The sequence below is a fragment of the Lactuca virosa genome, chromosome 8 (assembly GCF_052849685.1).
Source record: "Lactuca virosa cultivar CGN04683 chromosome 8, Lactuca_virosa_CGN04683_v6, whole genome shotgun sequence".
Lineage (NCBI taxonomy): Eukaryota > Viridiplantae > Streptophyta > Magnoliopsida > Asterales > Asteraceae > Lactuca > Lactuca virosa.
Genome location: NC_136433.1, coordinates 354853391 through 354925479, shown reverse-complemented (window position 1 = coordinate 354925479; position 72089 = coordinate 354853391).

Sequence of the window (72089 nt, the reverse complement as noted above, 5' to 3'; positions counted from 1 at the left end):
ACTAAGATACTCACCACCTCGATCGGATCGAAGCATCTTAATGTTCCTGCCCAATTGATTCTCGACTTCCTGTTTAAATTCTTTAAACCTTTCAAAAGTCTCTGACTTATGCTTGATTAAGTAGACATATCCATATCTACTGTAATCATCAGTAAAAGTCAAATAATAACGATTAGCATCCCTTGTGGCATGTTTGAAGGGTCCACACACATCCGTGTGTATAAGATCCAACAAACCTTCACCCCTCTCACAAGAACCTGTGAAGGGTGACTTTGTCATTTTTCCAAGTAAGCATGATTCGCAACTATCATCTGACTTTAGGTCAAATGACTCCAAGACTCCATCCTTTTGGAGTTGGCCTATGCGTTTCTTGCTTATATGTCCAAGACGACAATGCCATAATGATGCTTTATCCAAGTTATTATTATTAACAGAATCAATACATAATACATTATTTCGTAAGTTATCAACCACAGATACAGTTTCATACACGTCATCACAAGGTAATGCTTTAAAATAAAGAACATTATTAAAGAAAGCATTAATCAAACCAACTTCATTATCAAATGAAAAGGTGAAACCTTGTTTATACAATGCATGAAATGAAATAATGTTTCTTGCCATTTCTGGCGAATAACAACATTTATTCAAATCTAAACTAAACCCACTACTTAGCGATAAAGTATAAACTCCAATCTTGGTGACAGGTAAAGCTTTCCTATTCCCCATGATTAAGTTTATTCTTCCATGCTCCACATTCTCACTTCTTCTTAGTCCCTGCAAATCAGAACATATATGAATACGACAACCGGTATCAAGGACCCAAGAGTTAGAATGGGGTGAGTTATTAGATAAGATAGTGTAAATACCTGCATGGTTGGGTTTAACTTTCCCATCCTTCACATCTTGCTGGTACTTTGGGCAGTTCCGCTTCCAATGTGACTTTTCATGGCAATAGAAGCATTCAGCCTCTTTAGGGTCAGAAGAAGGAGTGACGAAACCTTTCTTGGTTCCACTTGAATAAGAGCCATCAAGGGTCCTAGCCTTGGTACCCTTCGAAGAGCTCTTCCTCTTCTTTCCTCGACCTTTCCCGATTGCCAAAACCGGGGCGGAGTTTGGAGTAGGAGTGTTAACAACCGAGTTACCCTTAAGACCTGTTTCTGCGGTCTTGAGGAGTCCCTGAAGTTTGCTGAGTGTGACCTCTTCCTTATTCATGTGATATGTCATGCGGAATTGATCATAGCACGATGGTAAGGAGTGAAAAATGATATCTATTGCAAGCTCCTCAGGGAAGTTCACATTAAGCTTCAGAAACCGATCCACATACCTTTGCATTTTCTGCATGTGGCTCGTGACGGATTCCCCGTCCTTCATCATGGTTGTTATGATAGAGCATATGATTTCATACCTCTCTTGTCTGCACTTTGATGATATCTTTCCATCAGATCTTGGTGCATTTCAAAAGGGTAGAAGTCCTCATAGGACTTTTGGAGTTCCGCTGTCATGGTGGCCAACATGATGCATGCCACTTTTGTAGCATCCCTTTCATGTGCCCGGAAGTCAGCGATCTCCTGGGGAGTTGCAGTGGTCTCATCAATCTCCTTAAGCTCCTTGTCAAGGACATATTCTTTGTCCTCGTAGCGGGTAATCATCCTGATGTTTCTGATCCATTCATTGAAGTTGGATCCATCAAAAATGACTTTCCCACACAAGTTCATAAGGGTAAAGGAGCCATTAGGATTAGAGCCAGAAGCAGCATTGTTTAAAGACATCTGAAAGAAGAGAACAAGATGAGTTTAGATATTAAGAGAGTCCTTAATAAAACACCCAAATGTAATATTAAGGCTAGGATCCAATCACAATATATTATAACTTAGAAGAGGTATGCCGTAATCCAAGCTATAACATATTTGAAAGGTAGGTGAATGACGATTCACCAATTTCCACCATGAAAAACGAAATATAGATATTAGTTTTTTAATTGGTTCTTAGAAATTCCTAGATTCTTTTGAGATTCAATGATTTTTTTTTTCAAAGACATGTTTCAATCTCGAGTGTGCCCTCCAAGTTTTGTGACTGGGATACCGAGGATCACAAAACGAGGTGTGAAGTAACCATGCAAATCACTTGGTACCCTTAAAGTTTATCACTCAATCGATGTGCCAGTAAACCACACACACTCCACCGATACTATGATAAACCTTAAGTCACCCTTTACCTACCTTGTTAAGTCCAAGTTAGTGTGCCGGTTAACCACACGCGCTCCACCAACGACTTAAACAAAGTGTAAAGTGTAATTTCATGGATTAGCACCTTATTCACAATTTCTTAAAGTAACTAAGATTGGGAATTTAATAAAAACATTTAGTTACTTTATAATATTCATCATACTTTTAATGAGAATTTATAAGTCCTTGTCTTACCCGTTCGGCTAACGACCCTCCACCGATCAAGGAAGCGGTGGGTGAGAGTGGACACCCATTAAGTTGCCATTTTATAGGCAACAACCTTATACCCCCCTTATAGACCGGCTTCGTGAATGAGGCGTACTAGCGGTAAGACGACTTGATCTTATACATATATATATTAGTAACTTATAATATTATAAAGTATAAGGGTTGAATTTTAACTTTTAAAATTCTAAGGGTTGGAACTAAAGTTTTAATCAAGACTTTACTTGTTCCAAAACTTTAGGGCAAGTTTTGTAAACTTCAAAAACTTTTCATTTCTTATAACTTATGAATTAATTGAGTAATAAAAATGAAGACTCTTCATTTTTATAACTCTTGTGTTCTTTTAATGGCTTTAATAAAAGTGAGACTTTTGGTTTTCCTTGAGAACAAGTTATGGACTCCATTAAAACACATTATGATCATGAATTAAACTACCAAGAAGGTTACAAACAATTCTTATGATCATCTAATCTTCATAAGTTCAAGAACATGAATATGAACACTTTCAAGAATCAAAAATTACACTTAAAAAAAACTTGTAATTTTGATAATTGTCATTGTAAATGGATTAGCATAAACATTACACCATCTAAAACAAGTTTTAAAACATCAAAACAGTTTAGGGTAATGTTTCTAGTCCATTTCCAGCAACAAATGTGCAAACTTTCATACGAGCAGAAAACAGAAAAACGATTTTTTTTCAAGCAGTTTGCACAAAAAAAAAACAAACCTAGGCCCTGATACCACTTATGGGTTTTGAGCATTCTAACACTTCCTAAGTGTACATGCAACCCTAATAACCTTTGATCTATGTTTGTCTAATTATCATGCAAAGTTGAATTCCAAGGTTATATTCCTATCTAGCATTCATGGGGAACAAATTTTAACTTGCATGAAAGATAGAATAACTTACCTTGTTGTTGCTTATGAGCCTTGAAACCTTGTGAGCCTAGCACCCCAAGTGTGATGCCTCAAACGCTTCACACAACACCAAATGCTTTTGGAGTAAACTTTTGAGAGAATATTACACTTGCAAAATCGGCTCTAGCCCTCTTGATTCTTGTGTGCAACCGATTTTGGTGGAGCATGGGTTCTTTATATAGTGTTGACACATCTAGGGTTACACCATGTAAACCCTAATGTGTCACGACTCTTCATTTCCATGACCCATGGGTTTGTAACTCCCATGGAGCATCCTATGGGTTTAACCCAACTTGATAATCCATGGAGCCTCTTAGCTCACTATACAAGTTATGCATAATTTACATAATCAACCCATATATTTAATTAGTTATCTTTTGATCACTTAATTAATTCTAAATTAATTCTTGATCAAACTAATTAAATAATATTATTAATATATTAGAACTTATAATATATTAATAATCCACAAGTGTTATTTCTCTCATTTAGTCTATCCAATTGCATGGTGTCATGCAACCCAAATGGACCATGCCAGGTCGGGTCAAGTACATACCAGAAATAGTTATGGACTTAGACACCTTATCCAACACCTAGGACAAAGGTGGCTCTTGAGAGAGAATTCCATGCACCAAAACACCTCCATATTTGTCTAAGAAAAGAAGTGGTGATTTTGGCTATGGAGTAACCTATTTATATGTAGGATTCCAAGGGTCATGGGTATAACCCATAATCCATACCCATGGGTTTTATGATCCATGGTTCATGTGGCCCAACTCTTTATGTATCCATACATAAACTTGGTCCAACATGGATCATAAGCCCAATACATATAAATATAACTAATTATCATAATTAGTCCCCATAGATTTAATTAGTCTCTTTTGATCACTAAATTAATTCCAAATTAATTCTTGATCGATACTAATTAAAACATATGATTTCATATTAATATATTATAACTTATAATATATTAATAAACCATAAATAACCTTCTCTCAAAAGTCCATCCTAACAAATTGTGCTGATGATATGCAACCCAAATGGACCATGCTACTCTCGGGTCAAGTACATACCAATAATAGTTATGGGCTTAGACATCTAATCCAACAGTCTCCCACTTGGATAAGTCTAAAACTATTATTACAAGTACGACTTCATAACCCGACTAGCAATCGTAGCTCTTAAAGCCGCTGTCGAACTCTGAACAAATCAATGACGCGTCCATTAGATAAGGGATCATATATTCCTTCATTCTAGATATCATATGGACTGAGACATGGATTATAATCATTCTCTCTATCCATTTGTTGTTTCCCGATTTTCGATTTATGATGACTGGCTGATTGAACAAATCAAATCAGTCCTGGCTTGGCGAAGCACTCACATGTGTCATCGCTAAATCATCGAGGGGCCCACATATATCGCTTTTATCCCGAAGGTAAAAGGAATGGATAAACTTCGACTCATATGGCTTGTTCTACTACTTGTTGAATCATACACAAAGGCACGGTTTATAACATCGAGTTACCAAATGCGTTTTTGTGCAATCAATGTATAACCAACTCATAGTAACAACTCATATCTCTAGGTTTGAAGAATATAAGATATTATCATCTCATGATCACTCGTGATAAAATCCATGAAGTGATTCAAATGAGCGCGGTTGAATCCAATACTCAGAACTTATGAGCACTCATGAGTGTTGTAGCACCACTTTTTCCACCAACTTGGACCTCTACAAACCAACCCATGACAGTCTTGATTCATATCTACTTCCAACATATGACCGACTGTGGATGGTTTGAATAACTTAATCATTCAGGAAGAGCGAATTAGTTATTCTGGAAGTCAAAACATGCAAAGTGAAACACAAGAATAAATGAATCAAATATGGTATCAAACCCTATGAATATAAATAAACACTTTTATTTATAACCATACTGATTACTCATTATTCATTGTTTCGGTTTTATCAACTTTATACTTGAATTAAAAACACTAGTTGTCCCATGCTCCAAGCATGTACACTATGTTTTTCTTAAACAATAACTTTGCCATACACCAAGTAGGCACTCTATGTTTGTCTATGATCCTCGCTTTGTGAAATAAACCAATTGAACATAATTTCAATGATTCTAATTTCACACTCCCAAATCCTTATCGAAAAATGTGAGAATTTCAAATTCCTATCATTTATCGAAATCTGTATAGATTTTAAACTTATATGCACTGACCCTCCTGTAATGAATATGTACAAAGTCACAAAGACTTGTCAACAGTCATTATAAGGTATTCCAATGGAGGTCAACTCCATGGAAACTAAGTTTCATATTCAAAGTACATTGCTTTGGACATGCTTCTTGCATTAAGTTTTCTAATCTTACACAGATAACTTCCATCTATGGAGACAACTCCATATTCTCATTTTGACTAGCACTTCTGAATAAGAGATGCCTCTTTTCAGAATATGTAAATATGGTCCTTCCAAAATTAGCACTATACTTCCAACTGTCCCTGAGCAACCAATCTTTGGTAAACCTCAGATTGTCCTCGACAATTGCTTAATCATTTTAGTCATATCCAATTCTAGACCTTTTCCCTTCTTAATGCCTCTGGGCATTTGGAAAAATTTAGAAATGATAAATATTATAGCACATGCAATCGATCCTGTACCCAAAGCAAATGGTACACGATTCATGATGTCTCACATAAAGACATGATTCTAGACCAGTCTTTTGCTACAATATTTTTATTTGCCATGTTTTCAAAATTTGACTATGAAGAGGGATGCCGTAATCATAATCGAATTTTGAGAACGCAATATATAGAATTTCCTTAAGTTGAACCAATCCAACATGAAATTCATATATATATTCTTGACTAAAGATGATTAAGGTCTCAATCTAAGCCTTTAGAACTGAAATGAAGTATATCCTCTCCCTTAATTATAGCAAAACAACTTTTTCAATCCCTGCAGCCTCACGAATTGAAACTTTTGTTTTCTATAATTAACATTGCTAATTTGCAACACTAACAATAATTATCATGCTCCCACTAACATGATGATTATTAGCATAACACTTATGCTCCCACTAGCTTTGACATGTACTCAGAAATCAGCTGGACTTCTAGAAATCAATACTTTATTGACTTTCTTACCAAAGTTCAGATTGCTGATACGAGATGCTTTGATAAAACTTTATCAAAATCATACACCTTTCCTTAGATAGCATGCATGTGTGTCTAAACAATTTCAGAACTATGAAAAGGGATGCCGTAATCATAGTCTCAATTGTTTAGACCTTTTGCCATCTGCTTCAAATCTACTTGGTGGAAGTGTTTCCTCACCATCATTTTCATGAATCTGAGAGAAACCTTATGACCCTTAGATTTTATGGTGTATGTGTTCTTATCCATGTGAATCATCAAAACCATAGTCACAAGACAAGGATAATGACAAATCCAAACTCATATGGACTGAACTTATGCAATCTTAACTTCTTGCCACCTGGCAGTACAGGGCCTCTCATTGCTTCCAAGTTGTTATGCAACCAATTGAGAACTTTCATAACTCCTATGCAAAGCCAAATTTAACTGGAATGGGCACAGAATATGTCAACATGATAGGTTATAAACCTCAAGTCGTGTGCTAGTGAAGAACCTCAGGTTTTATTCTTGATTAGTTCTTGAAATTCTTTTTAGGATCTTTAAGACTCCCACTATCCTCTTGACATATAAGACTATCTTGCCAAATATTCTAGATATAGTGCGGATTCTTTATCAAGACAAACACTTCACACAATTGGCCTTAGTTGGTCTTTGTTTTATCCAAAACATCACAACTTACCAATTTCAAATGTACAAGAGTAGGACACCTTTACTCTTACATTTGACAAGTGTTTTAAACCTTTCTTTAATATATGTCACTCAAGTTACAATCTTGGAGCATGACTCTAAGAATTGCTTTGGAACGAAGTATGACTCATCTTCCTGATCTAACCATTTCAACAATTCATGACTCCTCTTCTTAGTCATAAGAATGCACTAAGATGACCTTTAGAGGACTAATTGTGATATGATTTCTAAATCATTAAGATGATCACAAACATGATACTAAAGTACTCTCCCATCTTTTCAGATTTGAGAAACTTTTATCTTTCTGCCTAATTTGATTCTTCCCATTCGTTCTGCCATACATTGAGACTTTTCCAATGTTTCAGAATTTTACTTAAACTTGTAAGTATAACCATATTTACTAAACTTTAGTAAATCAAATAGTATTCACGAGCTTTGTGGTGGACATGACTAGTGCACAAGAATGTGTACTCGATCCCTTTAGTCCTTCACTTGACTCACACATCCATGCGAACAAGTAATTAGTCTTTATTTTCCAATGCTTGAAAGTTCTCATTCATCATACTATTCAACTTGCCTGATTCCAAGTTTCGGTCCAATTGAAACTTGGGTGATGAGGAACTTTCCTGATTTGGTAAATTTAGACACTACCACAAATGAAAGAATCAAATCCATTTTCCAATATTGCTGTCAGTGGAATCATATAAGCAACAATTTTCCACAAATGACATTGTAAGGATACTTCAAATAAATAAAATTAAACAATTTTCTTTTATTTTAAAACTTTGCGGAAAAACTTATCCTTACAATCCACATGGAAAATTGTTGTTATCTATTCCTTAGCAATATATCATAACTTCTTAAGCAACTGCTCAAAATTCTGATGCGATCGAAATCCACCTTCGCGATCAGAATCAGCATATACTTCCTTTAAGATTTCTCTCTATTCTTTGATTCTTAAAACATCAACATGTGACCCAGTCACATCATGTAATGGGGATCTCAGAATAGAACTTAACAGAGTTAGATAATGGGCTCTACCTGATGTAGAGTCAAACTTATTGACTTTAACATCCTTAGGTAAATTTGGCAGCTTTGCAATCAACGCCCCTTCCTTTGGCAAAATAAACATATGGACCCTTTGGTAATGGGACTATCTCATACTTAGCCTTTCTCTTTACCATTTGGTCAACCGGGTTGACTATGGCCAATCCCTTTCCATTGGGAAGAGAATGCTTTTTCTGGATTTCCAGTGTCACCATTATCACTGTCCATAAATTTTTTTGGAAGTTGATCTTCTAATCAAAATTGCTTTACTATCGTTCCAAATTATTGCTGATTCAGCAGCACCAAGGAAATAGATATGATCATTAAGGTTCATGTCATAGTCTGTTTCATAGTAGTCCCAAAGGAACTCACTATGTGACTTAGAAAGTGATTGAACATCCAACTTTCTCAAGACTTTGACACCCAACTCTCCCGGCTTGTCAATATGTGACTTCATCTCTAAGATGTGATCATACATAGACCTTGCTTGCCATTAGGGCTTGAGTGACCTTGAACTTGTGGGTTAGGGAGAATAATTGGAGGAGGTGGAGGAAGAGAAGTATGACTTCTATGAGCCAAACTCAGGAAGTCATATTCATTAGGAAAGCTTGGTTTGGGAAGATCATTGTTGTCTAAACCAGACATCAACAATGGGAGAAATTCACGTATAGTTGATTTAAGTCCTTAATATAACACCCAATATGATATATTAAGGCTAGGACCCAACAAACTATTTTATAACTTGGAAGAGGGATGCCGTAATCCAAGCTATAAAATATTTGAAGGTAGGTGAATGACGATTCACCAATTTCCACCAAGATAAACGAAATGTATTATTAGGTTTTAATTGGTTTTGAAACTCCTAGATTCTTTTGAGATTCATTGAACTTTTCAATGGCATGTTTCAATCTCGAGTGTGCCCTTCAGGTTTTGTGACTGGGATGCCGAGGATCACAAAACAAGGTGTGAAGTACCCATGCAAATATACTTGGTACCCTTAATATTTACCCCTCAATCGATGTGCCGGTTAACCACACACGCTCCAACGATACTATGATAAACATTAAGTTACCCTTTGCCTACCTTGTTAAGTCCAGGTTAGTGTGCCGGTTAACCACACACGCTCCACTAACAGCTTAAACAAAGTGCAAAGTGTAATTTCATGGATTAGCACCTTATTCACATTTTCCTAAGTAACTAAGATTGGGAATTTATAAGTGTTTAGTTACTTAGTATTTATCATTATACTTATAATGAAGGGAGAATTATAGTCCTTGTCCTACCTGTTCGGCTAACGACCCTCCACCGGTCAAGGAAGCGGTGAGTGAGAGTGGACACCCATTAAACTGCCATTTTATAGGCAGTAACCTTATACCCCCCTTATAGACCGGCTTCGTGAATGAGGCCTACTAATGGTAAGACGACTTTATCTTATACAAATCTATATAATTAAAATTATAATAATAGTATAAGGGTTGAATTTTAAACTTTTAAAATTCTAAGGTCTAGTTTGGAATTAAAGTATACATGGGGGGTAAGTTTACAAATTCCAAAACTTGAGGACAAGTTTTGAAACCTTTCAAAACTCTTGGATTTTTCATAACTTATGAGTTTAATTAAGGTTTAATGAAAAAAAAAATCAAGTTCCATAACTTGAGGACAAGTTATGGAAGACATTAAATCATTTAATGATGACATTAAAAATAGTGACTCTTCTATTTTCATAACCTATGAGACTTAATGACACTTTAAAAAGAAAAACTCTTCATTTTCCATAACTTGAGGACAAGTTATGGAGTTCATAAAAACCATTAAGATCAAATATTCCAATTAACACAATAATCAAATAATTTTTCTATGATCTAGATTAAACTCATAAGTAAAGATAATTTACATCAACAATTTTCAAGAAATTAGATAATCATATAAACTAATACAAATCTTGAAACTTTGACAATTATCCTTTGAAGACTCTTGGAATTCATAACCTAAAGACTTAAGAAATGAGACATTTCACATCCATAACTTATGGAAGTTTCAAAACTCTTAAGATCATAACTTTAAAAAAAACTTTTGAGTTCCAAAATTTTATGACAAAATTTGTAACTCCTTAAAACCATTTAGATCAAACTTTTAAAACAAATAAAATAATCATATCATTCTATCTTTTAATAAATTGACCTAATTCAACTCTTGTAGTAAAGTGACTCAAATTTTATAAATAATTAGTGTTTCATAAAATCAAGTAATTATCATAAAATTTGACAAACTTCATGTTTTTTTTTCTTTTTTTTTTTCCTTCAACTTGAAAAGAAAAATACATTTGCATCAAATATAATAGAAAACAACCCATGGCTCTGATACCACTGTTGGGTTTTAGTATACTACAACATCCTATGGTGCACATACAACCCTAAATACCTTGGATCTATGTTTTCTCTATTATACATGCAAATGGTTTCCAAGGCATTAAACCTATAACTAGCATGCATTTGACATAAACCATATAATATACTAGTTAGGGAAACATACCTTTTGATGTGGCTTGAAGTCTTGATGTATTTGGCCTTAAGAGCTTAGCACCAATAGTATGAAATACCTTAAATGGAATCACAACACACCTAGGACAAAGGTGGCTCTTGAGAGAGAATTACATGCACCAAAACACCTCCATATTTCTCTAAGAAAAGAAGTGGTGATTTTGGCTATGGAGTAACCTATTTATATGTAGGATTCCAAGGGTCATGGGTATAACCCATAATCCATACCCATGCGTTTTATGATCCATGGTTCATGTGGCCCAACTCTTTATGTATCCATACATAAACTTGGTCCAACATGGATCATAAGCCCAACACATATAAATATAACTAATTATCATAATTAGTCCCCATAGATTTAATTACTCTCTTTTGATCACTAAATTAATTCTAAATTAATTCTTGATTGATACTAATTAAAACATATGATTTAATATTAATATATTATAACTTATAATATATTAATAAACCATAAATAACCTTCTCTCAAAAGTCCATCCTAACAAATTGTCCTGATGATATGCAACCCAAATGGACCATGCTACTATTGGGTCAAGTACATACCAATAATAGTTATGGGCTTAGACATCTAATCCAACAAATCTAACATCCCGGTCGGAGACAATGGAGACCGGAACCCCATGGCGAGCCACGATCTCTCAGACGTACACGTCGGCCAACTTCTCGGCCGATGAACTCTCTCGTATGGCCAAGAAATGGGCACTCTTGGTCAATCGATCCACGATGACCCAAATGGCATCCAACCCCATCACCGTCCTCGGCAGCTTGATGATAAAGTCCATCGTGATATGTTCCCATTTCCACATGGGAATCTCCAGGGGCTACAGTTTGTCATGCGGCCTCTGATGCTCAGCCTTTACCATCCTACAGGTCAAGCACCTCTCGACGTACCAAGAGATCTCGCGCTTCATGCACGGCCACCAATAGCTCAAAATCAAATCCCGATACATCTTGGTGGCCCCCGGGTGAATAGAGAAGTGAGACTTATGAGCCTCCCTTATAACCGATTGCCTAACCCCACCAGACATCGGAACCCAAACTCGACCGCATCGGGTCAATAATCCCCGACTATCCTGCTCAAACCGGGTATTCTCACCCTTGATCCTTTCCAGCTTCCAATTCTCCGGTCGCATGCCCTCAACCTGGGCATCTCTGATCAGACTCACAAGCGGAGAGTCCACTGCTATCCTCATACATACCGCTGGGGTGGAAGACCCAGCTGACTTGCGGCTCAAAGCATCCGCAACCACATTCGCTTTACCAGGGTGGTAAAGGATCTCGCAATCGTAGTCATTGACTACATCCAGCCACCTGCGCTGCCTCATGTTCAGGTTCGGCTGATCCATGATATGTCTCAAGCTCTTGTGATCTGTGTATATGGTACAACGGACCCCATATAGGTAATGTCTCCATATCTTGAGGGCGAAAACCACCGCCCCCAACTCCAGATCATGAGTAGGATACCTCGTCTCATGCGGCTTCAACTGCCGCAATGCATAAGCTATCACCCGTCCCCTCTGCATGAGGACTGCCCCTAGTCCCGTGATGGACGCATCACAGAATACACAAAATCCTCGACTCCTTCCGGAAGAGTCAAAATTGGGGCCTCGCACAATCGCTGTCGGAGGGTCTCAAACGCCCTCTGCTGCTCAGGGCCGCACCGGGAATCCACCCCCTTCCTCGTCAGACGAGTGAGGGGTACCGCAATCTTGGAGAAATCCTGAATGAATCTCTGGTAGTATCCCCCTAATCCCAAAAAGCTCCTGATGTCCGAGGGAGATTTCGGAACCTCCCACCGCATAACCGCCTCGATTTTGGCCGGATCGACCAAAATCCCCTCCTGGTTAATGAGGTGTCCGACGAACTGGACCTCTCGTAACCAAAACTCACACTTCGAGAACTTAGCATACAGCCGTTCCCGTCTCAGAACTCCAAGTAACTCCTATAGATGTTCCTCATGCTGCTATCGGGTCTTGGAATACACCAAGATATCGTCTATGAGCATAATAACTGAACGATCGAGCATCGGCCTGCAGACCCGATTCATCAGGTCCATAAACATTGCTGGCGCGTTGGTGAGCCCAAATGACATCACCACGAACTCGTAATGTCCATAACGCGTCCGAAACGCGGTCTTCTCCATGTCCTCCTCCCTCACTCTAACCTGGTGATACCCAGACCTCAAGTCTATCTTGGAAAACCATGACGCACCCTGCAATTGATCGAAAAGATCATCTATCCTCGGGAGTGGATAAAGGTTCTTCATCGTTAACTTGTTCAACTCCCGGTAGTCAATGTACATCCGGTGCGAACCATCTTTCTTCCTGACGAAGAGTATCAGTGCTCCCCATGGAGAACTGCTCGGATGAATGAACTGCTTTCCCAACAGCTCCTGCAGCTGTGATGACAACTCCTGCATCTCTGGTGGTGCCAATCGGTACGGCGCCTTGGCGATAGGGGACGCACCTGGCACTAAGTCGATCCTGAACTCGACCTGCCTCTCCGGAGGCACTCCGGGTAACTCATCCGGGAACACATCAGCAAACTCCCTGACCACCGGAACCTCTGAAACTGGAGTCTGATCCCTGACCCGCGTATCCACCACATACGCTAAATAACCCACACATTCGTGCTGAATGAACTGTCGAGCCCTGGCGGCTGAACAAAACTCTGATCCCACTCTGGTGCCCTCACTATATACAATCAACTCTCCCCCACTTGGGGTTCGAACCACTACTCGCTGACCCTCGCAATCAATCATGGCACCGAAATGGATGAGCCAGTCCATTCCCACAACCACGCATATATCCCCCATGGGAATCAGAATCAAGTCTATCGGAAAAGGTACCCCAAAGATCTCCATCTCACACCCTCGGTAGATCGAGGTAGCAGAAACCACATGTTCATTGGCGATAGAGACTTGCAACGGACACTCTAGCTCACCTATTGGCACTCTGAACTCCCTACTAAATGTCTGAGATACAAAAGACCGACTCGTCCCCGAGTCGAACAAAACCAAATCAGGCAATGAGTTCACTTGAAACGTACCTAATCGCAGGTACAACAGATAAGCATATAACAGATATAGCAAATGAGATAAAGGATAGAAACATACCAGCAACGACATCCGGTGCTGCCTTGGCCTCCTCGGCCGTAAGCTGAAATGCGCGTCCCTGAGCCTTCAGAGGCTTTGCTCTACCCTGCCTCCCATCGGTAATCCTCAACGTAGCTGGCGCAGGAGCCTGTGCCGGCTTGGCGGCAAGTAGTGGACAGTTGGCCCTCATGTGGCCAACCTGATCGCAGTGATAGCATAACCTCATACTCTAAACTGGGGCGGCCTTGCGACAATCCTTCGCGTAATGCCCCTCCTTGCCACACCTGTGGCACCCACTACCAACTCAACACACACCAGAATGACCCTTGCCACACTTCCCACAAGTGCGACTCTGCTGACCCCCGGTCCTAGTATCAGCGGTCTTAGACCACTTTGGCGCCGACTGAGACTGTGCCGGGGCCTGCCGCTGCTCTCTCAACTGCAGCTCAATCTCAAACTCACGCCGTCTGGCAGCCTCCTGCAACTCTAGAAGAGTATCACATCGCTGGGTAGACACAAACTGACGGATATCCGTCTTGAGCATGCTCAGATAACATCCGGATGATCTCCGTCACCGACTCCCCAACCTGTCTTAAACTCAGAAACTCCTGTGCCAAATGTTCCCGCTCAACCCGCAGAATGTAACGGGCACGGAACATGTCCCTGAACTGCTCCCAAGTAACAGCAACTCTCTGATCATCAGTATACGACCCAGTCGCAAGTCTCCACCAGTCCTTGGCCCCGTACCTAAGCAGGTTCAGAGCACACCTGACCTTCTGGTCAGTAGGGCACGAGCAGGTGAAGAAACAACCCTCCATATCCGAAATCCATCTCATATCCTTGATAGGATCCTGCGTCCCATCAAAAGTAGGGGGCTTTGTGTTATCAAACTCCCTGTACTGAAAACCCCTACCAACTCCTCCCGCTGCCGCGGTTACAGCTGATGCAGCTGCTGCGGTGGCTGTCTCTGCAAGGGCTGCGTAGCGCTCATCAAAATACTCCACCATGGCGGTCTTAATCGACCCGAACATCTCCGGCAGCTGTGCCCGGAACGCAGTAGCAACCTCATCATGCAGGATATCCCGAATCCTAGCATCCAACTCTTCTGTACTAATCTACTCCACCGGCTCAGGTGCTGTTGGCCCCTCTTGGCCTCTGTCTCCTGTTCCTGACCGCGAACCGGATCCAGCCACAAAGCGTTTCGTCATCACCATTCTGAAACATACCACAAGACGTCAGATAATCCACATAAATGTCTGGGTGCCATCTCCCGACTAACCCTAGGGGTTGTGACTTACTTGCTACGCGTATGGGTCCTGTGCTTTCAGTAGTATGGGCCCCTACTACCTTCCACACCTACCCATATTTGTCTCAAGTATCACCACAACGCCCTAACTGAATACACAACATGGCGAGCGCTCAATCCTCACTCCTAGAGGAATACTAAATATCTCATAACTGGCCTCCCGGCCTCTCACATCCCACCCATCCATGAAAGTTTCACCAACCCTACAGCACTAGTGTATGCTAGCCATACATAATGTTGGACCCTATAGACTTTCGAATATCCAATCCTACCCTAAGCTCCCAATCAAGCAAGAACAGAACATAAGGCTAAATCAAACATTCTCAGGCCATAAGATCTTAATTATGTATAACCATAATGCATACACTGAGCAACTACAGTAATGATGTCTATTTCATATAAGGAAAACCCTAGGCTAGCAGACATCATATAATCAGGCAATTCTATCATGCAATTCCTGAAGATCCGTAGCCTACCTCTAGCATGCTGTTCTAACATATCACATAATCAAATAAATGTATGGTATTTTGGGGTCTACTTACTGGCTCCGGCTGATCGTACACCCTGTATCCTCCTTTACTTATTTTGAAAACCATTTAAAACCATTTTGAAAATTTTTCCTTGATTTGAGACTGGATTCACACGAATGTTCCTCCAATTCACTCAAACCAAGGCTCAGATACCAACTTGTAACACCCAAAAATTTCAAAACAATTTAAACTTTTATAACATGTCAAGTTCATCAAAACATTACAACTTGTTTCCAAAATATTAATTATCAGAGTATTCCCAGAAACATAAATATAATATGAGGAGGTGTACGATCATGCCTTCGCCTTGCCTCGATCCCCAGATGTACCTGAAACAATAAACTGAAACTGTAAGCCCGAAAGCGTAGTGAGTTACCCCCAAAATATCGATACACATACAGTCCACATAACGATATCAGCAACATCATAACATAACAACCTGAAATAGCATGCAATGGGTCCACAACTTTACGAGCTGGATTACCCATGGGCCCTCAGTACGAGTCTGGAATGCCTACCGGGCCCTCAGCTCATATCTGGAATGCCATCGAGCCCTCAGTATGAGTCTGGAATGCCTACCGGGCCCTCAGCTCGCATCTGGATTGCTCTCGAGTCCTCAGTATGAGTCTGGAATGCCTTGCCCGGCCCTCAGCTCATATCTAGAATACTTTAGGGTTTGTTAGCTACCGCACGGAGCAGTACAACCTCAACCCATTCGACATAACATGTAACAAATAACATAACTACTGAGCATGCAATAATCATATAACATCATAGGTAGTCCTACAGATCTACCTAACTGGAATAACCACTAACATGCAACACAAACTCATACTCAACATCTAACACTGCTAGGATAACATATCCAACGGGCCGGCCTTGGTGCCTTAGACCCCTTAGTATAGTAAGGATAACTCACCTCGCAACTAACGTCTGAAACTAGAAAGCTCAACTCCCGGATCACCAACACGTACTTCACCACCTATAGTTACCATAAAACCCTTTTTCATAAATCTCCAAATTACCAGAATACCCTCAGAAGTTAACTGGTCAACTCTTGGTCAAAGTCAAAGTCCACAGTGAAAGTCAACAGTCCATGTTGACTCGACTCGTCGAGTGTAGCTTACCGACTCGTCGAGTCCTTCCTGAACTCGAGAAGTTGTGAAATCCTTGATTGGCTCGTCGAGTTCCCCTTTAACTCGCCGAGTCTTCGAACGACTCGTCGAGTTCAAGGAAATCTTCAACGGACTCGTCGAGTTTGTTCATCAACTCGACGAGTTCATGACCATCTTCATATGACTCGCCGAGTTGACTATGCAACTCGCCGAGTCCTTGCAGACCTTCATCCATGCAGACACGTTTTAAGCCAGGTCAAGGTTCTAGATTACACATCCAAGCTTCTAAGGCATGTTTATCACGTAAAGTTGCAAACTTTACCCGCATGCAAGGCCCTAAAGGCTCTAAATAACTAATCTAAGCTTCTAATGGAGCTTTACACCTTAGGAGGGTCTCATCCTTGCAAGAGCTGGAAACTTTATGGACTTAGGACTCAAAATAGGTTCAGATCTGAAGTTTCAACTTCAGATCTAGCTCCCATACCAAAATCCCTTCATGAATAACTAAAGAAAGCCCTAATTTTCACATATGAATGATTCTAGAATAAAAGAGATTAAGGTAACAACTTATTACCTCCAAAATGTGCCCAAGATGAAGTGGATTATGGATCCTCACGAAATCCTTGATGCTAGTCTCTTGATCTACAAGTTTCCTTCACAAAAATCACTTCTCAAAGCTCCAAAACACTCTCCAAGCTCACACTCATGGAAATTAGGGTTTCTGGCTCTCAAGGGTTGATAGAGGACAATGGGAGGCGCTAATGGTCCAATATATAGGGTGCAAAAACCCTGAAATTTAGGGTTTCCACTGCCAGCTCCTACCCGTCGAGTCCCCCATGCCGACTCGACGAGTCACTCATTAAATGACGTGTCTTGGCCCGCTGCTACTCGACGAGTCACAGCGTCAACTCGTCGAGTAGACCTTAAAACATGAAATCTAAATGGAATAGTAATGATACCTGACGGTTGGGATGTTATATATATATATATATATATATATATATATATATATATATATATATATATATATATATGGAAATTTCAATAGTGAAACATTATTAATAAAGGAACCGATCTAAAATATCAAAATGTAAAGTCATCAAGGACAAAATGAATGATTGTAGATTTTTACAATAGACAAGCACGCACCGAATTATACCAAAACCAAATATATTTTTTAGTTTAGTTTTTTAGGCCATGTTTTTTTATCGAAAAAAAAAACAAGTATACCAGTGTTCATGATTCGTTTTTTTTTTCTATAGAGATCCATATAGATATATATAAAATGAAGGTTTTTTTTTTCAAATAAACTCACTTCCTTTTTTTTTGAAAGGTTAAAGTCTTTTATTTATCAAAAAAATATGAATAATAAATATATCAAAATTCATATTTTTAGCAATCAATGAACATATATTTATATTGATGTAAAAAAAATTCAAAATTTCAGCTCAGACTAACATTGTAAATCTGCTTAGATTCGCCTTGTGAATTTTCTCAGATTCACATTGTTAATTCTGAAATCTGAATTATATATAGTTAAGATTTACAATATGAAGGAATCCATTTGTTGATTTTACAAATTAAATTTATGAGTAATCAAAACGTTAAATATTATAAAATTGCATGAAAATATATTTTAAATTTCACTTAATAAGTTGTGAATGATCAAATAGTTAAAATAGCAAGTCAGATTAATATAGTGAATGTTAAAATTAAAATATTTACAGTTCAAATTCACAGTTTTAATCTTAATTGTTGAGGGTTTTTTTTTTTTTTTTGTTGATGTTGATGTTATTTAGTACATGACAAAAAATTGAGATTTAGGTATATTTAGTTTTTTTTGGGAAAAAAATAAATCTAAATATTTAAAAACACAAAAAAACGAAGTGAGTTTTTTTTTTTTCAAAAAAAGTTCATTTTTTATATATTAATATATATCTCTTTGGAATCAGGATGAAAAATCATGAAAAATAGAACATTCGGTTTTTTTTTCCCGATAAAAAAATGGCCTAAAAAATTTAAACAAAAACAAGATGTGAGTTTTTTTTTTGTGTAATCGGGTGTATGTGTGTTCTCAAATGTACAAATTTATAATCATTCATTTGGCCGTTCATCATTATGATTTACGACGCTCACGATTGGTTCATTGGTTGGTTGTTAATAGTTGTTCTCAATTGAACCTCATTATATTATATTATATATATATATATATATATATATATATATATATATATATATATTAGAATTTAGGTCGGGCACATTGATTATAAGTATAAATAAAGAGCCAGATAAAAACCTCCATTTTGAGCGAGTAGAGACAAATGCCCGTGACCATGACATATCTCTAAATGTTCTTCCATCACCCTACTTTTGTCATAAATGATTAAAACCTTCTTGTTTTTGAACCTATATATTTTTAATTATAAACTCTCCAACGACTTATACATCATATAATTAAACTTTAATAATAATATTAAAAGTTAATATTATTATATTCCTTTTATTTGATGTAAAAGATTTACCTAACGTTTGATTATTGGCATGAAAACAAGATCACTTAGATAAAAAATAATATATTTTCTTGAATATTTAATGGAACATATAATTCGTTTAAGTGAGTAAATTTACCTTATGTGTAAGTTGCACGAAATCCAAGTGATTAATATTTCGAACTTACGAATGAGTTGCACGGAATCCAATCTTGGGATAATCCATTAAAGCGTAACATCCCAAAATTTATAGTAAAAAATTTCATTTTTAATTAAGTAAGTATAAAACCAGTTGTCTGAAACATCCATAGTGTTAACACATTTCATAATAAAAAACGAGTATTTCAAATAACTAAAACATATCATAGAATAGTATTATCAGAGTACAACTCCGAAAGATCTCATAATGCGGAAATCATAGTGTGATGCGCTGCGATCATGCCGGCTCCTTCCTTTTGAATAATAACTACCTGAAACAAAAACTGAAAACCGTAAGCACGAAGCTTAGTGAGTTCCCCCATCATACCACATACCAAACAATAACAGACTGCTTAGCATATCCGGCTGTTGGCCTTCCCCTTCGGTCTCTTTCAACCGGTAACTATCTAGCATATCAGGGTGCTGGCCTACCCCTTCGGTATCTTTCAACCGGTAACCGCCTAGCATATCAGGGTGCTGGCCTACCCCTTCGGTCCTTTCAACCGGTAATTGTCTACCATATTAGGGTGCTGGCATGCCCCTTCGGTCCTTTCGACCGGTCACAAGGACTATTTCACCCCCTATTACTACCATATATCATTCTAGTACATTAACACATAAGTCACATACTGCCTAACATATCTGGGTGCTGACCTACCCCTTCGGTCCTTTCGACCGGTAACTGGGTCTATCCTACCCCTCCTACCACTATCATATAATATCATATCATACTAGCACATAAATCATAACAGATAGTGGCATACCAGACAATTATCACAAACACAATCTTCTCTACTATAATTGCCTACTAGTGGCCCGACATTGGTGCCTTAGACCCACTTCTACTGGAAGGTAACTCACCTCGAATGTTGAAGCTCGCTGCCCGAACTCCCTAGTTGCTGCCCTGACGGTTTCCCAAACTAATAATTTCCAACACAATATCCAATTAGCAACTATGTTCTAAACCAGGAACCATAATAAAATCTTGGGGTAAAGTGATCATTTTACACCTGGCCCAAGAAGACCCATAACTAAAGCCCAAGCCCAAAACCAATAAGGTCCAAAACCATAAAATCCATAAAAGCCCAATATATGGCCCAGTTTCCAATTGGGCCCCTTCCCTTCGCATGGGCCTCCGCCTAGGGCCCAATAATGCTTCTCTAGTCCAAAAGGTCCAAGTAAACAATCTGGTCAAAGTCAACGTTCTGGGGTGACTCAACTCGCCGAGTTGGTCCATCAACTCGCCAAGTTCCATAAATCATAAGACCCTGAAATCGTGATCCAAATCGTCGAGTTCTTTCACGAACTCGTCGAGTTCTTCCTATCAACAGAATCAGGACACTCCGCCCCAACTCGTCGAGTTCCTCTATGAACTCGTCGAGTTCTTTACTCTGTTAAGCTCTTCTTAATGGATTAAGTTCCTATCCTTCAGATCTAAGCTCCATACTTCATATAAATACTGAAAATGTCCTTTTAAGGGTAAAGTTTCCAACTTTACCTATTAATACCCTTCCTTAATGGATTTAGCTCAAACCCTAACTCTTTAAAACCTAGATCTTGATCCAAAAGGCATTAATACTTCAGGCTAAGGCATACAAACTGAGATCTAGACCCTAGATACTACATTAACACGTAAGGTCTCTGACTTTCTCTCCATGCATGGCCTTTTGGAGCTTAAAAGGCCAGAATAACATCCTAAAGCTTGCAGGGGGCATCAATGGCCATATACTTTGCACCTTTAAGTCATGAAAGCCCTTCAAGGTCCTAGATCTAGAAGTATACTTACTTGGGACGTCCATTGCCCAAGGACCATGCTACTTGGACCAAAACCCAATAAAAGTGAAAGTGAATAGATCTAAGTAATCAATAAGCAAGTTTGAGACTTGCTTACCAGAAAATGCTGCAAATGGAGTGGAGTTTCTGAATCTATAATCTCCTTCTTGAGTCCTCAAGCTTCTCCTTCTTCCACAAGCTTCACATACACAATATTTCTCTCAAAAATGGCTCATAAGCTCACACAATGCATTAGGGTTTCGAGATCATGGGTTTGGGACATGGAGGTTGTGAATGAGGCCAGCCTATGGAGGTTAAAGTGTTGAAATAGGGTGCAAAACCCTTAAAATTAGGGTTTCATCTTCTAGCGCCAACTCGTCGAGTTGATCTTTCAAAACACGCATGTCCCATATTTCCTACTCGTCGAGTTTTTGCCTTAAACTCGGCGAGTTGACCTTTAGAATTGATGTTTTATTTCCATAATTACCCTTTAAATTCCGGGTGTTACAACTCTCCCCCACTTAATTTAGATTTCGTCCTCGAAATCGCTCTTTATTAACACTTATGCCAACACTATCAACTTGATGATCATGATCGGAAGTTCTGCGTGTAAAATAACCTTCTCCAGGCAACCAGAACTACTATCCTGGGAATAACACCCGAACCTTCTGCCCTTGCACCCACTTCTACCTTCCGAGACCCAGCATCTATAATAACCTGACTTCCCGACTGCTCACCTGTGCTGAAACAACCCATGCCTTTTTCCAATGGATGGCAAATCAGTCATAACCCTTCCAACTCTGATCATACAACGAATCATTAGAATAATTCTTCGAACCTGGTGAAGACGAATCCTCAATCTCTTCAAATAAAACCTACCCTACTTCACCTGAAATTCGAAGCGGAAGTCTCATTGGCCTGAGACTGTGTCAGATCTGCCACCAAACCATCCTCACGTAGTCTCATACCACACAAATTGCTTCCAATCCCTGCTCACTCTGCTATCTCAAACAGAGCAAAATCACCGACCATATACCGTTAATGAACACTCATACTTGACAGAAGGCTCAGATAATCATTCGAGTTGAAGATTCATCCCTACAACGGTTAGACTCATATGAGAGCTCCTCAACAGGGTCAAACCAACTACTCTGAGATTATTTAATCCCACAGCGAGTGACTCATTACTTCCAAATCCATCAGTCACTCCGTCCGTACATGAAATTCTAAAACACCAATACCGCTCGAGACACTGAAGCTCTCCGGAGCACTGAAATGCATGTCACACTGAACTGCCTGAAAACAGTATGCTACCTCCTAGCTACTTTCCAAAATCCACCGAGACCTTCCTGGTCTCAGTTCGTGTGCCAGTCATTTGAAATACCGGGTTCTGGCCCGGTTGCTAATCCTATAGATTCATACACAATCGCCCCACACGACTTCCGAACGAAATCCTCATCTGACAATAGTTGCCACTAGTTATCTTGCCATACGTCGAATCCAACCGATCAGGTCCATACGTCGAATCCTGACGTCACCAAACCCAAAGCTAAATGTGAATGCATCATGACTAAAGATAACATTATATCAAAAATGACCTTATGCGATCCATCACCTCCTTGATTCCATGACTGTCGTGGTGTTCCCACGGTCTTATCACTGGCTCAACCAGATCTAACCCATCTGGGTAATTTCGTAACCCAATCCATGGATTTTCCATGCCCTAACTGATGAACCCGAACTGATAGGTGCTACTATTCCTTCCACGATCTAACAACGCTCCCATGCTATCTACCAACCTAGTGAATGCTACAGCTACACCCGCAGTCTTACAACACTCTAGCACTATCTGCCAACCTTGTGAATCCAACAGCTACACCCGCAGGCTTACAACACTCTAACACCAATCCTTCTATACCCATCCAGATTCGACACTCACTCGACCTAACACTCAACTGAACTCGAGTCCTAATTGGACCCCTAACCAGTTTCACGAAGTCTGCTATCCGATGCCAAGGGAAAGTGTAGACCAAATGTTGGAACGTTTTCCGAACTCCCAACTCTCACAATCCTCAACCTGGACGGCCACTCGACCGCCTTCCTCTCTGACGGGGTTGTGAAACTCATCCTAGTTTCACACCTATTTCTGCTCCCGAATACCTGATCGATTCTCCACCACTTAGATTCGACTAAGTCTTCACGACACATGAGAATATAAGGATTCTCAATCCTTTTTACCTTCTAGAATTCAATTGTTGACAGCCTGCGGTTACCAATGCCAGTGATCCATTATCAGTCGAACTCTAAGATCACTCACCCTATGAAAACTAGAAGAATACTCTTGAAATCCGATCCAGTTCGATACCTCAATCCACCTCCCATGTTGGCGACTGGAGGCCTTAATCTTTACCCTGGCTGACGAATTCTCGTTCCCACTTCCATTCTCGCTGCATCACTGAACTCTAACCGAACACAACCCACGTAAAAATACATTTATCTTGAAACATCCAGTGACCAAACACCTATGTGTACAAAACCCGTATCTTGTTGCTACCGCTCCTCTCTTAGCGACGGTAGTGCTAGAACCCAGAAGTTCTCCCAAAGGCCACCGCCGCTCATACCAGAATAGATGCTGAAACCACTATATCCCATCGATACAGGTGGACCAGCTTGATGAAGCTAACCACAAGCCTTCCACATAATACCCCTGACCGATCTCTACTACGAACCGAGAGAATACTCAACACCCCGATCCAGCAAAAAGGGAAACGACCTTTCACTAACTATTTAGTAATTCACGGTATGCAATTGACATATGACATTTCTTGAATATATAATCCAAACATAAGTAGAGAGCTAACCCCATGGATGCACTTACAAAAATCCGATGCAAGTAAACAACCCTAAAATACGGATAGAACCGAAAAGAGAAAAAAGGTACATACCCACAACGTAACCTGCTGTATTCCTGATCTCTCCTGTATGTCACTGCAAAGTCTGACTCCTCTCTGTTGGGGCTCCTGCTCTACCCTCTCGTCCATCAGTGATCCTCAAAGTATCTGGGGCAGGCGCGCTTACTGATGCTCCCCTAGTCGTCAGAGAATTGACCTTCTTATGGCCCACCCGATAGCAGAGAAAACACAACGGACTTACCCCCCTCCCCCCAAGGACAATCCCTGCTAACATGATCAACCCTTCCACACTTGTAGCAGCCTAAACCCTCATAGCAAAAAACTCCCTTGTGCACTTTCTCGCACGTGTTGCACTGACTCCGACCCTGCTGGCCTTTATTCGATGATCAAAAGTCTTGGGTCTCTTCCCATGACCCTCTACTATACGTACCTGGCATAACCCTCTCTTCCCAACGTGCTCCAAATCGATCTCGCACCCTCGGACCCTGGAAGTCATATCCTTCAGGGTCAGACACCCTGTCATGCTCACCAGCGAACTTGCCACTATCTGAACTACAACAGCTGGAACATCCTCTGCCCTAAACCAGGTCACCAACTCCTCCCAAGACATAGTCTCCAACTCAAAAAGCATAATAGATCGCCCAATAAATTCCTAGCAACTCTTTGCCGCCCGAGAAAGAAGATCCAAGGCGAACCGAACCTCGGCTCCTATGGGGTAGGGACTAGTGCGGAAGACACCTTCCATCTCCTCAATCCAATGTGAACTCAAGATCTTGGTAGTCCTTCACTTGATTGGCTCACCACCTGAGCCGAGACCTAATCCTGAACCAGAGCCTCCTCCCCGAGTGCTCTTCTCCAAACTGATAAACCACAAAACCACTAGTCAAACATACTCAAGGATTCTCCTCCCCGAAGCTTCTCAGATTCTCCAAGACTCTCGCCGATTCGAGTATGGATCTTGTTCTTTTAGTAGTACGGGCCCAATACTACCTTCCACACCTATCGATACTTTCCTCAGCAATCCTCCCGAATCCTCCAAGTCACTTCCTCAAACTGATTCACCCAAGTCTCACTAAACCTCACTACCAACCCTCTGAAGAATATCCTAGGATTTCCTAGGCTCCCGAACCGACCCAGTCCTCATCTGCCGAAAGATTCATACTAATGTCAACTAGCTACCTCATGAATATAGTTACATGCAACAGAGATCAGATAATCCTTCGAGTAAAATAATCAATCCTAGAACGGTTGGACTCAGACGAGAGCTGCGCAATATGGCCAAGTCCATCACTCTGAGATTATCCAGCTTGTGCCACATGTGACTTGACATATTCACTTAATAGCTAGCTCACATTACTAAGAGCCCCACAAAGCACAAAGCAAGCAGCATTTGGACAATGGAAAAATCTAACCAACATACTCCTATCAAACCATTGTATCCTCTTATCAGGAATCTATACTGGCATTAGATTATAAGGCTCATGCAATCAGACATAACCTAAACAGGTCATCCTATCATTGACTTATCAGTACTAGCATGTAGGTCTACAAGCACATACAATACATATATAGGGCATCCTTCCTTTGATCCTTAGCCCTAATCTAGCATGCAGTCAATATATTCCCAATTCATATCATAACATAACATAACATAATATAACATGTATGGGTATCTTGGGGAAAACTTACTTGATCTCGGCTGATTGCACGCATCACACTCTTTGTTATTTATCAAAAACTCTTTATTTTAATTTTAGAAAAATTATTTTCTTGTAAAACTCTTTCAAACCCACGATTTGAGTCCAGATACCCCCGAAGGTGTGCCCGAATCCCTCAAACCAAGGCTCTGATACCAACTTGTAACATCCTAAAATTCATAGCCAAAAATTTCATTTTTAATTAAGTTAGTATAAAACCAGTAGTCTGAAACATCCATAGAGTTAACACATTTCATAATCAGAAACCAGTATTTCAATTACAACCCCCAAAGATCTCATAATGCGGAAATCATAATGTGATGCGCTGCGATCATGCCGGCTCCTTTCCTTTTCAAGAAGAAGTACCTGAAACAAAAACTAAAAACCGTAAGCCTGAAGCTTAATGAGTTCCCCCATCATAGCACATACCAAAAAATAATATACTACCTAGCATATCTAGGTGCTAGCCTACCCCTTCGGTCTCTTTCAACCGGTAACTGCCTCGCATATCAGGGTGCTGGCCTACCCTTCGGTCTCTTTCAACCGGTAACCGCCTAGCATATCAGGGTACTGGCTTACCCCTTTGGTCCTTTCGACCGGTAACTGCTTAACATATCAAGGTGCTGGCCTACCCCTTCAGTCCTTTCGACCGGTAACGGGGACTATTTCACCCCCTATAACTACCATATATCATTGTAGTACATCAACACATAAGTCACATACTGCCTAGCATATCTGGGTGCTGACCTACGCCTTCGATCCTTTCGACCGCTAATTGGGTCTATCCCACCCATCCTACCACTATCACATAATATCATAGCATACTAGCACATAAATCATAACTGATAGTAGCATACAGAACAAATATCACAAATACAATCATCTCTACTATAATCACCTACTAGTGGGCCGGTTTTGGAGCCTTAGACCCACTTCTACTGGAAGGTAACTCACCTCGAATGTTGAAGCTCGCTACCCGAACTCCCTAGCAGATGCCCTGACGACTTCCCAAACTAACGATTTCTAACACAATTTCCAATTAGTAACTAAGTTCTAAACAATGAACAATAATCAAATCTTGGGGTAAAATGACCAATTTACCCTTGGCCCAACAAGACCCATAACAAAAGCCAAAGCCCAAAACCAATGTGGTCCAAAACCATAAAATCCATAAAAGCCTAATGTATGGCCCAATTTCCAATTGGGCCCCTTCCCTGCGCATGGGTCTCAACCTAGCGCCCAATAATGCTTCTCTAGTCCAATAGGTCCAAGTCAACATTCTGGTCAAAGTTAAAGTTCTGGTCAAAGTCAACATTCTGGGTTGACTCAACTTGCCGAGTTGGTCCATCAACTCGTCGAGTTCCATAAATCATAAAACCCTGAAATCGCGATCCAACTCGTCGAGTTCTTTCACGAACTCGTCGAATTCCTCTGATAAACAGAATTGGGGCACCCCGACCCAACTCGTCGAGTTCCTTTATGAACTCGTTGAGTTCTTCATTCTATTAAGCTCTTCTTAATGGATTAAGCTGCTATCCTTCAAATCTAAGCTCCATACTTCATATACATATTGAAAATGTCCTTTTTGTTGGAAAATGTATGTAAGCCTATAACTATAATTGTTATGTACTTGACCCGATAGTAGCATGGTCTATTTGGGTTGCATTCATCAAAGAAATATGTTAGGAAGGATATTTGAGTAAGAGGTTATTTATGAGTTATTAATATATTATAAGTATAATATATTAATTTAGGAATTATATTATTTAATTAGTATTGTTCAAGAATTAATTTAAAAATTAATTTAGTGATCAGAAGAGACTAATTAAAATGATACATATGAGTTGGGCTAACGATCCATGGTTTGATTTGTGATGGGCTTATGGGTTAATCCAGGAAGTATTTATCCAAGTCAAATGGATGGATCATGGGCTAATGTGTATGGATTAGGGTTACACATGACCCTTGATATTCTACACACACACACACTCACACACACACATATATATATATATATATATATATATATATATATATATATATATATATATATATATATATATATATATATATATATATATATATATCTAGGTCTAAAATCACCACCACTTATGTTTAAAGAACCGATTTTAGAGTCTCCATAACCTCTCCATATCCATCCTACTTGTTCTTGGTGTTTTGAGATTCCATTTGAGGCATCACACTTGGGGTGCTAAGCTTTCTTGAGGCCAACTTATTCAAGCTACTACACAAGGTAATATTGTAACTAGTGTTTTATGATTCAAATATCAACTTGCATGCTAGTTTAGGCTTCATGCTTAAGAAAATGTTTATTGCATGTATAATTAGATAAAACTTAGATCCAAAGCATTAGGGTTGTATGTGCACCATAGGAATGTTAAAGTACATAAAACCCAACAGTGGTATCAGAGCCTTGGATGTTTTCTATTGTATTGATGCAACTGTGTAATTTTCAAATCTGGAAAAACTACAAAACTAGATTATGCCAGGTCCTACTCAACGAGTCCATGTATCAAATCGACGAGAAGGTGCCTTATGATAATGAACTCGTCGATTTCATTAGTGCACTCGACGAGTTGGACTGTCTGTGGGCAGAATCTTCGAGTTTTTGGTCTGTTTTGGATTAGGAACATTATCAAAAACTGTTTTGGTTTATAAAATTCGATTTTAATGATATAGTAATGTTAATCCACATCCAATTACATGATGTTTGTCAAATTCTAAGATAACTACTTGATTTTTGTGAAATACTAGTTATTTTTAAAATTTAAAACTATCTTGAATATAAATCAAATTAGGTCAAATTGGTAAAAGATCATCATATCATAATTGCACTAGTTAATTTGATTCATATGTGTTCTTGAAAAGTTCCCTAACTTGTCCTCAAGTTATGGAATATGAAAAGTCTTTATCTATGAAACCATTAATTAATGTAAGTTATAGAATTCAAAGAGTCTTGAAAGGTTTCATAACATGTCCTAAAGTTTGGAATTTGAAAGGTCTCATTCATGTAACATAAAAGTTCATAAGTTATGAATTTCAAAAGTCTTGACAAGTTACAAAACTTGCCCTCAAGTTTTGGAACTTGAAAAGTTACATTAATGAAACTTATATATACGTATATGACAAGTCAGTCTTACCGTTAGTAGGCCTCATTCACGAAGTCGGTCTATTAGGGGGGGGGGGTATAAGGTTACTGCCTATAAAATGGTGGTTAAATGGGTGTCCACTCTCACCCACCGCTTCCTTGACTGGTGGAGGGTCGTTAGCCGAACGGGTAGGATATGACACTAGTTCTCATTAATAAGTATAATGAAAAATTATTAAAGTAACTAAACTTTTATTAATTCCCATTCTTAGTTACTTTAGGAAAAATGTGAAAATGGTGCTATTCAATGAAATTGCACTTTGCACCTTGTTAAGTCATAGTGGAGCATGTGTGGTTAACCGGCACACTAATTTGGGACTGACAATGTGTAGCAAAGGGTAGATTAGTGCTAATCATAGATCAATGGAGCGTGTGTGGTTAACCGGCACATTGATTAGGTGATTTGTAACATCGAGAGTACCAAGCTAATTTGCATGGTTATTCACACCTTGTTTGTGATCCTCGGTATCCCAGTCACAAACTTGAAGGGCATAATCGAGATTTAAACATGCCATTGAAACATTCAATGAATCTCAAAAGAATCTAGGAATTTCAATTCATTTAAAACCTAATCTTCAATTTCGTTTTTCATGGTGGAAATTGGTAAATCGTCATTTACCCGCCTTCAAAGATTTTGCAATTGGATTACGTCATCCCTCTTCCGAATTGTAAAATATTGTGTTGGGTCCTAGCCTTAATATCTCATTTTGGGTGTTATATAAAGGATCATTATCTAATCTAAACTTTGTCTTTGTTTTTCATATGTCTACTTCAAACAATGCTTCCAACCCAATCCCTTCCCGCTCTTTCTCCCTCATGAACTTATGTGGGAGGGTCATCTTCGATGGATTGAATTTTAATGATTGGATTCGAAACATCCGAATGGCTATTCGTTATGAGGAAAAAGAATATGTCCTTTGGTGGGTATTAGATGTTGCGTCATTAGGCTTTTTATGTACTCTTTTGTATTAACGAGTTGGGCATGTCCACTCGTATTTATTTCTAGGGTTAGATTATTTAAGGTGCATGCATGCATCATTTTTTAGTTAACTCTGATCTTTATGATGTAACCCTGATCACACCTCTACAGTAGCAATTCTTCATAGAGTTCTTCTGAGGTGTGACATTTAATCATTCGAAATTCTTGTATCATTGTTGTGTTCTTGAGTTACCTGTTCTTGAATCTAATCGATGTCTAAGGATTTTAATCCTAACAATTGGTATCAGAGCAGGAGACTGTGAAATCTATATGCATCTCTTCTGTTTACAAAGTTTTAGGTTTTCCATTAATATAGGATCTGGTTTTGTCGTCTTCATTGTCATCTTGACGGCATAAAGTGATCTTGATATTACCCTTTAAACTGTTTTAGTTTACACGTCTGATTCTTAACAGGTATCAAAGAAAATATCATTATGCAGCACGATGATTCCAACATCAACTCCATTAATATCTCCAGGAGTATTAGATCAACAACAAGGATCCCAATTCTCTTTCCTCATGAATATGAAGTATGGGCGCTTCATTTTGAAGACTATGTTCTTGGTTCAGATGATAATGGTTATTTGATTTGGGAAGCCATTACTCTCGGTCCATTTGCTCACACAGAAACCAAAAGAGTTATCAAAACTCAGAAAGAATATAACCAGGTGCTCCTTGATGTGAAGGATGTTCCTCAAGACGAGAAAGATAATTAATCAGCAACATCAAAGTAATGAGGATAATTAGATTCGCTTTACAGGCTGATACTTTTCGTCTAGTTAGTTCATGTGATACTGCGAAAGTTATCTGGGAAAGGCTAAAAGAACTTTACTCCACTGACGCAGATCTTGAGCATTCTACACAAACACTCCTGCTTTCGGAGTTTGGTGCTTTTGCACGAAATCCAGAAGAGAATCTGAGTCAAACATTCAATCGTTACAATCATCTTCTTAGCAAGATGATGAAACATGGTATTGGACGTGAGGTGATCGAGCAAAGGTTTACCCTCATGAATGGGCTTAGATCTGAGTGGATGGCAGTGGTTTCTACCATCAAAGCGCACGAGTAGTTCAAAAGTTACTCTTTAGCCAAGCTTGTTGGGATTCTTAAGGCACATAAATGTGAGGTGTCGAAAGAAATGAAAGTTGTTCCTGGTATGGGATCTCTAACTCTTGTTGTTAAGGGCAAGACAGTGGCAGAGGATGAGCCTGAGTCTGATCACTCTGAATGTGATCTTACAAATGAGGAGTATGCTTTAATGGTTTCAAATCCCAAGCGGTTCGCAAGAATGAAATTTCCATCAAACAAGAACCGAAACTGGAAGGGCAGCTACAACTCCGAAAAGGTGAAAGAGGAGAACAAGAGCGCTTCTCCAAAAGGAGGAAGAAAAGAAGGAAAAAAAGCTCATGGGTGACTCCCCTATGACTGCAACTATTGTCATGGAAAAAACCATTTGGCCAAGGATTGCATGCTGAGAAGGCTAAATGAGAAGAAAGAAGGAGAAGATGATGAGTCCTACCACATGCGAATGTTGGAGGAGATCAAGAAGAAAAAGGTTGCTGATAATTCTATGCCTGCTTTCATTGTGTATGAAAATATGGATGAGAATGAGTTCGGAGGAGTTGAATTCTGGTCAACCGACTCGGAAGACGACGAGGTTTGCAAGCCCACAGACGGCAGGGCGTTCGTTGGGAAAGAGGAGAGTTCGCGGTTCACGGGAAGATGTTTGATGGTGACAAGTGATGGGTTACAGTCGCAGGAGAATGCTACTGGGAGTGAAAGAAGGGATGACAGTTGTTTCACTACGTAACCGGTTGGTGAACAAATCAATGAATGCGAAAAGGTGATCAACAAGATAAATCTGATTCTTGAATCTCTCAATATACCTGTGTCTAGATACGAAACTGAATTAAACGATCCAAAATTCACTTTTTCAGGCATTAGTGATAGTTTAAAACGAACCCGTTTAACAAACTCTAACCTAACTGATCAAATCAGAAGGGTTTCGTCGAAAAGTCATGAGAGGCGAATGTGGATTGAGAAGATCGAGTCGAATATTTCTATGTCTAGGGATCAATTAATTTACTTGCAACAAGACAATTTGATGCTTTTAAAACAACGTAACATTTTTTGTTTGATTGCTAAAAGACTTTACTTTAACATTACTCAGTTGCACCTTGATGTGAGATTGGTAAGAAAATTCACAAGATGATTTTACCATTTCTTGAGTTAAAGGAAGACGAAATTGATGCCGACTATTATAAGTGCGAATTCATCATCTCATCTGACGAGACTTTTGATGCTTACAGGGTAGGACTGGAAATAATTGAATCGTACATTAAGTCCAAAGATCACAAAAACATGTTAAAACAGGTTTTGGACGAAAATGATAAAAAACAAATCAAATCTTACACTATACAGAAATTCGATTCATTGAGTACCAAATTTAGTTCGGAAAATAAGATAAATGTTGAAAGCACATCTAAATTCGATGAGGATAGTGATATGAGCGAAATCTCTGTAGAGGATGAGGTTGATTGCTCAGAGTTTGTTAAAAGCGAAAATGAACCTGCGAAACCTTTGATTTCTGAAAATTCGGTTGAATTCGCACGTATTTCTCAAAAGAAACCTGAAATTTTAAAGTATAAAGAAACCGTTTTTCCCAAAGTGCAGACTGTCCCTAATCAAGTGTTTGCTAATAAAGGACCGGACAAAAATCAAACAGTCGAACTAACATCCATCGTCAACGAAGACAACAAAGATGGTTGCGACGAGTTCTTTTGGTCCGCTCCTATAGAAAACGCAAATGAAACGAAGGGTCTGTCAGAACGAACCTCATGGAGAGTAAAAGGAAGATACGTTGCAGAAGCACTGAACAATCGTTCAGGCTATGAGAAAGAAAGTTCTAGTGGAACAAAGGAATGTCCAAACGAACCTCTGTCAGTAAGGACGAATCTCATGCAAGAAAAATGAAACCCAAGGCGAATATTCACAAGTCCTCTGAGCAACTTGCAAAGCAAAAACGTCAAAGGAATCTGAGATATCAGAGAAATCTCAATGAGAGGAAGCAATTTTGGCAATCCCAAAATTCCAACTATGTTCGCAAAGAAAACTCTTCCAATCAAAATGTGAAAGCTCGTTCGTATGCGAATCCCAATCAATGTTCGCACTGCCATTCTTGCAATGCACAAAAACCCAAAAAGAACTCTGCTGAAGAACCCTCTCTTTCAAAGAAGCCTAATGACAAACCAAAATCTCATCATTCTCAACCCACGAAGGCTTCGCTCAAAGATGTCAAAGGAAAGGTACAGTTAGTCTAAAATTCTGACACTCAAACCAAGAAATCGACAGCTAACCCAAAGAAAGTTGAGAAAGAATTCGTCAAGAATCAAATAAAAAACAAACGAAAACAATCTGATTCAAAAGAGACGAAAATGAAAGATAATAAAGTGAAAGTTTTCATAATAACTAAGAAAGATGAAACCGCGTTAATCAAATGAACTTATATGGTTGATCTTGAAATTACTTTTCCTTGTTATGTAAAAGGCTCACAAAGACCCAAGCAACTTTGGGTTCCTAAATCTGCTTGATTTTTGTAGGTAATTCGTGACGAGCAGTTCGATTCTGAATGGTATCTTTTGACAATGGCTTCTCACGTCACATGACTGGGAGGAAGGAGGAGTTGCGAGAGTTTCGATCTCTCAAAGATGGTGGAAATGTAAAGGATGGAAACAACTCGTTTGGAAAGATCAAAGGCTATGGGATGATAACGAACAGAGATATTTTGATTCGTAAGGTGGAATATGTGGAAGGCTTACAACACAACCTAATTAGTGTTTAACAATTGGGTGTAGGGATGGGCTTGAAAATATCCTTTGACGATGAAGGATCTGAGATAATAGAAAAGAAAATGAAAGCAGTTCTCTCGAATTCGCAGCGAAAAGGAGAAATGTATCCTTTAAATCTGAACCCGATACGAGGGAAGCATGCCATATGCTTGCTCACGAAGGCTCATGCTGATAATAGCTGGCTATGGCATAGAAGACTTTCGCACCTCAACTTCAAAGACATCAACAAGCTTGTTCTTGGTGATCATGTGCGAGGGCTGCCTCTCTTGAAGTATGATAAGGACCGTTTGTGTACAGCCTGTGAAATGTGGAAGCAAAGCAGGAAAATTCATCCTACGATAGTAAACACGAAAGTCATTGAACCATTGGAACATCTACATATCGACCTTTGTGGACCTTCTGCAATTGAAAACTTTGGTGGTAGTAAGTACATTCTCGTAAATAGTTGATGATTTTTCACGTTTCACTTGGGTGTATTCTCTTAAAAAGAAATTAGAGGTTACTCCTAAAATCAAGGATTTTATAAAGAAAATTGAGCTTCACCTGCGAAAGCTAGTTCACAATATTCGCAGCGACAATGGGCTAGAATTCAAAAACCATGCGTTTGAAGAATTTCTTGCTGAAAAGGGAGTCTCACACAACTTTTCTGCTCCTTACACTCAACAACATAATGCTGTAGTTAAAAGACGAAACTGCTCTTTATGTGAAGCTGCACGAACCATGCTCACATTCGCATGTCTGCCTCTATACTTCCGGGCAGATGCAATTGCGACTGCTTGTTTCACCCAAAACAGGTATGTCCTGAATAAGCGATTCTCTATTACTCCTTATGAAATATTAAATAATCGTAAACCAATTGTTAAGTTTTTCCACGTATTTGGTTCCAGGTGTTTCATCTTCAATTCTAAGGAACAACAAAACATATTCGATGCGAAAGCTGGCGAGTGTATATTTATGGGATATTCGCTGACCTCCAAGGCATATAGGGTTCTTAACAAACGATCAAAGAAGATCGAAGAAACCTACCATGTCACCTTTGATGACAACTACTTGAAGAGGATTCATTCGAAAGAGAGTCGATCGGAGGAAATCTTTCCTAAGCCAAGTCCAACCACATTTCCAATCTCCAATCTATATGACAAATTCATGCTACTCTTTGATGAGACAGAAAAGGCTATCACATCTGATGCGAAAGCAGCTGACAATAAAGTAGATGAATTAAAAAAGATGATTGATGATGCTGCGAAAGACATGCACAATCAGCCATCAACTGCGAAAGTACCTCAAGATATGAGCACTACATGCCAGGGGGAGAATTCTAACTCCAATGCACGTCCTCAGGGGGAGCAATCTACTTCACAAGCAGGGGGTGGGTTACACTTCATCTCTTTCTTCTGATCCACCCTCTGATACAAATGACTTACCTCCCACAGTGTCTCTCGAACCTCCATTCACAGGAGATACTTCAATTCTTGAAGAAGAGGACCACTCGCCATTCAAGGGGGAGAATAAGGATGCGAATGACGATTCAGACGTTCAATTAGAATTCGAAGAAGTAAATGCTGAACTGGATACCTCTTATGATCAAACTATATTCCACTAACCAAATGGACCATAGATCACCCCAAAACCCAAGTAATCGGTGAATCTTCTTCAGGAGTCCTTACGAGATCTCAGCAAAAAGCGAAACAAACTGCATTATTCTTATAGTAGAGTATTATATGTTTAACTCATTCGTTTCCAAGGTAGAACCCAAAACCGTCAATGTTGCTCTTGATCATTCTGGTTGGGTGCAAGTGATGCAAGACGAACTTAATGAGTTTGAACGAAACAAAGTCTGGAGGCTAATTCCAACTCCACCAGATGCATCGGTTGTAGGTTTAAAGTGGGTGTTTCGCAACAAAATGGATAAAGAAGGGAATGTTATAAGAAACAAGGCGAGACTCATGGTTAAGGTGTATTGTCAGGAAGAAGGCATCGATTACGAAGAAACCTTCGTAGCTGTTGCAAGGTTGGATTCAGTTCGCATCTTCTTGGCATACTCAACGTAGAAAAACTTCGAAGTATTTCAAATGGATGTTAAGTGTGCTTTCTTGAGAATGGATAATTAAAAGAGACTATATACGTGGAACAACCTCCTGGGTTTGTGAACGATAAGTATCCCAATTACTGCTACATCTATGGTCTCAAGCAAGCTCCAAGAGCCTGGTATGAAACTCTCACTCGCTTCCTTAAACTGTCCAAATTTAAACAAGGTTCGGTTGACCCAACCTTCTTTCACAAGAAAGAAGGTGACCACTTAATGATCATCCAAATTTATGTTGATGACATAATTTTTGGTTCTACGAATCCCAGCTTAACAGCTGAATTCCGAAAGTTGATGGAAACTAAATTTGAGATGAGCTTCATGGGTCCAATTAACTTTTTCATTGGATTGAATATAAGACAGGGACCAGAAGGTATTTTCATAAATCAGGAAGCATACATGAAGACCTTACTAGCTAAGTTTGGCATGGTGGCAGACTCTAAAGTGAAGGTTCCAATGGCATTCGGAACCAAAATAAAACTATCTCTGGAAAAACCAGCTGCTGATATGACCCTTTATCGTCAAATAATAGGATCATTGATGTATCTAACACCTAGTAGACCAGATATTATGTTTTCCGTTTGTTATTGTGCTAGGTTCCAAGCAATTCATCGCGAACCTCATATGGTGGCCATCAAGAATATCTTCTGATACTTGAAACGAACTTCATCACTTGGCATATGGTACCCTGCGAAATCAGGCTTCTTCGTACAATCATTTTCAGATGCTGACCTTGGGGGATGTGGATTAGATAGAAAAAGCATAACTGGAGGATACCAATTTCTCGATGGAAAGCTTGTCAGTTGGCAATCCAAGAAGCAAACGTGTGTGTCCTTGTCAATAGCTGAAGCTGAATATATAGCTGCTACCTCATGTACATCTCAAGTCATTTGGATTCAAAGTTAGCCTCATGACTATGGCTTAAGCATGAAACGAATCCCACTATATTGTGACTCTGAAAGTGCTATTTGCATTTCTCACAACCCAGTGCAACACTCAAAGACGAAACACATAACACTGAGGTATCATTTCATCAAGGATCACGTAGAAGATGGCAACGTTGAAATTCATTTCATGAGATCTGCTGATCAGTTGGATGACATATTCACAAATGCCTTGCCTGAAACAACCTTCAACAGAATTCTTCAACGCCTAGGAATGATGGAAGCTGAATCTGTACCGAAACCACCTTCACTTTAATAAAGTTGTCAACACGAATCGATGCAAACGCTCGCAGTGACTCGGTGTCCACTGTTCTTTTGTGGTTCAGTTTTACCAATATCCTTTTGTACTTTATGTATAATGTTTCAAAAATTCAAAAATCAATTACTTGAAAAATCCAAAAATACAAAAATATTTGTTATTTTTCCTATCTCTTAGTACCCTTTCGTTTTTACTCTTGTTACGCGAATTGGCACGAGTGTTCGCTTTAATTTGTTTTCGATTTTTCTGGGACACGAGTTGACACGAACGTTTGCCTTAATTCGCATCAAATAATTTTTGCTTGCTTTCAATTTTATTTTTGTCACGCGAATTGGCACGAACGCTCGCTCTAATTCGTTTCCAATTTTTTCGGGACACGAATTCGCACGAACGTTCTCCCTAATTCGCATCATCAAATATATTATTATTATTATTATTATTTTTTGTTTTTTTTGACATTAATTTATTTTCATTTGTTCATTATTCTATTTTATTCAAAATTCAAAAATATTTTTTTTCTGTTTTTATCTCTTTTTCAGAAAATCTAAAAATACAAAAATATTTTATTTGTGTTTATTTTTATTTCTTTTATTTTCACAAATTTCAAAAACATCAAAAATATCTTGAGAAGATAATGGAGACACAGATTCATATCTCAATTCGTGTGATAGGGTAGGTATAACGTTCTTCATCTATGTATTTGCTAAATGTCCCTAAAAACATGCTTTTGTATGTTGTCCAAAGCCTCAATTGACTCGATGTGAAGCCTTAAAGAATCGATTCTACCAATCGTTTCTTCCTAATCAGGCTGTTAATTTTACATTAGTCATAAGCTACCTTACTCTTCTCGCTTTGAGTTAAGAGTTATCTGCTTAGTCACTTTCGTATAGCAGAGGTACATTCGCGTCTCTGGAACCACCTTTACAAATCTTCATTACCTTCGCACTCATAAATGTACCCCTTGAGACTCTCAGCTATACTACATTGGTTTATGGTTACATAACATCCTTGTTAATGATCTTGGTTTCGTTCACCACGAACTGAGTGAAACCCCAAATCCAACACACTTACATGAATTAACGGTGAACAATTAAATGTTGTAGATTTTCACCATGGAATTAACGAAAGCCACTTGCGTTGTCTATATCAAGGAATCTCTTTTTCTTTTGCGAGATCTTTATGAAGTTTTCTGGTTCCAAGGTACTTCTTCCCATAAGATCCAATTTTTTTTTTGAGATTTCAAAAGTTTAATCTTGTCACTAAAATAATTCCATACCTACTCGTTCAACTGACTACACTGGTCAAACGAGTACTTCATCCAATAGTTGTTCTTATGTCAAGTTTGTTGTTTGGTTGGAGAGTTTTCCACCCATTAAGCCTAATTAAAAGATGCCTTTCAATGTTTCTTGTCAAACATTTGATCGTATTTCAACGGGAAACCACACAGACACTTCTTAGTCTCTCTTGATTTTGAAGGAAGAGATCGTTGCCCGGGATCTATAGTTTTATGTCTTTTAACACATCACTAATATCCCACAGATATATCTTGCTTTATTTATTTTTCTTTGGCACACTCTTGCACGAAGATCTCTCTGATTTTCCTAAAGTCTTGTTTGTGGTACATAAGGCATTTTTAGTTTCGCAGATTCAATGATGCTCGATTTTACACAAACAAGTTACCTTGTGTCTCAAATGCGAACGGACATATGAGTATAAAAGGAGATTGAGAAGATGAGAACAAGATAATGATGACGTGGCTATTGGTGGATAAAATTTCGAAATTTAGGCGCGTGGAATTTGAAACGCTTCCACTTATCATGCGGTCTGACACCTTTATCGGTGCTACAGTTGTCAAATCCCGCTTTTTCGGGCGTCGTTTCAAAGGAAATCGATCAATCGACGCTTCAAATTCTCTCTCTTGCGTCATTTTATAAAAGGATTTTTCATCCACAAAGTTACCTTTTACCACTAAAAAATTCTCTCAAGAACCCTAACGACGATTTCTCTCTATTGTTTTTCTTCTTCATCAACTTGCAACAATGGTCGTTTCTTCATCAGTTCATGATCAGACCGCTCACTCATCACTTTTTTCCATCAAACAGAATCAAAAATTGATTCTTGAATTGTCTCCCTTCAAGTACGATTCCTTCATGCTTCCCATCATTTAATGCATGAATTATTGTCCTCTGGTCAATGCCTTAACTAAGGTTGAGTGCGTCCGAATGTCTCTACTCTCGAAGGCTTATTCCTCACCATCATATATTAAGGAAAAAGAACGCATCACCTTCGAAATCTCTGACAACAAAATCTCCATCACCAAGTCCAAGTTTTGTTCTCTGCTAGGGCTTGCATATGATGACTCCATGGTGAACCCAAACTCAATCTCCATCGCAGCGATTGTGGAGATGTTCTATGAGATGGGGTATAAAGATCTCATTCCCTCTATCTCCAAGTTCAGAAAACCCAACTTGCCTCCTCAATGGAATGGTCTATTTACTCTTCTCTTCAAAGCCTTTTATGAAAGAGTCACAGGTTCAGACTGTGCCAGTAAGTTGTTCATGACTCTAATGTATGGTCTTTACCACATCATCAATCTTGATTATGGCATCATTCTATGGGCTCAGTTGGTGCAAAGTACTCACTCAAAGACTCGACACAGTGAGATTTACTGTGCTCGATTTTGACCATTGTTGTTCAAAGGGCGATTATAAAACACCAAATCTCCATGATGGAAGATTTCCTGATGTCCTCGATTGCTACTTTTCACACCACCATGATCACTATTGCTGACAACTCGAAGTTCCCCTTTGCTGGCTCTATTCTGGAGACCATGTTTCGTTGTGTGCCAGCTGCAAGTAAAACTTTTGAGGAGTACAAAAAGCTTCCATCTTCAGGAGCTCGCACCATTACTCCTGAGATGCACTCAACGATTGATGAAGCTGACAAGGTGAAAAAGGGAGGTAAGCAAAAGCAAACAAAATAGGGTCCATCTGAGCCAGCTGTCACTCCAAAGAAGAGAAAGGCGAAAACTGCTCGTTTTGCGGCCAATCTCAAAAAGCAAAAGCAGCCTGCTCGCAAGTGAAAGACCTCCACACCAAGTGCAAGCGAAGATTCAGAGTATGACACTCAGTTAGACATTCGCGTCGAGGAGGATGCTAACGTTCACAATGAAGATGACAACGTTCACAACACAGAAGAGACATCCAATCCTGAGGTGACTCAAACTTTGAACGATTCTATTCCTTCTCCACCTCCTTCACCTAAAAAAACCTCTGTCCCAATTACCATTGCACCATGCCCTCCACCAGTCACTTCACAACAACAACCCATCATTCCTCTCTCCATCCCACAGTTCACTGATTCTACAGTTCCTCCTACTACCTCAACCCCACATCTTGTTTCAGTCAACGTATCTGATACGGGGGCTAAAACTTCAGGTTTCTCCACCATGTTTCGCCTCCTGTTTCCCTTCTCAACTGAGATGACCCGGATATGATCTTTGATGATGCTGAAGTTGAAGATCTTGCGGGATTCACATACAATCCTTTCCAAATACGGACTGAGAGTGAAGATAATATGCCTGTTTCAAAGGGGCAACTTCAGTCCCTACACGAGAAGATTGATCAACTTCTTCTCGCTTCCGAGGCTTCGTCTTCTGACGCATACTCTAAAGTTGCGGTTGAGTCTCTCTTCGACCGAATCACGAAGGAGCTTTCTCCTAATGCTAGGAAGATAAATAAGGCAGTTGGTGATTCAGCTGAAGTTTGCAAGTCTACGACCGAAAAAGTTGATAAAGTAATTGCTGACACCACTAACTTCATGGAGAAGTTTCAAACCACCTTCGATTCAACCACCACGGCAACCAATGATGGTTTAAAGAGTCTGGGCTCTCATTTCAAAACTGAGAAGACGAAGCTGCAAGATATTCGTACTGGTTTGAAAACAGACCATGAAGCGTTTCAAACCTCCATCTCCTCTCAAATTTCCAGGCTTTAAGATGAACTGACAAAGGAGAGTAACCTCAAGGAGTCTCTTGCTCTCAGGTCTAAAGAAGTAACAGAGTTGAGTGTCAAACTGGACACTTCAGAGAAACAGGTCAATGATTTGTTATCTGAGAGGGTTGTCAGGCGAAGCTGTATTTCAGATGTTACAGGCATGCTCTCGGATATCATTGAGACCAGGGACTCTATGATCACAAGCTCAATGCGCAAGCATCTTGCAGAGAAGTTAAGTCCAGTCTTCGCCATGCTTCACAGGCTAGAAGGTGTTTCAGATCAAGGCCATCATCAGAAACAAGGGGGAGAAGGTGTGTCTGGTGGGTCAAGGAAAGAAGAACCCAAAGCTCCAGTTAAACTTGTTGTTAAGAAAGAACCTAAGCTCAAGGAAAAATTGTTCAGTGAGGAGCCCATTATCGATAATGAAGAAGAAGAAGTGCCTGATGAAGAAGAACTGAAAAGGCGAAAGGTTCGGGAAGCCAAACTGGATGAGCACCAACAAACCATCCGAGAGGCTGAAGAAAAGGAAAGAGCTGAGAAAAAGGCTCAGGCTACTCTTCAATGCAAAAAGCTCTTATTCCCCAAATGGACCTTGAAGCGAATCCAGCGTGATGATGTTGATCTTCCAAGCCAGTATTGGTTAGAGCCAGTTGTTTCGTTTGATCTTTAAAACACACGAGACTCGCAACAGGATCTGCCAATCACTCCAAAAGCCTTCAGGTTCCGTTCGTTTGTGAAAGTGGCGGACGTGCTCTCCACTGATAGCGAGGCTGATCATATGTTATTCTCCTTTTATCTGAAGCATATGAAGCCGCAATACGAAACCTGGTCGTTGAGCAAAATAACTGTTGTGAAAGTCACATGGCCAATCGAGACCGATAGCTTTCTGAATATAAAGTTCAAAGTAGCCAGAGGTTCAGCCAGCCAGTGCTTCGAATTCACTCTTGCAGACTTACCATGTCTTAACCCCAATGACTGGTTCGTTCTTTACAACATGCTGCTGAAGGAACAAGAAAAATACGAACCTGTCATGTCTCATCTCAAGCAAATGATAAAGTCTGACATTCAAGATATCGAGGAGATGGTTGTTGAGTTTGATGTTGTGCTATGAAAGAAGCCTTCTATTGTTCACAAGGAAACACCTATGGACTTCGAAAAGTTGAAGCTGGGGAAGATCTACATTGGAGAATGGTTTGTTGTCTATTCAGCTAGGGAACGAACTGGTGCAGACTTTTGCAAAGGTTGTGTTGGATTAATGTCTAAGTCCATAACTATATTTGGTATGTACTTGACCCGACCCGGCATGGTCCATTTGGGTTGCACTTCACCGGCACAATTTATATAGATAGTCTTTTGAAAATAGTATATTTATGATTTATATTAATATATTATAAGTTCTAATATATTAATATGGAATCATATTATTTAATTAGTATTGATCAATAATTAATTTAGAATTAATTAAGTGATCAAAAAGAACTAATTAAATATGGACTCTTATATATATGGAATGGGCCAAGTTCATTTAGGTTGGGCTAAGCTTTCATGGATGGTCCATGGAACTTTTAACCCATGGATCCTATGTAAATGAAAGGTCATGGGTATTAGGGTTTACATGGATGTAACCCTAATCCTCCATAATATATAAAGGGGTCCTTGGCTCACAAAATTGGCACAAGTGTGTGAAAATAAGAGTGGGCCGATTTTAGTGTGCATACATATTCTCTCAAGTTCTTCCAAGGTGTTTTGGTGATTTGTGATTCCATTTGAGGCTTCCACACTATTGGGGCTAAGCTCTTAAAGCTTGAAGACATCAAGCTACATCAAAAGGTATGTCATCTAACTAGAACTTTGTAGTATAGGTGCTTCATAATATGCTAGTTAGGATGAAACCTTGGAATAGTTAATACTTGCATGTATAATAGAGAAAACATAGATCCAAGGTTTATAGGGTTGCATGTACACCATAGAAGTGTTAGAATGCTCAAAATCCAACAGTGGTATCAGAGCCATGGGTTGTTTTCTGTTATATTGATGCAAATGTTTTATTTTCAAGTTGAAAAAAAAAGGAAAAAAAAAACATGACGTTTGTCAAATTTTAAGATAATTACTTGTTTTGTGAAAAACGAATTATTTGTAAAATTTTAATCATTTGTTATATGAGTTGAATTAGGTCAAATTTAGTAAAAGATAAAATGATATGATTATTTTATTAGTTTTAAAAGTTTGATCTAAATGTTTTAAGGAGTTACATATTTTGTCATAAAATTTTGGAGCTCAAAAGTTTTTTTTAAAGTTGTGATCTTAAGGGTTTTTGAAACTTCCATAAGTTATGGATATGAAAGTTTTTTTTTAAAAAAAAAAAAATTTGATTCAAAGTTTTTATGGAGTTACAAAATTTGGTGTTAATGTTTTAAAGAATTCCATAACTTGTTCTTAAGTTATGGAACATGGAAAGTTTCATCATAAAACACCATTAATTCCATAAGTTATGAATCCAAAGGTTTTCAAGAATTACAAAACTTGCCCTCAAGTTTTGGAATTTGAGAAAAGTTTTTTATGAAAAAAACAGTTGAATTCTAAAACTCTTGGGTTCATAACTTAAACAATTAATTAAATGGTTTTAATTTTGAGTTTAATAATTGGAATTATGATGTTTTGTTGAATAGTTCAAATTAACTCTTATGGACTTTATTAATAGTTAATTAAAGCGTTTAATTAAAAGAGTATTATTAATCCATAAATATATGGTTTGAGTTTAATTAAATTAAAAGTCTAGTTTAATTAATAGATTAAACCACCAAGTATTTTAAATGTCTAAAATACACCCTTATACTATTATAATATTAAACGTTTAATATATTATATGTATAAGAGCAAGTCGTCTTACCATTAGTAGGCCTCATTCATGAAGCCGGTCTATAAGGGGGGTATAAGCTTACTGCGTATAAAATGGCAGTTTAATGGGTGTCCACTTTCACTCACCGCTTCCTTGACCGGTGGAGGGTCGTTAGCCGAACAGGTAGGACAAGGACTATAATTCTCCCTTCATTATAAGTATAATGATAAATACTAAGTAACTAAACACTTATAAATTCCCAATCTTAGTTACTTAGGAAAATGTGAATAAGGTGCTAATCCATGAAATTACACTTTTGCACTTTGTTTAAGCTGTTAGTGGAGCGTGTGTGGTTTACCGGCACACTAAGCTGGACTTAACAAGGTAGGCAAAGGGTAACTTAATGTTTATCATAGTATCGTTGGAGCGTGTGTGGTTAACCGGCACATCGATTGAGGGGTAATTATTAAGGGTACCAAGTATATTTGCATGGTTACTTCACACCTTGTTTTGTGATCCTCGACATCCCAGTCACAAAACCTGAAGGGCACACTCGAGATTGAAACATGCCATTGAAAAGTTCAATGAATCTCAAAAGATTCTAGGAGTTTTAAAACCAATTAAAACCTAATAATACATTTCGTTTATCTTGGTGGCAATTGGTGAATCGTCATCCACTTACCTTCAAATATTTTATAGCTTGGATTACGGCATCCCTCTTCCAAGTTATAAAATAGTTTGTTGGGTCCTAGCCTTAATATATCATATTGGGTGTTATATTAAGGACTTAAATCAACTTTACATGAATTTCTCCCATTGTTGATGTCTGGTTTAGACAACAATGATCTTCCCAAACCAAGCTTTCCTAATGAATATGACTTCCCGAGTTTGGCTCATGGAAGTCATACTTCTCTTCCTCCACCTCCTCCAATTATTCTCCCTAACCCACAAGTTCAAGGTCACTCAAGCCCTAATCGAAAGCAAGGTCTATATGTGATCACATCTTAGAGATGAAGTCACATATTGACAAGCCGGGAGAGTTGGGTGTCAAAGTCTTGAGAAAGTTGGATGTCCAATCACTTTCTAAGTCACATAGTGAGTTCCTTTGGGACTACTATGAAACAGGCTATGACATGAACCTTAATGATCATATCTATTTGCTTGGTGCTGCTGAATCAGCAATGATTTGGAATGATAGTAAAGCAAATTTGATTAGAAGATCAACTTCCCAAAAACTTTATGGACAGTGACAATGGTGACACTGGAAATCCAGAAAAAGCATTCTCTTCCCAATGGAAAGGGATTGGCCATAGTCAACCCGGTTGACCAAATGGTAAAGAGAAAGGCTAAGTCTGAGATAGTCCCATTACCAAAGGGTCCATATGTTTATTTTGCCAAAGGAAGGGGCGTTGATTGCAAAGCTGCCAAATTTACCTAAGGATGTTAAAGTCAATAAGTTTGACTCTACATCAGGTAGAGCCCATTATCTAACTCTGTTAAGTTCTATTATGAGATCCTCATTACATGATGTGTCTGGGTCACATGTTGATGTTTTAAGAATCAAAGAATAGAGAGAAATCTTAAAGGAAGTATATGCTGATTCTGATCGTGAAGGTGGATTTCGATCGCATCAGAATTTTGAGCAGTTGCTTAAGAAGTTATGATATATTGCTAAGGAATAGATAACAACAATTTTCCATGTGGATTGTAAGGATAAGTTTTTCCGCAAAGTTTTAAAATAAAAGAAAATTGTTTAATTTTATTTATTTGAAGTATCCTTACAATGATATTTGTGGAAAATTGTTGCTTATATGATTCCACTGACAGCAATATTGGGAAATGGATTTGATTCTTTCATTTGTGGTAGTGTCTAAATTTACCAAATCAGGAAAGTTCCTCATCACCCAAGTTTCAATTAGACCGAAACTTGGAATCATGCAAGTTGAATAGTATGATGAATGAGAACTTTCAAGAATTGGAAAATCAAGACTAATTACTTGTTCACATGGATGTGTGAGTCAAGTGAAGGACTAAAGGGATCGAGTACACATTCTTGTGCACTGGTCATGTCCACCACAAAGCCCGTTAAGACTATTTGATTTACTAAAGTTTAGTAAATATGGTTATACTTACAAGTTTAAGTATAATTCTGAAACATTGGAAAAGTCTCAATGTATGGCAGAACGAATGGGAAGAATCAAATTAGGCAGAAAGATAAAAGTTTCTCAAATCTGAAAAGATGGGAGAGTACTTTAGTATCATGTTTGTGATCATCTTAATGATTTAGAAATCATATCACAATTAGTCCTCTAAAGGTCATCTTAGTGCATTCTTATGACTAAGAAGAGGAATCATGAATTGTTGAAATGGTTAGATCAGGAAGATGAGTCATACTTCGTTCCAAAACAATTCTTAGAGTCATACTCCAAGATTGTAACTTGAGTGACATATCTTAAAAAAAGGTTTTAAACACTTGTCAAATGTAAGAGTAAAAGTGTCCTACTCTTGTACATTTGAAATTGGTAAGTTGTGATGTTTTGGATAAAACAAAGACCAACTAAGGCCAATTGTGTGAACTCTTTGTCTTGATAAAGAATTCGTACTATCTCTTGAAAGTTCTTAATTGGTTGCATAACAACTTGGAAGCAATGGCAGGCCCTGTACTGGCAGGTGGCAAGAAGTTAAGATTGCATAAGTTCAGTCCGTATGAGTTTGGATTTGACATTATCCTTGTCTTGTGACTATGGTTTTGACGATTCACATGGATAAGAACACTTACACCATAAAATCTAAGGGTCATAAGGTTTCTCTCCGATTCATGAAAATGATGGTGAGGAAACACTTCCACCAAGTAGATTTGAAGCAGATGGCAAAAGGTCTAAACAATTGAGAATATGATTACGGCATCCCTTTTCATAGTTCTGAAATTGTTTAGACACACATGCATGCTATCTAAGGAAAGGTGTATGATTTTGATAAAGTTTTATAAAAGCATCTCGTATCAGAAATCTGAACTTTGGTAAGAAAGTCAATAAAGTATTGATTTCTAGAAGTCCAGCTGATTTCTGAGTACATGTCAAAGGTAGTGGGAGCATAAGTGTTATGATAATAATCATCATGTTAGTGGGAGCATGATAATTATTGTTAGTGTTGCAAGTTAGCAATGTTAATTATAGAAAACAAAAGTTTCAATTCGTGAGGCTGCAGGGATTGAAAAAGTTGTTTTGGTATAATTAAGGGAGAGGATATACTTCATTTCAGTTCTAAAGACTTAGATTGAGACCTTAATCATGTTTAGTCAAGAATATATATATGAATTTCATGTTGGATTGGTTCAACTTAAGGAAATTTTATATATTGCGTTCTCAAAATTCGATTATGATTACGGCATCCCTCTTCATAGTCAAATTTTGAAAACATGGCAAATAAAAATATTGTAGCAAAAGACTGGTCTAGAATCATGTCTTTATGTGAGACATCATGAATTGTGTACCATTTGCTTTGGGTACAGGATCGATTGCATGTGCTATAATATTTGTTATTTCTAAATTTTTCCAAATGCCCAGAGGCATTAAGAAAGGAAAAGGTCTAGAATTGGATATGATTAAAATGATTAAGCAATTGTCGAGGACAATCTGAGGTTTACCAAAGATTGGTTGCTCAGGGACAGTTGGAAGTATAGTGCTAATTTTGGAAGGACCATATTGACATATTCTGAAAAGAGGCATCTCTTGTTCAGAAGTGATAGTCAAAATGAGAATATGGAGTTGTCTCCATAGGTGGAAGTTATCTGTGTAAGATTAGAAAACTTAATGCAAGAAGCATGTCCAAAGCAATGTACTTTGAATATGAGACTTAGTTTCCATGGAGTTGATCTCCATTGGAATACCTTATAATGACTGTTGACAAGTCTTTGTGACTTTGTACATATTCATTACAGGAGGGTCAGTGCATATAAGTTTAAAAATCTAAACAGATTTCGATAAATGATAGGAATTTGAAATTCTCGCATTTTTCGATAAGGATTTGGGAGTGTGAAATTTGAATCATTGAAATTATGTTCAATTGGTTTATTTCACAAAGTAAGGATCATAGACAAACATAGAGTGCATACTTGGTGTATGGCAAAGCTATTGTTTAGAAAAACATAGTGTACATGCTTGGAGCATGGGACAACTAGTGTTTTTAATTCAGGTATAAAGTTGATAAAACCGAAACAATGAAATAATGAGTAATCAGCATGGTGATAAATAAAAGTGGTCTATTTATATTCATAGGGTTTGATACCATATTTGATTCATTTATTCTTGTGTTTCATTTTGCATGTTTTGACTTCTAGAATAAACTAGGTCATTCTTCCTGAATGACTAAGTTATTCAAACTATCCACAGTCGGTCATATGTTGGAAGTAGATATGAATCAAGACTGTCATGGGTTGGCTTGTAGAGGTCTAAGATGTTGGACAAAGCGGTGCTACAACACTCATGAGTGCTCATAAGTTCTGAGTATTGGATTCAACCCATGTTCATTTGAATCACTTCATGGATTTTATCACGAGTGATCATGAGACGATAATATCTTATATTCTTAAAACCTAGAGATATGAGTTGTTACTATGAGTTGGTTATACATTGATTGCACGAAAACGCATTTGGTAACTCGATGTTATAAAACGTGCCTTTGTGTATGATTCAACAAGTAGTAGAACAAGCCATATGAGTCGAAGTTTATCCATTCCTTTTACCTTCGGGATAAAAGCGATATTTGTGGGCCCCTCGATGATTTAACGATGACACATGTGAGTGCTTGGCCAAGCCAGGACTGATTTGATTTGTTCAATCAGTCACTCGTCATAAATCGAAAATCGGGAAACAACAAATGGAAAGAGAGAATGATTATAATCCATGTCTCAGTCCATATGATATCTAGAATGGAGGAATATATGATCCCTTATCTAATAGACAAGTCATTGACAAGGTCCGAGTTCGACATCGGCTTTAAGAGCTACGATTGCCAATTAGGTTTTGAAGTCATACATAATAATAGTTTTAGACTTATCCAAGTGGGAGACTGTTGGATTAATGTCTAAGTTCATAACTATATTTGGTATGTACTTGACCCGACCCGGCATGGTCCATTTGGGTTGCACTTCACCGGCACAATTTATATGGATAGTCTTTTGAGAATAGTATATTTATGATTTATATTAATATATTATAAGTTCTAATATATTAATATGGAATCATATTATTTAATTAGTATTGATCAAGAATTAATTTAGAATTAATTAAGTGATAAAAAAGAACTAATTAAATATGGACTCTTATATATATGGAATGGGCCAAGTTCATTTAGGTTGGGCTAAGCTTTCATGGATGGTCCATGGAGCTTTTAACCCATGGATCCTATGTAAATGAAAGGTCATGGGTATTAGGGTTTACATGGATGTAACCCTAATCCTCCATAATATATAAAGGGGTCCTTGGCTCACAAAATTGGCACAAGTGTGTGAAAATAAGAGTGGGCCGATTTTAGTGTGCCTACATATTCTCTCAAGTTCTTCCAAGGTGTTTTGGTGATTTGTGATTCCATTTGAGGCTTCCACACTATTGGGGCTAAGCTCTTAAAGCTTGAAGACATCAAGCTACATCAAAAGGTATGTTATCTAACTAGAACTTTGTAGTATAGGTGCTTCATAATATGCTAGTTAGGATGAAACCTTGGAATAGTTAATATTTGCATGTATAATAGAGAAAACATAGATCCAAGGTTTATAGGGCTGCATGTACACCATAGGAGTGTTAGAATGCTCAAAACCCAACAGGTTGCTTCTTCCTTTTTGATAAGCATTTGTTGACTACTTCCTTCCTCGAGTATATTTTGGATTTGGTGAACGAATACAAAGGCAACAATAAGGATGACCTCAAGTGCTTCTCTGATATGGTGTTGTGGTACATTGAGATTCGCCAGGCCATTTGTGGTATGATTCCGCCTGTTTATGAAGTGCATAAGCGAATCCAAGGATAATGGTTTCTTGCCTCAATTGATGCAAAGGGGGGGATAATTGGGTATTAGATGTTGCGTCATTGGGCTTTTTATTTAGTCTTTTGTATTAGCGAGTTGGGCCTGTCCACTTGTATTTATTTCTAGGGTTAGAGTATTTAAGGTGTATGCACGCATCGTATTTTAGTTAAATCTGATCTTTACGCTGTAACCCTAATCACGCCCATAAAGTAGCAATTCTTCATTGTGTTCTTCTGAGGCGTGACATTTAATCATTCGACATTCTTGAATCATTGTTGTGTTCATGATTTACTAGCTCTTGAATCTAATCGATATTTAAGGATTTTAATCCTAACAATTGGTATCAAGGGTATTAGATGTTGCGTCGTTGGGCTTTTTATTTAGTCCTTTGTATTAACGAGCTGGGCCTGTCCAGTCGTATTTATTTCTAGGGTTAGACTATTTAAGGTGCATGCATGCATCGTATTTTAGTTAACTCTGATATTTACGCTGTAACCCTAATCACGCCTCTACAGTAGCGATTCTTCATAGAGTTCTTCTGAGGCGTGCCATTTAATCATTCGACATTCTTGAATCATTGGTGTGTTCTTGATTTACCTGTTCTTGAATCTAATCGATCTTTAAGTATTTTAATCCTAACATCCTTGATAAAGAGCTTAAGGAGATTGATGAAACTACTGCTACTCCCGCACAGCTTGTTGAGTACAAAACTCATAACAGGGACGCGACAAAAGTGTCGTGTATAATGATCACTACCATGACTGCTGAGCTCCAAATGTCATATGAGGACTTTTGGCCTTATGAAATGTACCAGGACTTGATGGAAAGGTACCATCAAAGTGCTCAGCAGGAGAGGTATGAGATCATTGCATCCATGATCACGATCAAAATGAAGGATGGATAGTCCATCATGGCCCACTTGAAGTTGAATGTAAAATGAAAGATGCAAAGGTTTGTGGACCGCTTACTGAAGTTGAATATAAAATTCGATGAAGAGTTGGCCATAGATATTATTCTACACTCTTTACCTCCTTGTTATGATCAGTTTCGTATGATTTATCATATGAACAAGGAGGAGGTCACTCTAAGCAAGCTTCAAGGTCTCTTGAGAACTGCTGAAGGCAGTTTAAAAGGCAAATATGTTGTACCTACTCCTACTGCAACTGCCTCTGTCTTGGCAATTGCACATGGAAAGGAAAAGAAGAGGAAGACTCCTTCCAAGAGTCACAAGGGAAAGTCCATGTTGGATCTTCTTCTAGTGGGACCAAAGTTGTTCTGTCACACCCTCTTCCAATCCAAAGGAAGCCAAGTGCTTCCATTTGTTGGATATAGTGTCTAAGTCCATAACTATATTTGGTATGTACGTGAACCGACCCATCATGGTCCATTTGGGTTGCACTTCACCCGAACAATTTATAGATAATCGTTTGAGAATAGTATAAGTTATGATTTATTAATATATTATAAGTCCTAATATATTAATATAAAATCATATTATTTAATTAGTATTGATCTATAATTAATCTAGAATTAATTTAGAGATCAAAAGTATGACTAATTAAATATGGGTTGTTGTATTTATATAGTGTGGGCTAATGCTTATTTGGAATGGGCTAGGCTTGCATGGAAAGTCCATGGATACTCCATGGAGCTTTAACCCATGGATCTCATGGAAATAAAAAGACATGGGTATTAGGGTTTACGTGAATGTAACCCTAATCCACCACACTATATAAAGGTGGCTTTGTTCTTGAAATCACATGAGTTATGGTGAGTAAAGTAAGAGGGCCGATTTCAAGAAGGTGATTACTATTCTCTCAAAGTTCCAAGTTTGTGGTGATTTGTGATTTCCATTTGAGGCATCCACACTATTGGTGCTAGGCTCTAAAACTCCAAGCAATCAACTACAACTACAAGGTAAGTAATTCTACTAGCTTTATTTGATTCAAGTTCCCCATGTCATGCTAGATAGGATAAGAACCTTGGAAAAATAATTATTTGCATGTATCATAGTCAAACATAGATCCAAGGTTTCTAGGGTTGCATGTACACCATAGGAGTGTTAGAATGCTGAAAACTCATCAGTGGTATCAGAGCCTGGTTTGTTTATTAGATACTTGATGCAAAAAAAAAAAAAAAAAAAAAAAAAAAAAAAAACAAATACTTGCAAATCGAAGTTTTGTTCAAATGCTCGTATCAAAATTTCAACTTTTGTATATGTACTTACGATTCTTGAAATTTTTGATATGAACATTCATAAACATATGAGTTTAGAAGATCATAGAAATTATGTGTTAATAATTGGTTAGATTAATTCTTGATCTTTATGTGTTTTAATGGAGTCCATAACTAGTTCTTAAGTTATGGATAACCAAAAGTCACATTTATAAATAACCATTAAAAGAACACATGGGTTACAAAAATTGAAGAGTCTTTATTTTTAATAACCATTAACTCATAAGTTATGAGAAATGAAAAGTTTTGAAAGTTTACAAAACTTGCCCTCAAGTTTTGGAACATGTAAAGTCATATTAAAAACTTTAGTTCCAACCCCTAGAATTTTAAAAGTTAAAATTCAACCCTTATACTTTATAATATTATCAGTTAATAATATATATATATATATATATATATATATATATATATATATATATATATATATGTATAAGATCAAGTCGTCTTACCGCTACTACGCCTCATTCACGAAGCCGGTTTATAAGGGGGGTATAAGGTTGTTGCCTATAAAATGACAACTTAATGGGTGTCCACTCTCACCCACCGCTTCCTTGATCGGTGGAGGGTCGTTAGCCGCACGGGTAGGACAAGGACTTATAAATTCTCATTAAAAGTATAATGATAATACTAAAGTAACTAAACTTTATTGAATTCCCAATCTTAGTTATTTTAGGAAAATGTGAATAAGGTGCTAATCCATGAAATTACACTTTACACTTTGTTTAAGTCGTTAGTGGAGCATGTGTGGTTAACCGGCACATCGATTGAGGGGTAATACATTAAGGGTACCAAGTAATTTGCATGGTTACTTCACACCTTGTTTTGTGATCCTCGACATCCTAGTCACAAAACTTGAAGGGCACACTCGAGATTGAAACATGCCATTGAAGAAAGTTCAATGAATCTCAAAGAATCTAGGAGTTTCTAAACCAATTAAAACCTAATTAAATATTTCGTTTTTCATGGTGGAAATTCGTGAATCGTCATTCACCTACCTTCAAATATCTTATAGCTTAGATTACGACATCCCTCTTCTAAGTTATAAAATATTGTGTTGGGTCCTAGCCTTAATATTACATTTGGGTGTTTTGTTAAGGACTATCTCTATATCTAATCTAATCTATTCCCTCTTCTTTTCAGATGTCTTCCAATAACAATGCTTCTGGCTCAAACCCTACTAGCTCCTTCTCTCTCATGAATCTTTGTGGGAGAGTCATCTTTGATGGGTCCAACTTTACAGATTGGATCAGAAACATCAGGATGGTCACTCGGTATGAGAACAAAGAATATGTTCTCGACAAGGAGCTGAAGGTACCCGAGCCAACTGCTACTCCTGAAGAGCTTGCTGAATATGAGGTACATGAAAGAGATGCTACAAAAGTGGCATGCATCATGATGGCCACCATGACAGCCGAGCTCCAAAAGTCCTATGAAGACTATTATCCTTTTGAGATGCACCAAGACTTGATGGACCGCAACCATCAAAGTGCTCGTCAAGAGCGATATGAAATAATCTCCTCCATGATAACAACCCGAATGAAGGATGGTGAACCCATCACGGGCCACATGCAGAAAATGCAAAGGTATGTGGACCGTTTACTGAAGCTGAATGTGAACTTCCCTGTGGAGTTAGCAATAGACATCATTTTGCACTCCTTGCCATCGTGTTATGATCAATTCTGCATGACATATCACATGAACAAGGAAGAAGTCACCCTCAGCAAACTTCAAGGACTCTTGAAGACCGCCGAAAGTGGTCTAAAGGGTAACTCGGTTGTTACTACTCCTACTCCTACTCCAACTGCGGCCAATGTCTTGGCAATCGGGCATGGCAAAGGGAAGAAGAGAAAGAACCCTTCTAAGGGTACCAAGGGTAAGACCCTTGAAGGCTCCTCTTCAAGAAAAACCAAGAAAGGTTTTGTCACTCCTTCTGCTAACCCTAATGAGGCTGAATGTTTCTATTGCCATGAAAAGTCGCACTGGAAGCGAAACTGCCCAAAGTACCAGCAAGATTTGAAGGATGGGAAAGTAAAACCCAACCATGCAGGTATATACACTATATTGTCTAATAACTCACCTCATTCTAAGTCTTGGGTCCTTGATAGAGGTTGTGGTATTCACATATGTTGTGATTTGCAGGGACTAAAAAGAAGTGAGAATGTGGAGCAGGGAAAGATAAACTTGATCATGGGAAACAGGAAAGCTTCACCTGTCACCAAGATAGGAGTTTATTCCTTAGTGCTAAATAGTGGGTTTACATTAGATTTGAATCAATGTTATTATTCGCCAAAAATGGCACGAAATGTTATTTCCTTTCATGCATTGTATAAACAAGGTTTTACCTTTTATTTTGATAATAATAATGGTAGTATTGATGCTTTCTTTAATAATGTTCTTTATTTTAAAGCATTACCTTGTGATGGCGTGTATGAAACTGTATATGTTGTAGATAATCTAGGAAATAATGTATTGTGTATTAACTCTTCCACTAGCTTAGATAAAGCATCCTTATGGCATTGTCGTCTTGGACATGTAAGCAAGAAACGCATAGGCCAACTCCAAAAGGATGGAGTCTTGGAGTCATTTGACCTAAAGTCAGATGATAGTTGTGAATCTTGTTTGCTTTGTAAAATGACAAAGTCACCTTTTACTGGCACTTGTGCTAGGGGTGAAGGTTTGTTGGACCTCATACACACGGATGTGTGTGGACCCTTCAGAACCGCCACAAGAGATGCTAATCGGTTGTATGTGACTTTTACTGAACATTTTAGTAGATATGGATATGTCTACCTAATCAAGCATAAGTCAGAAACCTTTGAGAAATTCAAAGAGTTTAAGCAAGAAGTGGAGAATCAGTTGGGCAGGAACATTAAGATGCTTCGATCTGATCGTGGTGGTGAGTATCTTAGTACTGAGTTCCTTGACTATCTTAAGGAATGTGGGATTGTCTCACAATTGACACCTCCTAGGACACCACAGTTGAATGGTGTAGCTGAGAGGCGCAATCAGACCTTGTTGGATATGGTTCGTTCCATGATGAGTCGAGCTTCGCTACCAATCTCATTTTGGGGGTATGCCTTAGAGACTGTCGCCCATATCCTTAATCTAGTCCCTACAAAGAAGGTTGCCAAAACACCTCACGAGGTGTGGACTGGAAAAGTTCCCAATCTAGACCACATCAAGATTTGGGGTTGCGAGGCTTTTGTGAGACGTGAGACTCACGATAAGCTCGAACCCCGAAGCGAAAGGTGTATTTTCATCGGCTACCCACAAAAATCCTTTGGTTACATCTTCTACAGACCCAATGATAATGTGGTCTTTGTAGCAAGAAGAGGATTCTTTCGAGAGAGAGAATTCATGAGCCAAGGAGATAGTGGGAGGCAAATTGACCTTGAGGAAATTCGAGAGTCAAGTGGTGAAGGAACCTCAAACCCTAGCCCTCAACCTGAGGAGAAAACTCCTGTTGAGCCGACTGAAGAATCTATACCTCTGAGGCGTTCCACCAGAGTTAGGAATGCACTTGAGCATTATTATGGTTTTCATATTACTGCAGAAGGTGAGACACTTATCAATGATAACACACTGGTAAATCTGGATGAGCCTAACAGCTACACGGAAGCCATGGCAGGCCCTGAGGCTGCTAAATGGAAAGAGGCTATGGATAGCGAGATACAGTCCATGTATGACAATCAAGTTTGGAACTTGGGTGACAATGTACCTGATCGTAAGATAGTTGGGTACAAATGGATCTTCAAGAAGAAGACCGACATGGATGGTAATGTACACACTTATAAGGCACGACTGGTTGCAAAGGGTTATTCTCAAACTCCGGGAGTTGATTATGATGAGACCTTTTCACCAGTGGCCAAGATTAAGTCTATTAGGGTTCTGTTAGCCATTGCTGCATTTCATGATTATGAAATATGGCAATTGGATGTCAAAACCGCTTTCCTTAATGGAAACTTGGCTGAAGATGTTTACATGGTTCAGCCAGAGGGTTTTGTCAGTACAGAGTACCCCAGTAGAGTGTGTAAGCTCGAGAAATCCATTTATGGATTAAAACAGGCACCTCGCAGATGGAATCTTTGCTTTGGTGAGAAAGTCAAAGAATTTGGTTTTTCAAGGAGTGAAGATGAATCTTGTGTCTATATCAAGGCTAGTGGGAGTATAGTCAGCTTTTTGGTACTATATGTGGATGACATACTACTCATAGGAAATGACATCCCAACCGTGCAGGAAGTAAAGTCCTGGCTTGGGAAGTGTTTCGCTATGAAGGACCTTGGAGAAGCTGCCTATATCCTAGGGATAAGGATTTTGAGAAACAGGAGTAAAAGACTAATTGGACTTAGTCAAAGCACCTATGTGGACAAAGTGTTGAAAAGGTTCAACATGCATAACTCCAAGAAAGGAGAGTTACCCATCCAGAGTAACGCCAGATTGAGTAAGACACAAAGCCCTAGTACTGAGGCTAAGATAGCAGAAATGAGTCAAATACTTTATGCTTCAGCTGTAGGATCGATCATGTATGCTATGACGTGTACTCGACCTGATGTAGCCATTGCTTTGAGCATGGTTAGCAGGTATCAGGGGAACCCTGGCAAGGCACACTAGACTGTGGTAAAGAATATCCTCAAGTACCTACGGAGGACTAAGGACTGGGTCCTTACCCTCGGTGGCAGTGAGGACTTGAGAATTTTAGGGTACAGTGATGCTAGCTTTCAAACTGACAGGGATAATTTCCGCTCTCAGTCAGGCTGGGTCTTTACTCTAAACGGAGGGGCAATTACTTGGAAAAGTTGCAAGCAAGAGACAGTGGCTGATTCCACTAGTGAATCAGAGTATATAGCAGCAAGTGAGGCAGCAAAGGAGGCTATATGGCTAAAGAACTTCATCGGAGACCTTGGAGTTGTACCAGCTATAAAGGAGCCAATGGAGATTTTCTGTGACAGTAATAGTGCGGTTGCCTTAGCCAAGGAACCAAGAGATCATGCGAGATCCATACACATTGACAGAAAATATCACTTCATCAGACATCGAATAGAAGAAGGAATCCTCGTGGCAAAGAGGGTATCATCGGATGAGAACCCAGCAGATCCCCTTACGAAGGGACTGACTCGGGCTAAGCATCTCCAGCATGCTCGGAGCATAGGACTGATGGATGATATTCATATTAGTAGTTAGATAATCTTGAAATTTGTAAAATGTAATTGACGTTTGATGATAAATAAAAGCTGTTATTTACGAGTAAAGTGTTGCTATATCTTGTCAATCGTTTACTATTATTTCTTTTTGCATGTTTTGACTTCCAGAATAATTATGTTATGGTTTATATCATATTATTCAAACTCTCCACAGTCGGTCATATGTTGGAAGTAGATATGAATCAAGACTGTCATGGGTTGGCTTGTAGAGGTCTAAGATGTTAGACAAAGCGGGGCTACAACACTCATGAGTGCTCATAAGTTCTGAGTATTGGATTCAACCCACGCTCACTTGTATCACTTCATGGAATTTATCTCGAGTGATCGTGAGACGGTAATATCATATAAGTCTTCAAACCTAGAGATATGATTTGTTGCCTATGAGTTGGTTATGCATTGATTGCACGAAAACGCATTGGTAACTCGATGTTATAAATTGTGCTTTTGTGTGTAATTCAACAAGTAGTAGAGCAAACATATGAGTCGAAGTTTATCTGTTCCTTCTAGGATTAGAAGCGATATCTGGGCCCCTCGATGATTTTGTTTTGACCTATGTACCGGGCCCGGTCATAACTAAATTGATGTGTTCAGTTAAGTTCTATGTCAAACAAATCGGAAATCGGGAAACAAATGTTGGACAAAAAGCAAGACCATGTTCCATGTATTTGTCCGGCTGATATCTAGAACAGAGGATTATATGATCACTTATCTAAAATGGCGCTTCATAGTTCAACAGAGTTTAAAGAGCTACGATTGCTGATCGGTTCCTGAAGTCATACTTGCAACTATAGTTATTAGACTTATCCAAGTGGGAGACTGTTGGATATAGTGTCTAAGTTCATAAATATATTTGGTATGTACTTGACCCGACCCGGCATGGTCCATTTGGGTTGCACTTCACCCGAACAATTTATGGATAATCGTTTGAGAATAGTATAAGTTATGAATTATTAATATATTATAAGTCCTAATATATTAATATAAAATCATATTATTTAATTATTATTGATCTATAATTAATCTAGAATTAATTTAGAGATCAAAAGTATGACTAATTAAATATGGGCTCTTGTATTTATATAGTGTGGGCTAATGCTTATTTGGAATGGGCTAGGCTTGCATGGAAAGTCCATGGATACTCCATGGAGCTTTAACCCATGGATCTCATGGAAATGAAAAGACATGGGTATTAGGGTTTACATGAATGTAACCCTAATCCACCACACTATATAAAGGAGGTTTTGGTTCTTGAAATCACATGAGTTGTGGTGAGTAAAGTAAGAGGGCCGATTTCAAGAAGGTGATTACTATTCTCTCAAAGTTCCAAGTTTGTGGTGATTTGTGATTTCCATTTGAGGCATCCACACTATTGGTGCTAGGCTCTAAAACTCCAAGCAATCAACTACAACTACAAGGTAAGTAATTCTACTAGCTTTATTTGATTCAAGTTCCCCATGTCATGCTAGATAGGATAAGAACCTTGGAAAAATAATTATTTGCATGTATCATAGTCAAACATAGATCCAAGGTTTCTAGGGTTGCATGTACACCATAGGAGTGTTAGAATGCTGAAAACCCATCACCATTGTCATGATAAAGGGCACTGAAAGCGAAGCTTCCCCAGATACTTGCAGGACATAAAGGATGGGAAGATAAAACCCTCCTTTGCGGGTATTAAGACTATTCTATCTAATAACTCAACACATGCTAATTCTTGAGTCCTTGATACAGGATGTGGCATACACATTTGCTCTGATTTGCAGGGTCTAAAAATCAGTAGGGATGTGGAGCACGAGAATATGAACTTAATCATGGGGAATAGGGGAAAGTCGTTTGTCACAAAGATTGGAGTTTATTCTTTATTGCTTAGTAATGGTTTAAAATTAGATTTGAATAATTGTTGCTACTCGTCTGATATGGGGAGAAATGTTATTTCTTTTTCACAGTTTGTATGAACAAGGTTTTACCTTTTATTTTAATAATGAAATTGGTTCAATAAATGCTTATTTTAATGGTGTATTTTATATTGAAGCATTACCTTGCAATGGCATATATGAAACTCTGATGGTTGTAGATAACTTAGGAAATAATGTGTTGCATATTGATTCATCCAATGATTTGGATAAAGCATGATTATGGCATTGTCGTATTGGACATGTTAACAAAAAGCGCATAGCCCAACTCCAAAAGGATGGAGTCTTGGAGTCATTTGACTTAAAGTCAGATGACACTTGTGAATCTTGTTTGCTTGGAAAGATGACTAAGTCACCCTTCACTGGCACTTGTGCCAGGGGTGAGGGTCTGTTGGATCTCATACACACCGATGTATGTGGACCCTTAGGAACCGCCATAAGGGATGCTAACCGCTTCTATGTGACTTTTACTGATGATTATAGTAGATATGGGTATGTCTACTTAATCAAGCATAAGTCAGAAACCATTGAAAAGTTCAAAGAGATTAAACAAGAAGTGGACAATCAGCTGGGCAGGAAGATAAAGATGCTCTGATCCGATCGAGGTGGAGAGTATCTTAGTATCGAGTTCCACTACTATCTTAAGGAATGTGGAATTGTTTCACAATTGACACCACCTAGGACACCACAACTTAATGGTGTGGCTGAAAGGCGCAATCGAACCTTGCTAGACATGGTTCGTTCTATGATGAGTCGAGCTATGTTACCTATTTCATTTTGGGGGTATGCCATAGAGACTACCGCCCATATCCTTAATCTAGTCCCAACTAAAAAGGTTTCCAAAACACCTCACGAGATGTTGACAGGGAAGGTTCCCTCGTGAGACCACATCAAGGTTTAGGGTTGTGATGCTTTCGTAAGACGAGAGATTCACGAAAAGCTCTACCCTCGTAGTGAGCAATGTACTTTCATTGGCTACCCACCGAAATCCTTTGGATATCTCTTCTATAGACCGAGTGACAATGTTGTCTTCATTGCGAGGAATTTAGTCTTTCGCGAGAGAGAGCTCATATGCGAGAAGGACAGTGGGAGGCAAATTGACCTTGAAGAGCTTCCATAGTTAAGTGATGAAGGAACCTCAAACACCAGCGCTCAACCTGAGGAGGAAACTCTAGTTGAACCGATTGACGAGTCTTTACCTCTGAGGCATTCCAGTAGAGTTAGACAGACACCTGAGTTTTATGGTTTCCATATTACTATTGAAGGTGATCCATTTATCAGTTATAACACACTGGTAAATTTGGATGGACCTAACAACTATAAGGAAGCCATGGCAGGCCCCGAGTCTGCTAAATGGAAAGTGGCAATGGACAGCGAGATTTAGTCCATGTATGACAATCAAGTTTGGAACTTGGTTGACAATGTACAAGGCCGTAAGATAGTCGGTCGCAAATGGATCTCCAAGAAGAAGACAAACATGGATGGGAAAGTACACACTTATAAGGCACGATTGGTTGCAAATGGCTGTACTCAAACTCCTGGAGTTGACTTTGATGAGACCTTCTCACCAGTGGCCAAGATTAAATCCATAAGGGTTATGCTAGCCATAGCTGCATTTCATGATTATGAAATATGGAAAATGGATGTCAAAACCGCTTTCGTTAATGGGAAGTTGGTTGAGGATGTTTACATGAATCAGCCAGAGGGTTTTATCAATGCAAAGTACCCTAATAGAGTGTGTAAGATTGAGAAATCCATTTATGGATTAAAATAAGCATCTCGCAGATGGAATCTTTGTTTCGATGAGAAAGTCAAAGAGTTTGGTGTATGTTAAAGCTACTGGGAGTATAGTTAGCTTTCTCGTGTTGTATGTGGATGACATACTGCTCATAGGAAATGACATTCCAACCTTGCAGGAGGTTAAGTCCTGGCTTGGGAAGTGTTTCACTATGAAGGACCTCGGAGAAGCTACTTACATTCTATGGATAAGGATATTGAGAAACAAGAGTAAAAGACTAATAGGACTTAGTCAAAGTACCTATTTGGACAAGGTGGTGAAACGTTTCAACATGAAGGATTCCAAGAGAGGAGAATTGCCTATCCAAAGCAATGCCAGACTGAGTAAGACTCAAAAGTACGAGTACTAATGCTGAAATAGTAGAAATGTGTCGAGTAACATATGCTTCTGTTGTTGGGTCGATCATGTATGCTATGACCTGTACTCGCCCTGATGTATCCTTTGCATTGAGCATGGTTAGCAGATATCAAGGGAATCCTGGTAAAGCTGATTGGACTGCGGTAAAGAACATTCTTAAGTACTTGCGAAGGATTAAGGACTGGATCCTTACCCTTAGTAGGAGTGACGACTTAAGAGTGGTAGGGTATAGTGATGCCGGCTTTCAGACCGACAGAGATAATTTCCGCTCTCAGTCGGATGGATATTTACCCTAAATGGTGGAGAAATAACTTGGAAAAGTTCCAAACAGGAGACTATAGCTGATTCAACATGCGAATCAGAGTATATAGCAGCAAATGAAGCATCGAAGGAGGCGATATGGCTGAAGAACTTAGTCGGAGACCTTGGAGTTGTACCAGCTATAAAGGAGCCCATAGAGATTTTCTGTGATAGAGATAGTGCAGTTGCCTTATCCAAGGAACCAATAGATTATAGCAGATCAAGACATATCAACAGAAAATATCACTTCATAAGACATCAAGTAGAAGAGGGACTCCTCGTGGTTAAGAGGGTATCGTTAGAAGAGAATCCAGCAGATCCCCTTATGAAGGGACTGAGTATGGTTAAACACTTGCAACATGCTAGTAGTGTCGGGGTGAAGGACAATATTAGTTTTAGTGATTAGATAGAATTTTAGAAACTTGTAATAGTCCAAATGTAATTGACATTTGATGATTGAATAAAAGGTGTTTTATTTATAAGTAGTGTTATTGTCTTGTGTTAATTATTTACTATTGTTTCATTTTGCATGTTTTGACTTCAAGAATAATAATATTATTCAAACCATCCACAGTCAATCATAATTTAGAAGTAGGTTATGAAAGAAGACTTTCATGAATGGGTTTTTGTATAATTTTCTAAGGTGTTAAACATAGCAAAAGATTACTACAAACATTCATGAGTGCTCTTGAAATCAGATTTGAGTATTGGACAAAACCCATGCTCACATATCACTTCATGGAATTTATCACGGGTGATTGTGAGATGATAATATTGTATAATCTTTAGACGAAGATATATGAGTTAGCGATTATTTGTTGATTGTATATTAATGGTGCGAAACTGCATCAGTAACTCGATGTTATAAAACTTGCTATTATGTATGATTCAATGAATAGTTATAACTCTAAGTTTATCTGTTCCTTTTATCCTAAGAGGATTAAAAGTGATATCTTGGGCCCCTCGATGATTTTGTTTTGACTTATGTGTCGGGCCCGGTCAGAACTCTATTGATGTGTTCAATTCAGTTCTATGTCGAACAAATCAGAAATCAGGAAACAAAATGTTGGACAATGAGTATGACTTTAATTCCATGTCTTTGTCCACATGATATCTTGTAGAACAGAGGATTATATGATCACTTATCTAATGGACGCGTCAGAGTTCGACAGTGGCTTTTTGAGAGCTACCATTGCTAATCGGATTTTAAGTTACATTGGCAAATTAAAGTTATTAGACTTATCCAAGTGGGAGACTGTTGGAAAAGGTGTCTAAGCCCATAACTATAATTGGTATGTACTTGACCCGATAGTAGCATGGTCCATTTGGGTTGCATTCATCAAAGCAATATGTTAGGAAGGATATTTGAGTAAGAGGTTATCTATGATTTATTAATATATTATAAGTATAATATATTAATTTAGGAATCATATTATTTAATTAGTATTGGTCAAGAAGTAATTTAGTGATCAGAAGAGACTAATTAAAATGATACATATGGGTTGGGCTAACGATCCATGGTTTGATTTGTGATGGGCTTATGGGTTAATCCATGAATTATTTATGCAACTCAAATGGCTGGATCATGGGCTAATGTGTATGGATTAGGGTTACACATGACCGTTGATATTCTACACTGTAAGTCCCCAAATCTGCTCGTGTATCAATCATATCCGTTTGATGGTGCGGAATCCCAATCAAACGAATGATTTCAGATCTAATAGAATAGAAGGAGAAGAAGAAGAAGATGAATCTATGATGTATTCAAGATTGGAATGATGAACAATACACAAGATTCACACACACTTTCTTCTCTATCTATATTCTCTCACACCTTAGAATACACACACTTAAGCTCCTTGGTTCTTTCTCTTACATGCACTCCTCACCCTATATATATATATATATATATATATATATATATATATATATATATATATATATATATATATATATATATATATATATATATATATATATATATATATATATATATATATATATATATATATATATATATGGACCCAAGGCCAAGCCCAAAATACAAATAATCCAATGCTAGACCGAAAACACATGGGTTTTCGGTCCAAGCTACAATTAATCCTATACTATTTTCGGCCCAAATAATAAAAACAATAAATGCTTAGAAAAACAAAGTATAAACCATATTTTTGACCCAACAATCTCCCCCTTGGTTTATAGCTTTCTTTTTTGTAAATGACCCAACAAGCTGCCCCTAAAAAGTAGCTGGCTTTTCTTGTTAATCTTCATTGGGAGCTTTGACTTCAGCATTAATCTTCAAATTTCTTCACAACTTCAAGATGAACATATGAATCTTCAATAAATGACTTCATCTTGAGCAGTTGGGATTTTCTTCAGAATTTGACATTGAACGCGCATTGGGTGAGGAGGCTTCTTGAAAAGATTCTTGAAAGATAGCACTTTCAGCTTGAGAATCTTTAGAGAGAACATCAGAGAGAACGAATCTTCTGGATCACTTCAGCAGGTACATAGATAGGAGCAAATTGATTGAGGAGGCTTCAATGCAATCTGTCACATAATCTTCAAGTGCAGCTTCACCTTGCTTTTGGTGTTGAAACATTGAACGTCGAAAGAATAATCTTCATTTCTTGCTCCTTCAAATGATAATTCTTCGATGGTCACGGATGAAGCCTCGACTCAGAAATTTTCAATACAGTCTCCACGAGTCTCATCTACACCTAAATTCACTTTTCAAGACAAAACAAAACTAAAAGAAAACTTAAAACAGAAACAAAATATTTTTGGATTTTTGATTTTTCTGAACAAGAAATAAAACAGAAATAACACTATTTTTGGATTTTTTTTTTCAATTTTTCTGATTTTTGTTTGATTTTTGAATTTTTGATTTTTTTTTTAATTCTCCCCCTAAATTTGTGCATAGAGGAAAACTATGAACTAATTTAACAAAAACAAAAATATTCGGGATCAAAGTTGTTAGACAGCCTTAATCCGTTCATCGGTACCTCCCCCTTCATGAATAGATCTGGTCGATCGCCGGTATTGTGGTCCACTTAAGCACGAAAATTGTGACAAATTTTGGACATGCTAGATAAAACTTCCTAAGGACCATTCATCTGACGACGACCAAGGATATTGTTGTCCACCTAAGTTGAGCAGCGAGATCTACAGACAATCTATAATTGTTCAATTTTTAGATGTACTAGAACATGTTTGCCGCTTCCTAATATACCCCAATAATCAAGGACTTCCGAGATACTCCTTACTTCTGGTGAGCAGACAATTATTAGGAGAGAGGATAGACTTAGAATGCATATGTTGTACACCCAGGTCGGATCTCTTCCAATCACGCAGAGGGTGAAACATATGACTGACTAGAGTTTTAGTGGGATAGAGAAGTAGAAGGTTGCATATGCTGTGTACCAGGTAGGATTATTAATAACGCAAAGGAGACAACATATGGCTAACAGATAGAAATAATTACATAGATAGAAGATGCAGAGAAACAGAGTTGCATATGTTGCAGTCCAGGTCGGATCTTTCGATCACGCAGAGGAGGCAACATATGACTAACAGTTAGAAAGAAAGAAAATAACTTTCTACAAACCTAATTTATCGGAATTCCCAGACGCCCCGTCAATACCAGAATTAAGGACATGAGTCCGTACATCAAGGAAAACTTAAACCACAGTTCTAGATACGGGTTCTTTTACTGTGACCAGTAGATTCTCAAGTATATCTCCGTGCTCAACCTACCCGAGCGTCGTATTATCAGGCTAAATGGATCTATCTAGGTCAAGATTTGTCAATTCCCTAGATTCCTTAAGTTCATCTGAGCCTAGTCAAGTCCATTTAAAATCTTTCGTGCCTACCAGCGCATCGAACACAGAGCCTAGACAGTTCAGCTTTGGTACTTTACACATACCAAAATTGTCTGTTATCACATGATCATATCACTTTCCAATAATACCTACTAACGAAAAACTATAAGAAAATAAAAGATTATCTTCAAAACAAATCAGTTTAAGATAAACTCAGGAGTATCGAGAAGAAAACTCAAACCGTAAGTCACTGATTGAATTTGCATCCAGAAGGTCTGAGAACAGCACGCATAATCTCAGAACAGATCTGAAAAGTCTTCACGTCAAGAAGCACAACACCCCAAGAGTGATCCTTTCCTTTCTTCCTTTCCCGCAATGGACACATACTCTTAAACAAAGTTCGGAATGTTTGTACACTTGAGAGATGTCCCCTATCATGTACCAGGAGCAGCCACTATCAACAAACCGAAGTCTGATGATATGCCTCCATAGCTGCTCCGACACAGAGCGGGATCAGTTGGTCTTTGGAACCCAATCCATTTTGAAACTAGGTTGACCTTTGTCATCTGTGCACAGAACTCTCTCCCATGACATATCCTGCTTATCATAAACAGAAGATGTAGAAATATTAGATTCATTAGAAGATTTGGAAGAGTGGACCTTCGGAACCCATCTGTAGTTGGGTTTAACCCATTTCTTGTTCGATCTGATGGGTGCCTCGGCACTTGATTTTGAAATTGAAGGTGGCCGTTGAGATGACTTTGATTTTGGCTTCACAGGAGCATTTCTTGGATAGGACTTCTTGGCCGGCATTCCCTTCTTGCGCTTGGGATTCAGATTATTGGCCTTGTGGGTTTGATTCTTGGCCTTCTGCGTTCCAGTCGTCATTGTCTGAACGTGACCTTGACGGGTTTCTTTTGAAAAATCTCCCTCTTGGCTCGTTCTGCCACCCTTGTGCATAGTAGGGAACGTATGCGCGATTCGGACAATTTCTGGCAATGTGTCCAGGTGTTCCACAGTGAAAGCAAGTCTGCTTTTGCACGTAGGAGTTGCTTCTTCCTGCCCCTGGTGGCGTCTCTTTGCCTTGTCTCTTATTTTTCCCACAAGCACAATTGCAGGAGGCACTCTGTTTCACTGGAATTGGTGGCATGTATTTCCTAACAGCAGGTTGATCAGAAGTAGCTGAGTTCGAAGCAATAGATTCAGAGTTCAAGGAGATATTGGTTTGTTCAATGGTGTTCTCTTTGTTCTCATCTTATGCTACTTTACCTGCACATGAGGTAGAAACATTAGTATTTTCAACCTGAATACCTCCTGACACAAATCCCACAAATCCAGCTGGTTCGCCATATTGAAGATGTGCCTCCCCGTCAATTTCTTCCTGTGTCGTAGGGATGGATGTGTAGTTATGATTGAAAGGTGGAGGAACACTATCATACCCTAGACCCTTGTTTTGATTATCTTTGAATTTTAATTGGGTTTGAAAGAATGACTCGACTGTCTTACTTGACGCAGTATAATTTTTGAAACTAACATCTGTTTTTCCACACTTAATTTTCAAAGCGTCAAGTTCTTCAGTTACAGCAACAAGTTTTTTCTTAATGTGATCGTAATTTTCACACTTGTTCATGTAATCTTCTTGTAATTTCCTAAAGTCCTTAGTCTTGGCCTCTAATTGAGCTTTCAGAGGTTTCTGACCTTTCCTAAGAGTATAGCCTTCATATTTGAGGTCCTCATTTTCTCTTTTTAATAAATCGATTTGATCTCGGAGAAATTTAATAGTAGTTTCACAAGATGGAGTACATGAAACTTCATTGACCGGAATGTTTGAGGAACTCATTTTTATCAAAAATGCCCTTTGACTATAAACCTCGAAAGTCAACCCTAAAACTCAAACTTAAAAGTCAAACCGAAAAGCTAAATTTGAAAATTTAAAAGTTAAACGAAAAAGTCAAAGGTCAAACTTGAAAGTCAAAGTCAAAATATTAATGTCAAACGTTAAAAATAAAACTCAAAAATTAAAAACTAAATTTTTGGGTTGAAAATGGAATTTTAAAATAAAGAAAATTGATTTTTTTGGGTTAATAATGTAAAAAATGCGAAAGAAGGGTCGAAATAAAGACGAGTTATGACTTAAATTGGGAAGGATTGTATGAACTCGCAGCCTAGAAGAGTTGGAAAGGGCGCTGGTTGAGTTGGGAGGAGACCAGGGTTCGATCCCCGACACCTCCAAAAATCCGATTCCTTTTTTTTAATGGAAGCTGTTGTGCGAGGTTGCTGAGTGCGAAGACTGCTGCGAAGCTTGCTGAATCAAATGCGAGACCGAGGACGAGGCTGCTAGCGATCGAGACTGAAAACGTGTGTGAACCGAACATGTGCACCGCAAACCCACCAGACCGAACACGTGCGAACCTCGGACCGAAAACGTCGGACCGAAAGATCGGACCGAAAACGTCGGACCGAACACGTGACCGAGAACCTCGGACCGAAAACCTCGGACCGAAAACGCCGGCCGAAAACTCCGACCGAAAACTCCCGTTACGACGAAAAACAACGTTATTTGCTCCTTTTTGCTCCAAAACTCGATCAAAAACTCGTTTTTATGAAAAACGCGAAGAACAAACCCCCCTTATTTTGCCAAGATCTATCCAAAAACGCAAAAATCTCTTCAAAATAAGATCAAATAAGCTCCAGATTTGAAAAAATTGATTGATACAACCAAGCTCTGATACCACTTGTAAGTCCCCAAATCTGCTTGTGTATCAATCAGATCCGTTTGATGGTGCGGAATCCCAATCAAACGAATGATTTCAGATCTAATAGAATAGAAGGAGAAGAAGAAGAAGATGAATCTATGATGTATTCAAGATTGGAATGATGAACAATACACAAGATTCACACACACTTTCTTCTCTCTCTATATTCTCTCACACCTTAGAATACACACACTTAAGCTCCTTGGCTCTTTCTCTCACATGCACTCCTCACCCTATATATATGGACCTAAGGCCAAGCCCAAAATACAAATAATCCAATGCTAGACCGAAAACACATGGGTTTTCGGTCCAAGCTACAATTAATCATATACTATTTTCGGCCCAAATAATAAAAACAATAAATGCTTAGAAAAGCAAAGTATAAACCATATTTTTGACCCAACATACACACACAGGCATATATATATATATACATATATATATATATATATATATATATATATATATATATATATATATATATCTAGGTCCAAAATCACCACCACTTATGTTTAAAGAGTGAGAACCGATTTTAGAGTCTCCATAACCTCTCCATATCCATCCTAATTGTTCTTGGTGTTTTGTGATTCCATTTGAGGCATCATACTTGTAGGTGCTAAGCTTTCTTGAGGCCAAATTATTCAAGCTACTACACAAGGTAATATTCTAACCAGTTTTTTATGATTCAAATATCACCTTGCATGCTAGTTTAGGCCAGAAGCTAAGTAGGAACAATCACAATTCTAACGATATATCTATAATTTCTTCAGACCAATACCATAAAAATATGATTTTATCTACATAAAATAAATGAGAAACCATCAATCTGTCACCACTAAGTTTTTCTCTCTTGAAAATCCCTTTCGAGATCGCTTTAGAAAAGGTCAACGGAGGCCTTCCATAATGATAAAAAAGAGAAAATGGATGAAGGATTACCTTGGAGAAGCCCCTTATTTGAAAAAAAAAAGAACTCCTTATTTGCCAATTATTTACCAAAATTGATGTCATACAAGAATGAATAGATAATCACTCATCCACCCCCTCTATTTTGCATTAGAACACTGGACAAAGAAGCATAAAATACACCCATTTTTTTACCCAAACAACTTGGTGTACTTTCATATTAATATGTAGCATGCAAGAAGTAATCATATAATATCTAATACATATAAACACCAAAAATCAAGTCGAGTATTATAATTCTTTTACAACAAAATGCAAAGATATACTAGCTACTCAAGGTAATCTATTTCTCCACTACAATTTTACTCCTATTAGGCTTACTTGTTCCTAAAGGACACACCAAGAAACAATGGGTAAGATAGAAAATCTTAGTGAGTAACCCTAACAATGAGCACATGTGTAACATCCCATTATTTTCTTCTTGTAAAGTCAAACTTGGGTCTATTAAAGTCAACATGAATATTAATTTATCTTAAATAAGTTAGAATAATGTTTTGTAAGTGTTATATGTTTGTGAGGTGAAAACTAGAAGTCCGAAAAACCATCCTTTCATTTCTTTCTTGTTCCTTCGGACATCAGCCTCGCAGCCGTGAACGAGGCCGTGAACAGCTTCAGTCCGTATACCCTTCTGACCGTAATCTTGCTAGCCGACTTCGGACCATAAACAGCTTCGGCCGTAATCAACTTGGACTGTAAACGAGGTTCACGGCCATGAACACTCGGACCGTGAACCCTCAGATACACATACTTTTCAGCCGAGTTTTCTTCACTTTTTACACTTTTAAACACCGTTCCAAGCCTTTTTCTCTCAAGTATCATCAGCCAAGAACACAAAGAACAACCTCTCTCCTCATGAACATGGTTTATTCATTCTTTATCATCATATTCAAGTGTTAAAACACTAGTTCTTCATAAGATCCAACAGGTATCATTTCTTGATCTTGTTTTTATTTCAAGAACACCATTCAATCTTCTCATACTAGGTTGAAAATCATTTAATTTCACTAGTCTTCACGAAGAACGTGAAGAACACGAAGAACAAGCACCTAAAAACCTTTGAATCTTCTTAGAAACGTGCTTAGGATCATCAAATGTTCATCTTTCCTCAAGAACTTCTAGCCGTGAACCCTTCAAGCTAGGGCCGTGAACACCCCTTTCCTGGCCTTGAAGAACTAACAGCTTCCCTTTTAGCTTCTAACACTCCAATTTGTAAGTTATACTTACAAATTAATCCAATTACCAATCATTCCTATGATTATATTAGCTAATTGGATGCATATATGTTATACAAATTATTATATAGGGCTTGTTTTGCTACGGGATTTCACTCGTGTGTCTAAACATCCTATACCAAGTCATCATTTGAATCACCCTCCAAAAGGTGAGTTCATACCCCCGTATTTTCATACTTTTTACTGTTTTAAAGGGGGGGGGGGTGGGAATACAAGTCTAACACAAGGATTTTGTGTTACAAACAAATGGTTTCAAAATATCTTATCAAAATGGATTTCAGTTATCATCAAATCAAATGGTTTCAAAAATTGTGTTAAAATGAGATCAAGTCACCAAAAGTATTTAAAAATATTAAACTTTTTAAATGATTTTATAAACTTATATTTTTCCCTAAAAATCATATATATATATATATATATATATATATATATATATATATATATATATATATATATATATATAAATAAGATTTAAAAGGCTTAGGACTGATAACTTACTTTGGTTCCTTTTCTTTGTTTGGATGTGCGATTATAAGTATCGGTTGTTGGTCCGAACGTCATTTAAATTTTACTTATATGTATTTGTATATGTATATAAATATAAAAGTTATTTCATTCAGTTTAGATACCCTTTGTAACATGTTGAGCAAGGGGTTGCATTCATGAACACTTAGTACAAATTCAGAAATTACATATAAATTATAATAGGTATAATTTATGATTCATAGAACATTAATTCACGATTCAATTATACTAAAGTACAATACTTTACAAGAATAAAGGTTTGATTCAAAACTAATCAAGGGTAAACAACTTTCAAATATATGTTAAGTATACTAATTCAGGGGCATACTATCAATCATTCATTTTAGAATGATTGTGTTTTCATAACTATTATACATGTAACGTCTATATGCTTTTTATGAGTCATTTGGTTCAGATTGTTTAGTTCATTTAGACAACGTAGTTAAATTCCTGACAACATAACCAGAATCTCTAGTTGGGGATCGAAACAAGTGTGTATAGATCTATATTGGGATTGACAACCCCGCACTCAGACTGCTGGCTACAGCCAGGCATACACGCCTACGAGTGACAGTTTTTATCAACCGTTTTAACGCCTTCAAAGCATTGTTTCAGTTCATCTAGTCTCAGTATGGTTATAATAACTCGTTAAAAAGATATTAACAATACATTAGTGTATAATTAACTAAACATAAGTACATTTTCAAAGTACTAGTTTACAAGATACAATTTACAGTATTACATTACAGTTTACAATAACAGCTGGCGGAACCAGGCACACTCATAATTACAGATTTTACAAAAGGAAATACAAATACAGAACATTGGTTTACAAATATAACGGTTTTATGTGATTAAAACTACTTTTCATATACAGCAGAAAATATAGAA